A 72089-nucleotide genomic window follows, 5' to 3' on the forward strand; every position below is an offset into this window, starting at 1 on the left:
GACCCCGCGGAGGGGAAGTGCGAGCATTGAACATCGGGGACGAAAAATATCCGCCCCCCGCCGCCCATCCCATCCTCCCCCTCCGGACAGGTCCTGCTTTCACAGGCATTTGGTCTCTTCAGCGGGCTGAAAAAGTTTCTCAGCGTTTAGACTTTCCGGGGGACACCTACGCCTAAGATTTTGTTGCATTGTTAACTCCCCAGCTCTCCCCCTCCACGACTGCCTGCATCCCCTGCATCCCTCGCATCCCACCCCAGCCTCCTAACTACCCGGGAGCCGTGGCATACAAGCACCCTGCGAGTCTGAGGTGCCCGCGCTCCGTCTGAGCTCCCTAAACGCAGGGTTCAGCCACGTCGAATTCCACCAAGCTGCGGGGATGTGCCGGGGGACCAGCTGGTGGTCTGCCGGGGCCCAGCGGGCAACCTGTCCCGCACGCCCTTCTGTGCTTTCTCGGGATGGTGGGACACGGGAGAAAGGGGGGTCTCCAGGCGCGGGGTAGAACAGCGGCTCCGACAGATGGAGGGGCCCTGGCCCTGAAAATAACACGGGTGTTTCAACAGCCGGCCGGAGCTGCGCGGACATCTCAGTGAATAAACCTGCACAGAGACACGCTCCTCGTGTAGTAAGTAACAGCTCAGGTTTTGTGTCAGCCCCGGACTACTTCCAACGGAGTGTTTTTGTGTGTGTAGACTTTGAGTTTCCTATACCAGATGACAATGTTAAAGATTTTATCCCCTCCCATCTCTGCACAGCTCCAACTGAACTTCCCGGAGCATCAAAATAAACCCCCTACAGCGGTCAGGATATAGGTCACCTCTCTAAAAGGAAACACAACCCTTCCAAAAATATAAAACATCTTTGACGTAGAAAAAAAAATACTCTTTTGTCTCCGAGCATCCTCTGTCGGTGTAAATAAAACGTGACAGGCGCAGGGTAAAATAAGAAGCGGGATGTTTCGAGATCACAGGAGAGGCGAGGTCCCGGCGCAGTGCGGGCAGCCGGGCGGCGGCAGCAGAGCAGGCGGCTCCGGGCAGGTGGAGGCTCTACCGCGCTCCCGGGAAGGAGTCAGGCTGAAGGCTCGCCAGACCTCCGAGGGAAGGCTGCAAAAGACACGGGTGTAGGATCTGATGCCCTCCACCCGTTCACATCCTGATGGGTTCTCAGTGCTAAAGGTCGCGCAAGTGCCATCAGCGCCAGTGCAAAAATCTTTAGCGGCAGCCCTTGTAGAGCTTCATCATGTCTCTGCAAGGCTGTAGGAAAAGCCTTCTCGTCTCCCGATCCTACTCTGCATACCCCGTTGACAGCCCTGAATAAGGGCAACAGGCTTTGGCCCGAGATCTGAACACACGGCACCTTTTTGACTGGCTTCTCCCGCGCCCAAGTTTACATTCCGATCAAATGAGATTTCTAACTTTACACATTGTCAATAATTTTCATACGTGCGCCGACCTTAATTACTTTCCATACCATTTGCAGCAGACAAATAGTTTCAGTGGGGCGAGGGAGCCAGCGGTGCCCCCGGCCCTGGCGGAGGGCTGCGATTTTCTCCCTGTTCCCCGCCTCCCCCCCAGGAGCTCCCCCCTCACCCCGAGCCCTCCGGCCGCCGCCGCCCCGGGCGGGACGGCATCCTCTTCCCGCAGAAACCCGCGTGAAAAGCTCCGCGGGACGCCCCCGGCGCCAGGCAGCGGGGCTCGTCGGGTGGGCAGCGAGGGGGGAGCCCTCGGGGGCCGGCTGGGCCGGCTGGCGTATCGGTAGCATCGCAGGGTGTGTGAAGATGTTTTAATTTCGGAGGAAGAAGGGCTCGGAGCGATGCGCGCAGCCGCCAGCGCGGCCCCTGCGGGCGATCCTGCGCGCCCCTCGCCCGCACCGCGGCGGTGCCCGCAGCCCCGGCCCCGCTGCTGGGGAAGGCACTAATCAGGAGCAGCTTTCCCCGCTCTCTCCTTTCCTCCTCGCCGCCTCCCCCTCCGTACCCCCCTCTCCTTTCGTGAGAGGTTTGCATTAATTTTTAAGTAAAGCCCATAAAACATAACGACCCACTCAAAGGTAGGGCAGAGTTACTGAGTGCCGGATTATTACATGATTTACGAACATAGTTTGGAAAAAAGTAATAATCCAAGATCGCACCTCAGGAGCGAGCCTGCCGGGGCCGGGCACGGCTGCTGCGGCCGCGGTCCCGCTACCTCCGCCCTCGGCGACCCTCAGTAGAGCCGGCTCAAGGTGCTGGAGCAGGAAACCGTAAAACCAATTTTAAATTTAAATTTGTTTGTTTGTTTGTTTTGGTTTTTTGTTTTGTTTTTTTTTTTTGGGGGGGGGTGTGGGTTTACAGGCATCTCCCCGCCTCTCCCCCCCAATACACACCTTTTTACGCTGATACTTCCAAAGCCCTGTGTCTGCTAGGATCCCTCACCAGATCAAAGGGAAAGGGGGAGCATTTGTGCCTCTGGGGTCCGTGTCCCCTCCACTCCCATCACCCTTTCTCGCTTTCCCTCCTCCATCCGGGAGGCTTTTATTGATGAGCTGCCTTCGAGCCCCTGCACGAAATGTCCCTGAAGGGTTTGGACAATTCATCAGCCATCACTTTCGGTATCTGCTTCCTCCCTTTCAAATACCATCCTCGCACACCACTCTGGGAGGGGAGGGGAGCCGACTTGAGACCAGAACAGCTACATAATCAACGTCAAAATGATACCACTGACCTTTCGGAATAATGAAGTCCCGGCCAAAAACCCCTCCTCATGATTTATTTTTCTTTTTTTTTTTTTTCTTTTTTTTTTCTTTTTTTTTTTTTAACTTTCACTGCCACACCGTTTACACCATTATTAGCTTGCTTTCCCAAATTCATTAAGGCTTTGCAACTTGGCAGATCCAGCTCCTCCACCGCAGTAGGGGAGTAAAAAAACCCACGAAAAAACAACGTGAAGTTTTAAAACCATGTCCTTGCAAGCTGTCCCCCTCCTCCTCGCAGTGTGTCCGGGCGAGGAGGGAGGGAGCGGGGGACCACCGGGATCTGCCCCGGGAGGCGGCGCGGGCTCTCCGCTGGGTGGCGCTGGGATCCTGGGAATGGGGGCTCGGGCGTCCCTCACCTGCCGGGACAGGAGCCGGGACCCCCGCCAGCCCCAGCGCAAGGCTCCCAGCCTCGCCCCCGAGCGCCTTCCCACGACAGCTCCTCAGCCGCCCACTTTTAAAGGTACGTCTCTATCGATATTTTTCGCCCCCTGTTCAGATGAATTATGCCCCTGCGTGGAGAGGAAGAGGGGGGATCCCTCCGATTTCAAAGGCCTCCTTGTTTGGCTCTCATGTCATCTCTAGTGATAACGCCAGCCATGCCTGCTTCTTGCCACGAAAATAAATTCCCAAGCTGACAGGCGAAGAGGGGCGGCCCCCACCTGCGTCCCGCTCCTCCTCGCCGCCAGGCTGGGTTGAAATATCCCACATCACTCCAAAAGCGAAAACTCTCGCCTCGGATTTGTCCCAGGGCAGAGCAATATCCTCTGCTTATAAAGACCTGCTATGCCTTTTAAACACGAGGCTGACATCACACATACATTATACATTCGTCTTTATTAAAACTTCAAGAGAAGTTTTTACTGTTTGGACCGAAGGGAAAGGAAGGGTGAGTGAGATTTGTTGGGAGGGATGGTGCTGGTTATGTGGGCCTAAATAAACCTCTTGGTCTGGGTCTGGGCGGTGAGCAGGGAGCCCGGGGCTCCCTCTGCCATCGCCAGAGGGGGAACCTGGATGCCAGACACCCCGGGCAGCTCATGGGTGCTTCTTCCCCAAAGTCTCTCAAGGGCAGCTTGGCACCAACTCTAGCTGGAAGGAAGGAACACTTGTGGCTGCTTGTGTACGAAAAGCCATTTGAATGGCACCAGAGAAGAGGTAGAAAAATGTCCAAGTCTATGCAGTCATGAAGGCATTTTACTCTTCCTCTTCTGCAAATCCAGACAGCTTTTAAAGCTGCACGTTACATGCAAAGCAATGGATCTCTTCCAGCACTAGATACAGTTAAACTCCCTTCTCTTCCTTGTCTTCAGTCTTCATAAAAACAAAAAGGCAAATAAAAATAGGATAAAATGGATTTGAGGGACAATTTTTCTTTAGCCTTTCTTTATTTCCTTTCCCTTCTCCTCATTCTTCTTCATGAAAAGAAAAGAAAATATTTTCATCTTCCCACCCTGGTTGAGGGCTGCTGATGAGGGAGCCTGCAGATGAGGAAGACAGACCTCCCCAGAAGCAAAGCAGGGTCTGCATCAGAAGGAAGCTGCTGTGGAGTCAGACAAAGGTAGCAGGGTGGGCACCCATAAGCATGTTGACTGAGGGAATATGTCAGACTGAGTGATGCAGGGAGGTGGCCAGAGGTGTTGGAAGGAGGTCTGGCCAGCAGACCTCAGGATGGAGGGACAGCTCCTGTGGTTAGAATCTGGCTCCATCTCCAGCTTTCACCCCAGAAATACAGCATCATGCACAATAGATGTGAGGAGAGCAAATCAATGCCCTGGGAGTTTACAGCTTTCTGGATCTCATCACAGCACTTCCCAAGCCATGTTCTAGGAAATATGTTCTATTCCTACTGTGTTCAGAAGTCCTCTCCTCGCTGTATGTCCAGCCCCAGGCCAATGCAACTGCGGTGTGCAGTGGGAAGTGACAGATGCTCTTGTAGCACAGCAAACACACAGTGAGGGAAATTGTGAGGAGTGCCTGATTCAGGCTGCACATGAAAACAGAAATATGTCCTGTCCCCATCTTTTTCAGAAGCTCTGCACTGGAACAAGTGATCGTCTTCATGGGATAGAGGCTTAATTTCCTGCATTCGGAGAAGACATCAGCTGAAGCGTCTTATGGCTAACCATGCCTCTGATTATTTGAACAGATCAGACATACTGGCTTGGAGGCTCTGAAGACATCGAAGAGAGAGCCAAGAAATAAATGAAACAACAGCCATGAAGACGATAAGAGGTAGAAGTTTCCCCCAGGGAAGGCAGCTCTGCTGCTTCTCATGGCACTGAGGATAGAAAGTCCTGTATCTATTCAAATTCAGCTATTCAAATCCTGCTTAATTTCAATTAGGCTTTCCCCCCCTCTTCTACTACTAACCCTTCTACTCTTTTTGTTCTCATGAAGGAGACAGAAAGAAGAGGAAAAAAAATCCCATGGGCCTTAATAGAGCAGGACCATATCTGTTTAACAGAAAACATCACATCTTTCACTCTCCAAATTGAATCTTATTACCAACTCACTCCAAGAAACACCAGACCCAAGGGGAAGAGGACATGGCCTTTTCTCCCAGCTAGAAGAATGCTAGTGAAGCAACTGATTGGGAGATGGATCTGTTGCCAAAGTTGTCCTGCCAGTAACTAATTTATTCTCCAAAGTATAACTTATTCCAGCTCTTGAAATCTGCAGTGTGGATCCAAGGGGAAATTGGCTCATAGGAGCTAGCAGGTTCAAGTCTCTGAGCTTCACATATAAATGTGAACCTGGTGCTGAGGATGAAGATACGTAATTTTCTTTAAAATTTCAGCACTCGTACCACTTTGGCACATTTATCTCACCAGGATATCTGGATGTAGAAATAACTAGAAGTGATATTTGTGCACATCCAGATTACATCTCAATGGCTGTCTGTCTTTTCAAATCTCTGAATAATAATAAAATAATTTTATTTTAAAGTTATTTCTTCCCAAAAACTGGACCTAGCCGTGCAAAGTGGCACATTCCCAGCTGAAAGTTAGGAGCAACAGGATTGTCATCAATTACTTAGCTCCAAAATGGAAAACCATAAAAGGTTTTTTATATATTGGTATAAACACAGATTTGCACACACACACAAAACTTTTGCTTTTGTATCTTTATATAGGCATACATATAGCATGTACCTAAAGCATCTGCATGAACTCACCAGCAAGTGCAGTCCAGACAGGCTGTGTGTTAAAGGAACAATTATCCATGTACAATTCATGTATCCATGTATCCATGTATCCATGTATCCTTTCTTTCCATTATGTTTCTCTCACTGTGGCTCACTCCAATTCCAACAGAACTACTGAGTAATGTTAGGGCGACCAACACAGGGTAAAATCTTAGCCATCCCATTTTGCAAATGGTATTTATGCATGAGGTAGATCTGATATCACTGTGTTTGTCTGGATGTATTGGTGATCTCTGATATAGGTGAATAAGATGTAGCAACATAAGTATTTTCCATGTAAGTGACTGGGTGATACCTTTGGTTTACAGGGTTGGAGGGATGTGATAGAAATTTGCCTGGTTTGTGCCTTGATCACCTTCGCTGTGGAACTTGCATGTTTTGCTGGCACAGAGAAATTCTCAGATCTGGAGGACTATTGTTAACTAGAAAATAATTTTCTGTTGCCATCTGAGTGGATCAATAAGTACCTTGAATTGCTGATAAATTGTCTGCTGCTCCTGGGTAGATCTGGCAAAGAAGGAAGCCCAGCAGCAGAAGGAGGGAGGAGAGTTGAAAGACTGAGACAAGAGTGAACTTACCAAAATGGCTGTAGAACGCAAGGAAAGGAGTAAAAGCTTATGTGACCAAAAAAGCCAGTGATAAAACTAAACCTCACTTCTAAAACCAGAGCAGTCTTGATGGACAGTATAATAGGATTGTTTCTTATCCCATTGACCTTGATTTTCCGCTCACTTCCACTGCAATAAACAAGGAGTAATTTAGATAAGTTAATGAGACTGTGTTAGTGCTAGTCTGTATACAGAGCTAAATGAAGCCAATGGAAATTTTACTGCGAACATAAGTAAAAGCAGGGAAAAAAAAAAAAAAAAGCAAGCTTACAGCTTTCCTCCATTTTGCATATTTTTATACAGCAGAATTAATCAGTACTAATATCTCAGTGCGATTGGAACAATGCAGGCACATTGAAAAAAAGTGGAAGTGGTGGGGTTATTTTTGGGTTCCTGCCATTGGGTGCAGTCCATTTCTGAGGCTGTGAGCTGGTTCCCCATGAAACCACCATGAGAGGGTGTTCAATTGGCCTTGCTGTCAGGAGTTGGGGTGGAGTTTGAAGTAGCTGACAAGTGCATTAGAAAAAATAAATATAACTCGAATGCTTGGGAAGTTACCTCATCCAGAACTAGAAAATAATTTGGACTGCTGCGAGAAGGAATATTTGAAAAAAGATTATGCAGTAGGAAAATGCTTGCATTGGCTATTAATCCCCAGTGCTAAGCATAGTTTTCTATATTTCTGTAATTACATTATTGCCAGCTACTGTGGGACAATTGACAAATAACATCTGGTCACAAAGCCTGTTCAGGGTGATGGAAAAATCACTATAGCAGCAATTAAAATGTTTAGAGCCAAAGAATAAAACAGCATGCAGCAATCAAAAGAAACAGAGCATACTCTACAGTTAACAGTTTTTCTCCCTCAGTTTTAAACACAGCAGTGCCAGTCCTGGTTGTAACAGACAGACTCTCTGCTTTCTCAAGTGGTTTCTGCAGACTCTCCTGACACATTAAACTAACCAGTACTTTTGCATCAAATTATGCTTGATCCTAGATGGGACTTCATGCATCCACAGTTGTTCTGTTAAGAAATACATATTTCAATTAATGCTTCAGTCTCTCTAAAATACCTCTAGATTTAGAAGGTGAAAATGCTTTTGTTCCTTTCTGGGTTTAATTCTTTGCTGTGCTTCTTTTCTTGATTTTCTTCCTATTTTTTTTTTCTTTTTTTTTTTTTTTAAGAGTCTGAACAGGGAGTGAAAAGAGGGCAATGAAAATTGCTTTCAGTTTGTATTATTTCTGAACACCTTATGCAGATGCTTAATTTATAATTTAGCAGATAACTTTTGCATAAAAATAAATATCTCACAGTTACCCCTGTACATATATATAATTCTATATGTAGCACATATGAAGAAAAATGAGTGGATGTTTACAACTCAAGCCATATGATTTTTTCAGTTTACAGGAACTGTTTAAAAGATCTGTTCAATAGCTGAGGTGTATACATCAGTAGAATGATTACCTTTAAACTTTGGAAACAATATTTCAGCAACAATTTCCTTGTCTACAACTTTACAAGGCTGTAAATAGCCCCTGTGTGCATAATGAATTCTGACATCATAGGCCAGGGTTCTTATACACAGCAGGTTTTCCAGAACTTTTATGAGCAAGTTACACCTTGAGGCAAAACTAAACCCCCCAACTTCTATTATAAATGTTACAATAAAACGTTCCTTTGAGTTTTCCTAGAGCTCAATGTTCCGTCTTTCTTCCCGTTCCAAGTCATTCTTTCTGTGCCGTGCACGGATTCGATACATGAAAAATGTGTTTTGCTGCAGACATATTGGATATTAGGTATGGTTACAAGGTGTTTTTTATGGCTAGGCTTGCAGGACCAATGTAACAAGGTGATAAAGAACAAAATCTCTTACTCTTACAATACTGTACTCAAGGCTGTTGCTATTCCTACATGAACCATGTGCGGTGATTGTATTTATCCAAGTGCTGGGTGTAACAAAGCTCCAGCATGTCACAAGCAAGGACTGGGAGGAGAAAGAGTAAAATGATTTTTTCAAAAGACTGAATAGAGACAGGCTTGCAATGAAACTATTCCGTGTAGCCTGACTGTGTTTCTCTTCACCCAGTGCTGGGCAAGCCCACCTAACAGTGCTGTTCTAGGTTCCTTCACATTCCACCACAAAGCTGATGCAGCTGTAAAGGTCTTTCTCCTCAGTTTTCCCACAATAAGTCCAGGCTTTAAAAACACAAAAAATGAAACTACATATATAAACTAGATATTAAACTGATACATGCACTCTCCTTTTAATCACAAGAGCTATTCCCAGCAGCTAAAAGTGACCATGGTTAGAGAAAATAAAGAAACATCCCTTCTGTTCTCTGCATTGCCACTGGGCAAGCCACCCCAAGGTAGATTTCTGAGCAGTAGACTATAGCTAAAGGGTGGGGACAGCTGAATTAGCCAAAAGATGTAAGCAGACATTATTCCTAGGTGAGAAATGCAAATGGTAGTGCATCTTCACTGTGTAACATCCCTTCCCAGCCCTTCCTGTACAGAAAGGACTTTGTGACAGTGGGACCAACACCTGACTGTGCACAGGAAAAAGAAATCTGGGCAAGGTGAACTGAAGGTATTTATACAATCAGCTGCTTACTGAATATGTGCTGCTGTCAAATGGCCATGCAAACAATCCCCATTCCTGCTTTTGACCCTAGTTTCCCTTTCACTTTCAATTTATGTTCCTGGTATGAATTACCAAAATCCATACTGAGATTATATATGTAGGACAGAAGAGCTTGATTTGCGCACTCCCTCTGTGCCTTCAGGTTGAAAACCTGTGGACAATGTGGAATTACTTTTTATTTGGATTCCATTTCATCTTGGTCTGTGGAAAACCAGAGTTCTCAGGTAAGAGGATCAAGGCAAGTGGAGGCAGCACCACTCAGCTAGTGCTGCTAGGGCAGAAAACTTCACTGCAAATATCTGTCAGGAAGCAGTTTTTTTTAGCAAGCTGATACTCTTCTCCTTTTACAGACTCATCAGGCGAACATCAAAATGATGACAGAGTTTTCCTTGGCTCATTTCCTATGGCAGCAACGCATCTTCCCAGCATTGCCCCTCCGCCTCCCCAGCACACTGTAAGTTTCATTGTTGCTGAAGTAGGTTATCTAAAGGTCAGTAGGCTAACAGGGTGTTTGGATTTCCTAAAATTGTGCCTGTCCTTAAACGTGGCAAATGGGATTGTTTACACACCACTCGTTGAGCCTGGACCGCACACTAAAAGCCTCATACAATGCTGCAATTTCTGCTTCCCTGCTCCCTACCCCCTCCCTGTAGGGAATTCGCCTTTCTGTGGGGGGGCTCATTAAGGTTCATAAAACGCAGTAAAGGACCTGGTTGGAGACACTTGTAATTCTACAGGTCCACCATGTGGGATATGCAATAAAAAAAATTGCATAGCTGGAAAGAGATGTCCTCAATAAAAGGCTTAATTGAAAGCAGCCTTGATGGTCAAAGTGGTATCAAGAGGAAGGAACTACCATGACACTAAGGTTTGAATTTGTTTCCTCTGACACTGATTTCCTGTATGGCTTTGAGCAGCAAGGCACTTAATTTCTGGAGCTCTGTTTCCTACCCATAAAACAGGGATAAGAAGATTGCTTTTATTTTATTGCATTTTATCTTACCCGTTTGGACTGTGAGTCCTTCAGCACAGAACCTATCTCTAGCTAGCCAACAGTATCCATGTGGCTGTTTAAGGTGCCAGCATTCCCTGTCAAAAGACAGACAATATCCCTGTTCTCTTCTGCTGTTTTGGGGTTCAAGAGGGTTTTATTATGAAGTGCAGGAGTGAGTGTTACATTCTGCTCTTTCTAGATCAGTAAAAATGCCCCTTTGCAAGAACTCACTTGAATTATTGAGGGCCCTTTTGGGGCTTCATTAAGAACTACATTATTTCTATCTACCCCAATGTACTTCCACTGAGATAATTTCACAGTCTTCACAGGTATTTTACCTTCTGTTTTTTCTCAATAAAAATATACCTGCAAAAGAGAGACCCAATTCACATTCAAAACTGGAAACTTTCCAGTAATGTCAATAGCTTTGGGCAGAGTATGAGAAACAAGGAAGAATCTCCAACAATAATTTTTTGACTTCTTAAGTAGTAATAATCATTAAAAAGTCCAGGTTCTGACTGAAGTGAATGACATTTCTATGGCTTTTTGCTCTTCTTAAACACAATATTTAAACTCAATCTTAACTTTGGCTGCTGTTCACTGAACATACAGCATAGCATGAACACTTAGTACTCCTACTATTTTTCTTGCCCATTTGTGTCATGTGGATAATGTTAGAAATCACACATTACTTTGCTTACAGATTGACACTCAAACATCATAAATTAGAAAGGCCTTAGGTGCATAGTGAAATTTCGGGCTAGAAGAGGACAATTTTGGAGAGGTGGAAAAATCACAAAGATTTTGAAAACATCTATGTTTACATTAAGGGTGGAGAAAGTTTAGGAACTCTTACTGGAATATTAAAACATATATAATAAACTGAACTTATGTGGTTCACATAATTGACTTTTTGTTATGGTTTCATATTGTCTTCCTCCTTTTGTGCATGCCTGGCACCCATCCTGGAAATCACACTGGGGTGAGCAGCAAGTAGTGTGAGGGATCCATCTACATGTAGAAAAAGTAGACAAAATGACAAATTAGGAGCCATTCCAATGGTTAATGCCCATCACATCACTTTCAATTGTGGCTATGTCAGACAGCTGCAGGAGCTGCATGGCACTAGGAACTACATTGGGGACAAGGGACCAAACTTATCCATCCCAAACCCATGTTTGTATAAGCATGAGAGACCACTTGAAGGATGATGACTATCACCTGCCTGCTGTTCTGAGGGAATGTAAGGCCAGGCTGACTGCATGCAAATGCTCGGAGCCTGAGCAGCACAGTTCTTTTCAATATACTGCTGATTAAGGCAACTATAAAAACAAGGGAGGCTCATAGGCTGGGCTAGTGGTCATAATTGGGTATTCTCTGTGGTTTACAAACAGTGAAGTTGATGTAGTACTTGCTATGTGTTTTTTAGAACAGCTAAATATTTGATGAATTGTTGCAGGGTGAGTTGTTCCAATCCCCTTTGGGTAACCTGGGAGAGACAGAAGTAAAGGAGTTGTCATCTGTAGCAGAAAGTGATCCCATGTATGCTTGAACCTTTTTGTTATTTGGCTTTAGTAACACATGGGTTACTTTTGGTGCCTTTGTAGTTCAAGTTGTCTGACTCTTTACTGATATGCTGTTAATTAAAAGTAATTGAGGCAGAGGGTGTGTGGAATGTTGTATGTGAGCCTGTGATAGACTCTTTCTAGAAGGAAAGGCAGAAGGTGCCATGAGTGCAATGTCTAAAACATTAAGAGATGAGAGATCATTGGTGGTCAGAGGTTGTTGACGATCAGTAGCAGACTTCAGAAGGGCACAGACATGGTCATCAGACTGCTTCCACTGTTGTTCTGTGCAGTAGGAAGTACTTAAGTTGGAGACATAATGAGAAGATGAATTGTAATAGTGTTTCTCTGCTTTTTCTTATGTTAGTGCAGAGGAGCCACAGCCAGGTGTGGCCCTAGCCAAAAGGGGAATCAGTTTGGGGCTTAAGAGAGTCACAGCTCTCTTAAGTAGAGTCAGGCAAGAACAGGTAAGTGCCAGAGGGGAGTGTGTGGATGAGCAAAGGGACAAGATAGAATGTCTGTGTCTGCTGGTCATGAACTTTGTGTACTCTGAGAAAGAAGAGATAAAAGATGATGTCCAGTTAGTTAAGCAGGGAGAAAGCATTTTTTGACAGGAGACAGAACTAGGCTTGAAAATACTTTTGGTAGGAGTCCATAGCTAAATGAGTATCCTGACACCTGTTGGGGGTAGAATGGGGAGCCTTATAAAAGCAATCACAGAAAGAGAACTGAGAATAATAGGGCAGTGAACTGAGCACTTGGAATCTCTCTACACTAATGCCAAGGGTATGCCAATTAAAAAAAATATATCCAAAACATTAGGTCACAGCCGAAGATAAGTTACAACAGGTATTGTAGAAACTTGGGAGATGGACTCTATGAGTACTATATCAGAATTAATTGCCACGGTAGGGAGACAGGGAAACAAAGGAGAGAAATTGCAATACATGCCAAGAATTTTAGACTTTCTCCAGAGAAGAAGAGATGAGTTTATTGGATGCTTCTGGGAAATAGAAGTAAAGATGCATAAGCCTCCTGAGGTCACAAGGCTGAATAGAGGAGTTAGAGCACAATCTGGTTGTAAGTAACTATTAGGCAGATTTAAAAGGCAGGTCATAGAGGAGTTTTAATAAAAAGTATAACAGGACAAAACTAATCAAAATTTTGGAGTGTACTGAGAACTTTTAACTGTAGGAATGTGGAGAAAGCAGTAAAAGATGTTATTTTTGGATCTTATTTGAAGAAGCTGACAAAGGATCTTAAGTTCTGAGGTAATTTAAGTGCAGAAGATGATCTGAAATGGCTTGAAAATTGTGGTGGTAAAGAACCTGAGCTCCAAGGAGAGGAATATGTTAAAGCAATGGAGGGGGACAAATAGACTTGAAAAAGGCTGCCCTCACCAGACTGCTTATTGATACCTTAACAAGGTATCTGGCTGCTAAATCAAAGAAGAGAATGGGTGTTATCTGATCTGGTCCCCACTTGTGTCTTCCTTTTCAGTCCCAAGTCTCTCTTTCTCTCTTGTATTCCCAGTTCTGTGTAAAATTACATTTATTGTTCATCATCTTGAGGCTTTTAGAGTTTCCCATGCACATAAATATCCATGGATAAGTAAAGAATTCTACTAACCTTTACCAAGTCCTTCAATTATTGAGAAGGGCAGGGGTTGGGGGTGGAGAGGGAAGGAAAGGTAAATCATTATTTCCTTATAGGTATGGATGCAGCCTGAATAATTTGTTTTGGTCTACTTAATACATAGCTCATTGAAGTGACTTCAGAACATCCTCTAGTCTGTCACTGCCAGTGTGCTATCCTCTGGGAGTGGAGAGCAGAGGAGTATCCAGGTGTGTCCTGGTGTTATCTTAAAACACACCTGCAGGCTGCAGTGTTGCCTTGATTATCTGCACACCTCCACAGAGGCTCTGCTTTTTTTTTTTTTTTGCTATTAATGGTATGCCAATCACCAGTTGTAGGACCTGGAGTCGAGAGAAAGCCAGCAAACTGGATCCAAACAAAGACAGTACTAGTTAGATGTTTTGATTGGTGCCACTCAGGCTAATGGGGGAGAAAGAATAATGTGGGTGTTTTGTCAGTTCTAATAGTAATGTGTCTGTTCCTACCAAGCAAATCTAAAAGACACAAGGTTTGTACGGGCTGTTGATGTTCCTGCTGGAAGCTAAACCCATCTTGGCTTAGAAAATGCATTTTCCTACAAGTACCTGCAAATTCCTTCATATTAAAAGATGCTTAGCTTTGTGTTCAAGAAGTAATATCTAATTCTGTCTTATTTGAAAGCATGTGTCTCAAGAATAGAATGAGGGCCAAATATGTTCCTTAGGAATAGTTCTTCCTTTTGTAAGAGTGGATGATAGAAAAGGAAAAGTTTTGAATCTGAGATTTTTCATTCTGTGTAGAAAAAGGTTAGTGTGTCCAGGGGCTGTTTCTGAAGAACATGGAAGACTGAATATCTCGGGAAAGGCAAATTGACACAATTATAATTTGGGTAGCATGAAGAGAAGAATCTCCTCTGCACTGAGGGTTGTGTGGGTGTGAAGTTCTTTGTTCTGGTCCTTGATTCCAAAGTGACTGCCTAGTGCATGGCACAGGTGTCACACTTGCTGGATCAGATTTAGACACCACAGAAACAGAAGATGGGGTATCTCCAGTGCTTCTATGGAGTTGAGCTCATGGGCAAGTCCTTGGTAGACTGAGTTCCCAGACCTATTGCAGACATAAGTCATGACATGCAGACCAGCACCTCCTTGTGCTACAGGTCTCTGCTCTGCTGAGTGAGACTCGAAAGGATTTAGAAATGGAGTTTGGATGCTTTGGTGGGACCCTTGGCTGTTCAGCACCATGAATCCTTCCATCTAGGAAGCAGTTAACAACAAGAAATTGTGCCCTTGTGGGAGGTACTCACTGTTGGCTTGATTAAATTACCAGACAGTGTGTCTGTGGCAAGGCAAAATGTATGTTGGAGCACTGTGCAGCTCTTGGTAGATGCCAGGCTTAGGCCTTGCAAACTACACTAAGAGAGCTGTGAGTTAAAGGAGAAGTTATGAATCTGGAGAGACCAGGGGTCCTCTGTTGGTCCTGAGTGGTGTGACTGTCAGACAGGGATCTGGAGATGTGGATGCCGCAAATAAGTTAGAGGCACAGAAACCATTGTGCCTCTGGTTTCTGTGACAGATTAGTCTGCCCATGTGGGCTGGCCTGCTCAGTTGCAAGAAAACTTCTCTGGGAGCTATTAAAATTTTTCTTTTTTTCTGTAACAAAAAAAGCATCTAGATCCTGCAAGTCTTATTTAATGGTAGTTAAGGGTTTTAGGAAAATTTAGCAATTAACAAAACTGGGCATTATCTACATTTACCCCAGTATTCAAGACAGTAGATTTCTGTTGTATTCTGAGGTGATTTTTCTCTCCCCCCATCCCCTCCGCCCCCCCCCCCCCCCCCAATTTGTTGACTCTGGGTTAATTATATTTAACTGCTGCAGAGCAGCACTTCCACAACAAGATATTTTCAAACCTGATCCTGCAGCTTGTTACCCATCAAGTCAATTCAAAGTCTTTGTTTTGCTTCTTATGCAGGAGTCTTACGTTTTCTAAGTCAGCATATATGACTGTATGTGTGAGAATTTTTTTCTCCTAGTATTTCTCCACTGAGTTGTGTACTCTCCAGAGTCCTTAATGTGTCTGGAGGAAGAGAACAAGTAGAGTCCTCACCTGCAGCTTTGCAGATAAACTGTCTCACTAGAGTATCTGTTCTTATCCGAAAGGACTTCCTGATGGATAGAGCTAGACTTACAGCTGAGGACTCCATTTCCATGCTGCAGATGTAATTTTCCTGTTTAACAGTACAGCTGGTCATGTGTTTTGCATTTTTCTTGTCATAAAAGTGCCTAGGAATAGATATATCCACTTGTATCTCAACAGCTTCAGATGCTTCCTGCAACACTTGCTAGGGCTGACTGCATAGGTCAACATTTCTGGAAGTGAAATACCTAGAAAGCATTCAAACCTATATTTGGGAATCTGAATTGGTGGCCAGCTTCCTTTTTTTTTTTCTCTTTTCCCCCTCTGGAAGGATGTCAAACAGATGCTACTACCACCAAAATCAGTGCCAGCTCTGATTTCTCAGCTCTGACAGGAACATATGTCCACTTTAATTTCCTCTACAGTTCTAATCTTTTAGTTCTACAGAAGCAAAATAGGGAACATCATGGAAAACACTCAATGTCTGATCCAAAGCATGTTGAAATATATGCGAATCACTGTCATAGGCTTTGGATCAGGTGCTAAGTAAACCAATTCTTGCATTGTCACCTCTGGTCATAATGACCCTTTGTTTTGCCTTTTTAATGATAAATGATTATGTTATAAAAACCCTTATGTAATTTCTGGCATGGTTAGGCATCATAAGCAAGGTGTGTAATCTTAGAAATGCTCTAGCTAGCTTCTTGGGTTGTGTAACAAATAATTATGGAATCTCACTGAGTCTTGCTTTATTATTATGCAGCTTCAGGGTCTTACCCCCAGTGGCTTTACATGCTTGTTAATATTTAAGCTATCTTGTAGCTTGGGTAATTTGTAATGATTTTTTTTGTTGTTGTTACTGAAGCTAGTATTAAATAAAAGTAGTTGTTGGAGGAAAGGGTGAAAGGTATGATGGATGATTTGTTCTTCTGAAAATCCTTTTCCTTGTTTTAATACCTTTTGGATTCATTCACATACAAATATGAAATAGAAAGCTCTTCCAAAACCTCCTTTGTGTGCTTCTGTAGCTAATCAGGAACACACAGCACTGCTGCTTCTTAGCAGATTGGGTAGTGGTGGGCACAAAGGTTTGACATAAAGAATACTTTTGTGTAAAATATAGATCACTCTTAAAGATGGTGGTTTTGCCTACGAAGACTAAAGATCTAGACAATGACTATTAGAACAGAGGCGGTCTTCTGGCTACAGAAAGTATCCAGGCTCATAGAAAGGACACAGAGAATTTGGTCAAGCTTTGCTGTGAAAAAGGTGGACAAGATAGCTCTTGTTCCTGCTGATTTTGCCCCATCCTGCTTAACCATGAGATCTTTCTTTGACGGCTCTAGTCAAAACCCAAGAACTTTCTAGTTACTTATTCAAGGCACTTGTGGTCCATCTTCAGAACAGATCAAAAACAGAAAACTTTTGTGGAGAATTGGGGTTGGTCTTTGGCAGGCCAGAACTTATGCTTATATATATGGTAGACAAGGCTTCAATAATGGAATATGCAACTATGAAAGATCCTGGTATGGATGGAATGGTGGGGGTTGCCTGGAGGGATTTCAAGTATGCTTTATTGTTAATCTCATCCTCCCCCACCAGCTTTTGTGGTCTTCACAGGGACCTGAGGACAGCACAGGCTGCATGGTCTACATGCTGCTTGCTCAAAGATCAAGGGACAGAGCTGGACAGCCCAATACTGATGACGTAGGTAGGTCCAGTCCTCCCTACCAAAGCTGAAGTGTGTCTGACTCTTTCAAAGAGAGCAATTTTAGTGGTGAAAAAAAAAGAGCTTCAGGTAGGCTCTGAAACAACACCACACAGGAGGGCTGCTTTGGTTTTCCTAATGTAAAGTGAAAGTCCAGCTTGAGCTGCAATTGAAGAAAACAGTAGCAACCAGTAAAGGTATTTTGTTCATGACTACCAGTTCACTTGTGCTGGCATAATATGGGTCCTTGGTATACTCGGCTCTCAAATCCTGTCTGTGGTTGGAGGCCTCCTAGCCCTGAGCCTTTGCCAACCACCTCTACTTCTCAAAGCAAGGTACAGTAAAGGTAGAATAAGGCTCACATGTATGATCAGGATGAGGGATGAATTTATCAAAACTCTTCAAGAGATTTCTCGTAAGGGGATTTAATGGGAGTCTGAAGTTGTGAGTGAAGAGCTTCGGGCAATGGTTGCAAATTTCTCCCAGATGGCAGCCACAGTTTACCCTGTGGCCTGTTATCAGGAGGCAATTTCGTAACAAAATAACAAGAGGTGCTTTTTCACATGACGCAAATCTGACCGTGAAATTGAGCTGAAAAAATTGGAATGGGCTCAGAAAGTGACAGGACACTAGTGACAGGATTTGCTAAAGAAACGTTTTTCAGATCTATTAAGCACAAAAAATCCTGTTTTGATTTAGGGATATCCTAATTTTCATGTAAAATTAGGTAATACATGGGATTAAGTTTACCTGCTGTTGACCATTCCCTAAGATATAGGGAATAGGTGTTCTGGAGATAGGACCTTGGGCTAACCAAAGTTTCTCTTTGATGTAGGACAGGCAGATTTTTGGACATATCTGAAGGGATTTTGGAATTACATGCCTTCCTAAGAAAAGATGCATAACAATTCTCACAATCTAGCTTGGTGTTCCTTATGACATTTTCCCACAAACTACAGGTCGATTGGAAAGCTCTGTACAGTTTGGTAGTAAATTTGAACTTCTAGTAAGATCTATTTCAGCTGCATGGAATGTGCTGGAGTTCTCCTGGACAGAGCAGCCAGGGAAAAGGTAATTCACCTGGCAGGCCATGCTGGTGGTAGTCCAGCAAGCCTGTCTACCCTGCTTGGGTCTATCAGCATCCCATCCAGGAATGGGCTGGGAGATGTTGCCAGAACTCAGAGATTCAAGTGAAGCATGTGGGCCCCTGCGGGGATGAACAGCACAGTCACCTGTGCCACTTGTGGTACAGGTGCATGCTGCTGTCTAGAAGGAGACATTCCTTTGCTTGCCCACATCAAAAGGATGGATCTCTTCTTCTCTGTAGCATGTGGGACTTGCTCTGATTGCAGAAGACTGGCTCTGCAAGTCTTTTTTCATACAAAACCTTCATTTTTTCATGCTCCCATTTACATCAGTGAAACTTGGAGTTTTAAGATCTGGGTTTCTTTCCTAGCTTTGAGCTCTGTGTTCATAGTGCAAGTATAGCCACATTTAACACATATTTCTGCTCTGTCATATTATACAACTTTTCACCAAGACAAATTTGTTATTTCAGTGAATGCCAATATATATTTATCTCTGCAGCCATAAAAATGTTATGCTTTCTTTTTTTATATAACTGTAAATGGTGATTTGCCAAATAATTGAGGGTTTTATTTGTAGATAATATTTTGATGTATTATTCAGACTGTGTATTGATGGGCCCTTTGTTATTACTTCTATTGGAAGATATTTAAAAAATATATATTAGTTTTTTTTCTTATTTTGTATGGAGTTACTAAGTAAATCAAGTACTGGAGTAAATCAAGCAACTGAAAAGTAGTACTATGTTTGACAGTGTTGTTCAGATCTCTGAAAAAGAAACCCAGTTTGAACTGTGAATAATTTCAAATTGGATGTTTTTTTCCCCTTCCTGACTGAAAATCAGATTCTGGTTTTGTTCTCACTATAACTTTATTTTAATAAAAAAAAAAAAGAATTCTACTTAAATATTTAGTTTTTCCTGTATGTTCAGTTTGTAGACCTAATAGAGCAAGGAGAGAGCCTTGTGCAAGCAGGGCCACCAGTCAAGTTTCTCCACCAGTCTGTACATATAAACACCTCAGGGTTCAGGTATGCTTTCAGCCTGATATGGCTGATCAACAGTGTACGGTTATCACGCATCAGTGCAACTGGAACAGTAGTTGAGTTTACATGATAGACAATGATGATAACAAATCTATGTATTGATAGGCAGAAGGGAACCCCCGGGCTCAGAGCTATACATGGTGATAAGAGTGTTTAGGTTGGAATCTTATAAACCTGTAGACTTGTGACTGATATGGTGTCAGGCAGAGCTGCAGCAAGGCCTTCAGGAGACTGAGCTGTTTCCTCCTCCGTTCCCAGGCTCCTTCCAGTTGCTGCTGTGTTTGGCAGCTGATTGTCCTGAGAGGTAGCAGGGTCTGGCAGGGCTTGGACAAAGCTTCCATCTCTGCAGACATCCTGTGGAGTAGTTTTAGTTGGAACATGAATGCATGACCCTCTGGACTTCATGATTGTCTCCAAGATCCTAGTTCTTGTAGATGTGGCAGCAACTTTCCCGTACTTTGTTAAAAAATGATGTGTCCTTGGCCATGAGTAACGAACTCCTGCCTATCATGACCCTCCCTGAAGAATTAGTGTGTATTTTGAAGGCTTAAGTGGTTTTGTTCTGCCCATTAAGGGGATGTGCCCTTGCAAGACCTGGTCTGTCAGACATTCCAGGTATTGCTCATTGATTTCACCTCCCACTGGAGTAAAAATTCTTCTTCTATCTATGGTAAGGATGGCACTGCATGTACTTCTGGGTGGCATTCTGAGGTGGAATTCTCTCTTCTATGCTGAGAATCTCAAAAGAACTGGATGTAGCCTGGCCTATGGTAAGCTCAGCACCCTGAAATCCCTCTGGTTCCTCCCAACTTACTGCCATAAGGTTGTGGCCATAAAGCTCTTTGAAATAAGTTGAAAATCCAGGAAAACAGTTACTGTGCAAGTAATCATTCTGTTCAGCATCTTAAGATCTCAAATTCAGCTGTTATAAGGCAAGTTTAAAGAAACACAACAGAGAAATATGAAAATATATAACAAACTATCAGGTGAAATCTAGTTTTAGGATTTTTTGGTTTTATGCCAAAATAAGCCTCTTACTTAAAACAAAGTTTGATGTCAGTGTTTGAGCCTTCTAATTTGAACACCTATTTGGCCTTTTAATAATGCAGGGGACAAAAAAATACTCCTTCATGCCTCTGGTTGCTCAATTTGGCTGGGGTTTCCCATTACCTTCTTTCCCAGACTATTTATAGAATAGCAATTAAGATTAATGTATAGCTGTTCACATTTAGTTCCTGGCTCAGCTGGGTTTTGAGCCACTCCCAACAAGAGCTGAGTGACTGGGATATTTAATGTCCATGAGAACTCCTGTGAAATCAGCTGCAGCCATCTGTCATATAGGTAGATATGTGCACATCTTGAAAACCAGTGGACTTTTTTTACTTTTTTCAACATTGTGAAATGAAATTTTGAGGCTGAAGTCAAATAGAACATACTTCTCATCCAATCTATGGAAATATGTTTTCAATTTTTCTCAGTTTATTCTTGTCATTGAATGGAAAATTTATCAAATAAATTGAAGTGAGCTCATTATGTGCATCCAATCCTAACCCAGCCCTTTTGAGAGGAAACATCCATACAATTCAAGCATTTAAAGTTGTTATGAAGTGATGAAATGCAGTGATTGGTGAGGTTTTCTTTACTGCCTGCAAGCTTTTGTGGCTCGGATGTGACTGTATCAGTAGAAATTGTGTAGGTATGGTCTGAGGGCTGCATGTGCCACTTAGAGGAACATACTCCAGTAATAAGTGTACGCCACCAAAGTTCTTTCTGTGATGGAGATCCCTGTGATAGTCTTGTGCTGCACTTTGTGTAGTGATGGCTGACAGATCCAGACTATTGGCACAATCCCTGATCATAGGATGTTACTTGCTGCCTCATGTCAGGGGATGTGGATGGATCATGCTTACAAAAGCAGCCAACCAAAATAAATTGAACTCGAGCAGTGTTCAATCCTGTTTTGCAAGCAATTAAATAAGAATGAATATGATGATACGGTTTTGTCAGCCCTCATCAAATCTAGGAGACCTGTAGGCACCAGCCTGTTAAGTCAGACTTCTTGTTCTGGTAGGGAAGAGAACCGTGCCAAAGGGAAGGGTCCCACGGCTTAGATTATTATCTGAGTTAGATTTAAGTCTGGGTGCATGTGACTCCTCAGAAATTGCAAAACCTCATTTCTTAAAGGATACTATGACACAGTGTACAAGTCCACAAGGAGCCCTGCTTTTCCATTGCAGTGCCCCCTGTATTAGAATGGATTCTGGTAAAGTAATGCAGCTGTCTGTGTTCATGATAAAGCTAACTGAAAAAACATTCTTCATTTACAACAAGTTTCTATATATTCTGACAGCAAGCTGTCTGAAAAGAAATTAAAGACTTCACTTCTCCCATGTGCATGCACATCTATAATACTATGACTTAAATATTTAAAATATTCATTCTTTTCCAGAGGTTTTTATTCTGACTTGGAATAAACCTCCTGACTTCCACTGAGTCAGGACCCTGAAAATAATTTTCCTTTTAGTTCCACCAGACAGTTTCCTTTCCACAACCACTAATTATATTGGATGGTGCAGCAATCCTATAGGAAGAGAAGGAGTGTTCTTTAAATAGTTCACATGATATGTGCACTGAATTAAAAGGTGCTAAAATATTGTACATTGGTCACATTCTTAAATTTACTTGCTTTAAGATGTTTTATTGTAGGGGTTTTTTTGAAATGTAATACATATAAATGTGAAAATAATTACTAATTGCTGATACCACACTGTGACCTGAACAGAAAGGCTTTTATGGCATCTTAGAGTAAGACAGTAAACTACAGATTTGGCTAATTAGCAAAGTACTAGCCCTAGAACTATATCCCATGCTCTTCTCTGTTATACAGATTTACTCCTCCAGCTAGCAGGCCTTTGGTAGCACTGTAGTGTTCACAAACCTGTGGGTGACCTGACTGACCTCTAGCTGCTTCAGCGTTTCCTAGTTTGAGTAATCTCCACCCTGTAGGAAACTCCAGCATAATTCCCCAACATTTAAATCAAGTTATGAAAATTTATAACTTTCACTTCTTTTCATACAGAGGATCTATTGGTCTTGAGATTTTAGTTGGGCAAGGAAAAAAAAAGGTGTCTAACATAAATTTTCCTGGTGCAAATATTAATTAAAGTTTGGGTAATCTTATAGTCCTTGCTCTGGTTGTTTGTAGTGGAGAGGAAGATATTATAACTACAAGATGATAGTATATGTTGATTGTGTCAAGTCACCTGCTCAGATTTGAACCTCTCACCAGTGGTGCTAGAAATAATAATGCGAAAAGGATATTGTCCCTTGCACGCACTGATAACAGCATGGGATGGGGGAAACTTATTCCCAGCAAAGAATAAAACCAATCTTGTTTTTATGGAATAAAGAAATGGGGGAGAAGTACTTAGCTCCTGTGGAACAGAAAAATTCTAACCTGAATTCTTCTTGTGAGCTCTGACAAGTATTTTATCCTGTTAGCTGTGGAAGACCCAAGAATTTCCCAATTTCCTTGGGAAATGGCATGGACAGTGCTATACTGTAATTTTCCTTTGGCCAAGGGCTCAGCAGTGACTTTGCTACAGGATGAGTGGGCTTTGATTTAGGTGCTCTGACCAGACAAAATACAGTTTATATGCTTTATCTTCCCAATTTAGGATTTGGAAGGAGAGATGCTGTCTGTAAGAGACTTGGGGTAAAATCCTCTTAGCAGAGGATGCTAAGGTATCAGAAAAGTTTATGGCAAATTCTGTCATTTTGTGCTCAGTGATTTATAGACTAGATTTGAGGGCAAAATTTTCTCTGTTTCCTTAAGGACAGCTTTGCATAAGGGCAAGATAAGGGAGCAGAGGGAAGTGAAAGGGGAAGGCTGTTGCTCTGACTGAACAGGTTGCTGAAATGTTACAGTGAATTGGTTTTTTTTTGATGATTATTGCTGAGAAGGTTGAGTAACTGCAGTCTGTACTCTGTTGTCATGTGTGAGCCTGGCTGCTTTGAATATAATTTATAACTTCTTTGTCCTTTTTTAACCTACTTCTTCTGGAGCTGGGGGGCATGGGAAGAGCCTGATATGACTCCAGGTATTGTGACATAGAAAGCTATGCCTTCACCATGTTCTTAGAATTAGTCAGAAAGAGATGATCCAGAGAAGTTCAGAGAAACACAGAAATGACTTGGGGGCTTCCTGGACTGACTTACGAGGAAAGAATTGGGAAAGTTGCTGCTGTGCATCTCTGCAGTTCTGCTAAGTGACTAATGGGGAATGTGATGATAACATACAACTAATTGAGGCTTGTGTATGCCAAAGTGAGGGGAATTACTCTGGTATTGTACGAGAATGAATACTGAGCACTTACCACTGTACTAAAGATGGCTCTGTGAAGTATCCAGAGCAACAGTAGTTGCTCGCTGGTGAAAGAGAGCTACATTATACTCTTGTTTTAGGAATAATACTAAAAAAATCTGCTGTCACCTGGTTATGCAACTTAACTTGTCTCACAAAGAAAACCATATCTTTGTAGGGTTTCTTCTTCCTTGCTTAGGATGCTTTAAACACAGCTACTAAGTAATGCTTTCCTTCATAAGTTATTAAAAATATACTGAAAGAAACTGCACAAGAGGGAAAGTAAGTAGGCGATTACAGAAGATTTTATGTCTACATTTTTATACTTTTTTATTGGAAATCTAGTGAAGCTATTTCTGTAGTAAGATCCTGTGATTTTAAACAGTAGATGTTGTGGAAAAACTGAAATGGGCATTTTGGTGCCATATGTCTGGTTTGAAAGACCATAGGTAATCTCTGAGGTTTTACAGAAAACTGTCTTTTCAAAAATTCAAGTAAGATTGACAACTTTTGCTTGGAATATTGAAGTACATCTGCCTGTTTGTAACAGCTGCTGAATAAAGTAATAGGCCAAGAAAATTGAGTCCCAGGTTTCTGCTGAAACACTTTAAGACAGGTAACTTAAAGATCTACCAAATAAAAAATGAATTTCACAGAAGCAGTCTTGTTGAAGAGTCCTCCTAGTAAAGTATCCTGGGATACCTCAGAACTACAGAGTGCCTGTAGTTAAGCCCAATTTGGCTCAGGTGTGTTATTCATTAACATGATTTCTCTACAGTGGACTAAAAATACATTAGCAATATTAAGGATAAACAAGAAGTGTACTATTTCTGAGGGGTTACTAGACTGTCAGATGTTATTGGAATTATACTCCAGTACCAAATTATGACTTAAAACAACAACAGCAATTCAAACACAGCTAAAATAAACCCATTGGACCCTAAACCAGATAAATTATACTTATTAAAACATTTATGAACACATACTGCATATAAACATGTGTTCTATTAATAGCTATAATCAGGAAGCAACTACAGCGGAATTTGGGGAACTGGATGTTAGCCTATTTTTCCTGTTTTTTCCCTCTTACATGTTTTTTCTACCTTGTGGTCCTGGATCCCACATTCTCTGCTCAAGACTTTGTACTGAGGACTAGAGTTGTATTGCTCCATATTGAATATTCTCTGCTATTAAGAAGGGGAAAGAACCCACAAAAGCATTGCTTTTCCCCATAGAAGAGGAGGCTATTAGTGTGCCACGCTGCTTGAAAGAGCTCTGACATTTTGAAACAGGTCATAACAAAGAAAACAATAGCATGGTGCAAGAGCACAAATGTGTAATGACTATGTTCTCTCAATCCTTCCTCATACTCTCCCCTCTGGCCCTGGAATAGAGGGCAAAGGCCTAGAGCATCCAGATGTATGGAGGAATAACTTCCTGAAGGCAACAGCAATGTTTACCTCCTGTGCAAGGCTGGAGAATATGTGAATTAGTAACTTTCTGAAGCTGTCAATAGATAACCTGAAAAATGATCATTTTTCAACATATTTAATATGTTTGGATATTTAGAAGGGACCATATATGAGAGGGTATTTGCACTCTGTAGAAGTCTTCTCTGAAGGTGGTTTTGAGAGTCAATGAAGACAGAAGAATTTAGTCAAGAAAAAATGTTTCCTCTTCAGGATGTAAATGAAAGATGGAACCATAATTCACCCCATCATTAAAGAGCTACTGCAGTGCAAAGTTGCAACAAGCACTCTTGCCAAAATCACAACTTAGTGCCTCAAATTTGGCTGGAGGTGGATTTCAACTTTGTTTTTGTCTACTTCAGACTTAAATGGCAAAAAGCCTGGCTCGACAAAAGGACTGACTCTGGCCTGTTATTAAAAGAAACACCTCCCCCAGCCCAGGGAAGTGTTGTGCAAAATGAGGAGTTTGGTTAGAAGCACTAGCCTTCTATGTAAGGCTGTGGTCGTTCTCCTTGCTGTTGTGTAGGAAACTTCACCTTGGGCACTTCTTAAGGCATGGTGTGAAAAATGAAGGCCCTATGAATCTGAGTCCTTTGTATGTTCCTTTTCTGGAGTGGAATTTCTTTTTCTGAGGGTCTTCTGGTCCTGAAACATCCAGCCCTTAAGAATTACCCATTTGAAAAACAGATTGGGGTAGAAAAACCTGCAAATTCTCAAGACAAAATTCCATCCAACTTTTTTTGGTCTTCTCAGCATCTAGTATGATACAAAGGGCTGCACTGCTTTGCTTAGTAGCTTTCACTAAAGATTTGTGTTGAACTGGGTTTTGTAGCTAGCATTGCTGTGCTGAGCTGGCTGTTGAATAAAATTATTGATTTCAGGGGATTCCTTCCTGAGTAGCATTATAGATGCTGATGGGATACTTATGCTGTCTTATGGGTGATTTGGAAGGTAAGCTGAAAGCAAATTTCAGGCTTCATCTGATCTGCTTGGTGAAAATTTGGGTTAATTAATCTGATGCTAAAATAACAATCAAAAGGCTGTCCTGCTAGCATGCTTCTACTGAGATACAAGAGTTAAACACTTTGCCTCTGCTATAGAGGAGAATAAGCACAGTATTATTGTATTATCCTGCTGCATGGGCTCTATGTAATAAATGCAAGCGGTTATCTACAGATCACTTTTGCAAGCTTATTTCTTCTGTGAGTTCATGTTTGGCAGCCATTAATTCCTCAAGTGCACAAAATTCTGCTTAAACCTCTCCTTTGCATTCATTTGGTCTTATTCCACTCAAGAGAAATTTATGCAGCTCTGCTGCTCACCAGGTTAAAATTTGAAGAGATTTAGGAAAGTGGCTAGGACTAACATTATTCAGGTAACCATTTTAATTACTATCTACCATAGCTGGGGTGGGATACAGAGAAGATGCCCAAAATATTTGATGAAAATATTTTGATTGTCAGGTATGATTTTTTTCTGCTTTAAAGCAAGTTTAAACATTCAAAGCCTGAAAGAGATGAATCAGTTATAGTGGGGGGAGGGAAGTCTCAGGAACAAAATATATTCATTTGGAAAGCTAAATCTCTCCTCAAAAAAATGCTTAAAACCAGAGCCCAGTTTGAATCTGATTTCACATGCAATTCTGCTCAGGCTGGTGTTTCCACCAGGCATGTGAAGAAACTGCAGCGGGGTTGGAGCAGTCAGTATGGGATGTTTTCAGGTCCTCTCACATGCTGATAGAGACTTGTTTTGCTCCTTGGTCCTGTCAAGCTTTCTTTGCCTAATTTTTGCCTGTGCAGTGTAAAAACCCCGCAGGTGTCATCACAAATGGCACCCATCCAACAAACATGCTGTGGATGATGCAGACACTGGTAGGGCTAAAAGGCCATGGCGCCAAAGTGTTGGCTCGCTGCTGATGTGTCAAATATCACAAGGCAAAAGGCTTTGTCTCTCTTCTGTCATCCTGATTTATTAGATGTTAAGAAAGACAAAGTACCCAGACATACAAACATCGCTGTTTTGGGAAGGTCTGTGAAATAGTTAATGCGCTTGTTCCACACAAAAATGTAAAGTGTCGGTTCTCTGATTACCTGCTGCTGGAAAGTGTTTGGACAGGTGCTGTGTTTCACCAGCCGTCTGTCACCGCTGACAGCTCGGATTTATGGCTGTGCACCGGGGCCGGCCGTCCCCCTTGGCCGAGTCCGCCCGAGTCCCGGGCGGGGGCGGCGGGCCGGTGCCTCTGCCCGCCCGGCGGGGCTGCTGCGGTGCCTCTGCCGTGTGCGCGGGGCGACCGGACAGCACCGGCACAGCGGCTTTTTCCTCGGAAGCAAATCAGCCGGCGTGCTCTGAGAAGTAGCGCCAATGGGACAATTTCCACCCAAATGTCGACAGGGCGAAATTCGTCTCTTGCTTCCTCTTAGGAGGATGATGCTCAAGCAGGAGCGGGGAGAGGAGAGCCTCCCTACCCTTCAGCAAGCGAAAGCCGCACAGCCCCGCCGCCGAGCGGGCTCCGGACAGCAGGCGATACCCGCCCCCTGCTCCCATCGCCCCGCACCGGGGACCACTTTAAACCCTTATCGCGACCCTCTGAGGAAATCCAAACAGGGGCTAAGAAAGGACCGCGAGGACACGGATATCCCTGCTATGTACTGTCTGACATATGTTTCTCGACATATCAAAAAATGGAGTTTCATATAAGATAAATACAGAATAGAATACTTATTAACAAGGGCTATATAGAACTCTGCGGGCTTCCTTTTTTTTTTTTTTCTTTCTTTTGTTGTTATTTTTTCGTAAGTAAAAAACTCATGTCATCCTGTTAAGTACACCTTTACACACAATTCATCCCTATTCACGCTTAAATACATCAGATTAAAATACATGCTTGTGGCTATAACAACAATTTCCCTTTTCCATCAAGATACCATGAACTATGACCTTTACAGATGGACAAAAGCAAAAGATCCTAGGAGTTGCGTGCTAACAGGTCATATGGACTCCTATAAAAAAAAAGATGGTAAAATACAAGCCAGAGGAAAGAGCAGATTATGGAAGGGTAGATTAATATTTGCACAGAGCCTTGAAGGCAGAATGATAGTGAAGTAGTGTGTGTGTATGTGTGCGTGCGTGCGCGTGTGTACATAAAAACCAATTCCTTCAAGGGTTGGATTACTTCATACATTAGTCACTAATCTCTCGCAATGTTCTGATGGATGTTATGGTCTGAGCTTAACACACCGTGAAATCTGTTTGAGCTGTATTAAAACGAGTCGGTGTTTTCGGCCGCAGATTGTTCTGTTTGAAGCTTTCCTTTCACAACACACCCCTGCTATTCGGAATAATTTCTGCGAGTAGGGTAGAAGCTAGTCAGCCACTGAATCTCGGCGCTGAGGGAAATAGAGGTGGGAGAGAAACTCCAAGGTCCGAAATAGGTGTAATTAAAAATTCTCTTTGACATCGTTTTTTTAGTGCATACAGAGGACTTGGAGGGGAAAAAAACCCGCCGTTTTTCATACTTTTAAAAGTATTAATTAAAACAAACAACCGAACAAACGAACCTCGAATGATCATTTCAGCATTTCTATAAACCCTTCGAGTTCGGGGACGACAATGATTTGTAATTCAGCAGCACAAGCAGTTAGCCCTCCCAACCTTTCCTTTTTCCGACTTAGCCTTTCTGAGGCTTTGCTGGTCACTTCTGACAATACAAATCATCCTTAACATAACGCCCGTCGGGAGAAGGCAACGCGTGCGAACTTTTTATTACCAGCAGATACTCCCCAGCTTTCATCCGCTGCGGATTCGCCCGCTCTAAGTGCCACCGGGCATGTCTCTACCAGAAGCAGCCAGAGCCCGGTAGTGCCAAAGACCTTCCTGAAGTGAATTTTCCTTGGACCGAGAGATGACAACAGGATTACATTTCGCCTGCTTTCCTTCGTGGGAAAAACAATAACAGCAGCAACAACAACAATAAAAACGCAAAAACCACCAGAAAACCAACCAATCAACCAAAACACACACACACACAAAAAAACCAACCAAACAAAAAAACACCAAAAAACCCAAAAAGGTGGGGTAGGAAAAATAAAAAAAAGGCAGGCAGATGTCCAGGATTTTCACAGGCTTCCCCTACGTCAGGGGGTTTGCCTTCAAATCTCTCCGCCTGCAAATCGACAGCATTTCTGCAGGTATGAGTCCCGGAGAAAAATTCTGATTTGACTCGAGGAATTGCAGAGGACTTTCATACCTGGCGGCAGCCCAAGAGCAGAACCTCTCATCTCCCGTGACTAAAATAAGGCGGGTCCATAGGTAACACCTCTACCCGCCGGCAGGGATGGGGTTGAAAGGGCGGGCAGCCCTGCTGCCCCCCGCGGCCCTAGCCAAGATTCTCGGTCAAGGTTGTCCCACGGCAAGCTTCCCTCCCTCACGCCAGTACAGACATCACGCTCTTCTCCTTATTACCGCCTTTATTTAAGGGGCAGCTTTTATTCGGGGGAAAGGAGAAAGGAAAAAAAAACCCGGAAAAACATGGTGGCCGAGCGTCAATAAAATGCACACTCACATATATTACATACAAACACAAAAATAGAATGCGGAAAAAATGTCTCTTTTCTTTCCAGTAGCAATGGTCTTGGCCATAAATTTAGAACGCCAGCCAGTACAGGAGACAACGCCTGACATTTCCTTGAGCCCTTTCCCCTCTCCCGCCCCCTCCAATAATTAATTTTAAAAAGCTGCACTCTCTTCGTGTTATAAATAATTTAATATCCTCCCTTCCCAGGAAAAGCTAGTTGCCGGACAGGAGAAAAGGTTTCTTTTGGCACAGTGATGCATTGCTTTGCAGTACAGACCTACGGCTCCACAGCAGACCCCTGCCCCTTCCCCTCCTCTCTCCCTGCTCTTCCCGGCCCCCTCCCTCCTCCCCGCCCTCCCAAGCGCACAGCGCATCCCCCAGCGGCCGCCACCGCGCCCCTCCGCGGGGCACCCCCGCTCTGCTGCCCCAGGCTTCGGTAGCAGGAGATGTGGGGACAAGAGAGGGGCATACAAAGAGATGGCGAGGGACTAGCTTAAGTCAAGTAGTCTCAATGAACAGTAAGAAGCACTTGAGGCTCATGGCTATGTCCAAACCGACAGTTGTTTGATTTTTTTTTTTTTCTTTTTTTCTTTTTTTTTTTTTTTTGGCTTAAGTTAAATCCACTGTCATTTCACTAAGGCACAGTCACCGAGGCTTTTGCTTGGAGGCTGTGGTCGCCTCTGGAGTTAAAGTGCGGGATCCAGAGCCTCCTCCTTTCCCCCTCCACGCCTCCCCGGGCAGGTCCCTCGCAGGGGAGGAGGGGGGCTCCATTAAGCCAGCGGGGTCTCCACGGCGTACGGCTGGAACGAGGCCGAGCCCCCCGCCGCCGGCGGCAGCGGCCCGGTGAGCCGGAGGGGCCCGTAGAGGGGGGAGCCGGGCGGCGGCCCCCGCCCGCCCTTGGGGAGGCCGGCGTGGAACAGCGGCGCCCGCGGCCGCTCCGCCAGCGGCGGCGCCTCCCCCGGGGCCAGCGCGGGCCGCCCGCCCCCCAGCAGCAGCGGCGGCGGCGACGGCTCCCCCAGCCCGTAGGCGCAGAGCTGCAGGAGGCCCCCGCCGTAGAGCGCGGCGGCGGGCGGGGGCTGCGCGGCAGGTGCGTATGGCAGCAGCGGGTAGGGGCCGGGCAGCAGGTGCGGGGGCGCGGGCGGCGCCGGCCACAGCAGGCGGGCGTGCGGCGTCGGCGGCGGGGCGGCGCGGGGTCCTGCCGGCCGCTGCAGGAGGCTCTCGATGGCGAAGGAGCTGGAGAACTTGGCAGCGCCGCCGCCCGCCGGCCGCGCCCCGCCGCCCCCCGCCGCTGCCTCCTTGGCGCCCGGCGCGCAGTGACAGGGCGAGGAGGCGCAGCAGCACCGCGGCGAAGCGCCGGGGGACGCGGCGCCCGCTCCGGCCGCCTCCTGCGGCACTTGCGGCGGGACGCCGGCGGCGGGGCGGGCGGGCTGCGGCGGCGGGGCGGCGCGGCTGAGGCGCTTGCGGCGGCGGCGGAAGACGCCGTCGGCGAAGGTGTACTCGCTGCTGGGGTTCAGCATCCAGTAGTTGTCCTTGCCCCAGGGCCGCGCCGGGTCGCGCAGCACCTTGACGAAGCAGTCGTTGAGGGAGAGGTTGTGGCGCACCGAGTTGCGCCAGCCGGTGTAGGCGCCGCGGAAGAAGGGGAAGCGGCTCATCAGGTAGTCATTGATCTCGGCCAGGGTCAGGCGGCCGCCGGCCGAGTCGCGGATGGCCATGGCGATCAGCGCGATGTAGGAGTAGGGCGGTTTCGGCCGCCGCGTGTAGGGTTTCCCCTTGGCGCTCTCGGCAGGCGGCGGCGGAGGGGGCTGCGGCGTGGGGGGCGGCGGCGGGGGATGCCCCGGCCGCCCGGCCCCGCCGCCCGGGCTGTTGGCCGCGCAGTCACCGTCCGAGCCCAGCTCGCTCTCCGCCGGAGCCGGGGAGAGCGAGCCGCTGCCTTCCTGGTCGCTGCCGGTGCTCAGCTTGTCCTCGTAGTGCTGCGAGAACACCTCCAGCTTCATGGCGGCGGCGCCGCCTGCCCCCCCGCACCCCGCTGCTCCGCTGGGCGGGCGCGACCCCCGCCCCTCGGCACGGCCTCAAGGGAGGCGGAAGGCAGCGAGGCGACCCAGGGGCTTTCTGTCCCCTCGCCGGCTTGGACAGCTCCGCGGCGGCAGGCGAGACCGTCAGCGCACGGCAGCGGGCTCGGCGCCCGCCTCAGCCCGCCGGCCCGGGGTCGCTAGCACCACCCTTCGCGGCCGGTGGGCGCCGAGGACGGGCTGCGGTGCCCTGCCGCCCTCGGCACTGGGCGATTCCTCCGGGCTTCTACCTCCTTCTTCCCCCACTGGGGCGCTCGCTCTCCTTTCGCCCCCCTTTTTGTCCTTCTCGCTCTTTACTCTCGCTGCTCCATAGGGCCGAAGGAGAGGGGCGAGGCGGTCCCCGTGGAGCCGGTGAGAGTAGAGGGAGAACGGGCGGGCGGCTGCCGGAGCCGGTACTTCTCCGTGTCCGGCCGGGTTCGGTCCTCCTCGGGGGCGCTGCCGCTGGTACCGTTCGGCGCTCCCCGGGCGCGGGGAGAAGCTCTCGAGGGCCGTCGGGGTTACTCCGCTCTCTCCGGCTTCGACCCCTTGTCAGTGCCGGGACGCCGGGCTGGCTCCTCGCTGCGAGGCGGGCAGCAGACGGGTTATTAGAGTTATTAGTGTTATTGTCATTATCTCTCCCTTCCCCTGTGGTTGTGTGTCTCTCCACCACTTTCAGACCAGCCCATTATAACGCCGGCGAGAGGCGGAGCCAGGACAAAGATCTGAAAGGATGGTGGGTGGAGAAGCAAGGTAGCAAAGGTGGGTATGCCCTAATAAGCCGTATCAGAGCCGTAATTAGCCAAGATGACAGCAAGGTCTTGTTGGAAAGTTATTTTACGAAACTTGTTTGTATTTTCTCCTGCCAGGTCCCTCCCCTTCCCGGGTATTTCGAACGAAGCCGCAGTTCGGCGCGACTAAGCAGAGCCGGCCCGCCTCCCAGGTGTAAAATGCAGAATGACTTATAGGTGGCAGAGCTGAACCTGTTACGTGCAGTGATTTATTTTAATAGCGCTGTATAAAGCAACAAGTTGTAATATGACAGCTCAACAACCTGTTGGAAAATAATACATGGCTTTGCAGTTGTGAATTCCTAATGATTTATGTAGCCTGACAAAACAGTTTTAATCCTGGTCTTCTCTTTCCTTCTGTCATAAGCACACCTGGTGCAGAGGTAGAATGGGAAGGTAGGCAATGCTTTGGAGTTTTGCTGTGAGAAAGTTAGTCAAAGCCTTAACCTCAGTTTTACATGTGCTACTGTTTCTGTAGTAGCATTGCTTAAGCTCTTCTGGTTGATGTAACCTCTCTCTTACAACTGCCACTCTCTAGTAAAACCTTTTATTGTATAGGTTTTGGATTTGGTTGGGTGTTTTTTTGTTTGGTTGGTTGGATTTTTTTTGGTTTTGTTTTGTTTTTTCTTCCCATAAAACTTGGAACAATGTGTTCTGCAATTTTACCTAGACACTCTTCTTTCTAAAAAAAATTAGTTATCCTTTTTTGGTTTTTAGGCTTAAGTTGTCAGGGTCTTGCCTTCCTTCAGAGTTTTTTTTTTTCTCCTTCAACATTATGCTGGATAGAACAACTCAATGAAGAAAGCTAGCTGGTATTAGCTTCTCTGAAAACGCCCTGTTCTGCTCACTGTTCAGAGTCCATTGCAAAATGCCATTTCACTTCATGTGGCAGTAGCGCTGGCGTCTGCAAAACAATAACAGAAGCATCAGCAGAAATCCTGTGTGGTGCTTATGTTTTATTTCTCATATGTATGCTTCAAATTTTGTGTCCTGGAGTAAGAGCTGGATTGCTCCATATTTTCCAAAAGCAGTCTTTTAAAGTCGGACCTTATTTTAGAATAAATACATAATGCAGAGCCACTCTGGTTAGAACTGTTCCACTGTGGTCTGGCTCTCAAGGAGTATTGGAGACAAAGATGAAAAAAGACAGGTTTAAAAGACTGAGAGGAGAAACAAACAGCTCTACTTTCTATCTTGATCTCTCTTGAATAGAATTTATGTTCCCCCACACACACCTGCATTTTGTTTCAAAGCTTTTCCATTTCTTCAGTCTGCATGGGTTTACATGGTAAATACTGAAGATTAGAGAGGTTCTTCTGTCCCTCTCTTTGCGTTCTTGACAACTTTAATAGAAATAATAGTACGCTGGATGTCTTACTCTTCTCACAAAAGCTGCACCAGTTAGGAAAAGCAGGCAATTCAGAAAGACAAAAATAAGAGGAGGGAGACCTCTCTTGGTTCACTGTTGTTGTTGTCTCCATAAAATGTAAACTGAAATCCTTCAGTTTAAGTGTTGTGTTAGCTGTAGGTGCCAATGTTTGTGTTTAAGGGTATGGGAAAAAGGTATCGTTCCTTCCAAAACTCATATTTTCTACGATGATGCCAATGGCAAGGGTAGGTTTGTTCCTCTTCCTGCTTTTGTTGTAAATAGCAGTGAAGTAGCGATGATTTGCTAGCTTGCCTTTGATGTTTATTTTATTACCGTTCCACTATTTGTGTGGAAAATGTACACATTGTCTCTTATCTTTAGTCAGAGAACTTAAAAAGTCATTCAAATGCTGTAGGTAAACACATCAGACATAACAGAAGCTTTTTCACAGCCATACTTCAAGACTAGGAGTGGATGGCAAAGCTGGTTTTGCAAGATTCAAGAGGGGACAGAAGCTTGTACTCAAAATAATACAAAGATAGCTATTAATGGGTGGGAGCAGGGAACCTTTCTAAGATCAGCACTGATTCTTGTGGTGGCTCAAGGCCCCTTTGCTATCGCTGAGCTAGTGCCTGTTGTAAACTGTCCTTTGAATTCTCTGGTGGCTCTGACCTGAGAAAATATATGAAAGGTACTTATGAAAGGTCTGTGCAGGGTTTAAATAGAGCTTTCCTGGCCTGAGTGAGAGCAATATCAAGCCCATTGCTAACACTGCCCATGAAACACAAGCAAAGTTGTAAGAAGTGGTGAAATAATCCAACTACTCCCATCTCTCACCACTGAGAGTATATGTAACCTCAAGTCTTTTCCTGCCATAGTTTTTAAAAAGGCACAGTATCGCCTTCGGTTTATAAAGATTAACACAATCATCGGAAAAACTGATTTTGTTAAGTAAACTTCACATCAAAAGCACTTTGATGTGCTGTATTATAGCAAAGCCAAACACCCCACCCCCATCACCCCAAGAAAAACCTCCAAAAACCTCTAGTGAAGCAAGGTAAAAAAAAATCTAATTCTTTGTTCTAAAATGAAATGTCTCTTCCTCTTTAGATCAGCAGAGCAGGACTTTTTTTGGTGTACAATTCCCTCTTTTCCTACCCAAAACAGTATTCAGTCAAAGACAAATGGAGAAATATGAATGATAGCTTGAAAATCACGTGATCAGCTTTGCTTCCCATTTTCTGTAGTATTTCACTCACTCAATTCAGAAATAGTCTGCCAATGGGTATTTGGAAATAAGGTTGTATAGTCCTTTGCAGTTTGCTCAAACTACCAATTACAAAAATATTCCTTACTAAATGTAGGAAAATGCTACACTGTCTGGTGGTTGTGAGTGTATTTTTAGTTGATCCAGTTATGTTGTCTCCATGGCATTTTAAACCATAGAGACATATGTTTTTTAGTTCAGCAAACATAATTCAAAGGTGTGTCTTGATATGTTTTTGGTTCAAATTTAAAAAAAATATTCCTTCTAGTTTTTTTTTTTCCACCCAATTCTTTCTTTCTTCTCTTTTCTGCCTTTTGTCTCTCCAGACCACTAACTGTTGTTTAGAGAGGGTTTCCAGATAAGGTCATAGAAGAACAACTGTTCAAAAAATGTCTCTGTGGTGTCTGAGAAAGTCCTATAGCTAGTGGTAGGCAAGGTTTTTTGTGCACCTGAGATGTCCAGCACACCAGCTGGACAAAGTGCTCCATCATCTCTTCTCCTCCTGTGGCAAGCTGCAGGACTGCACTGCCTTGCCAGGGGCGATCAGACTGGACAATGCAATGCACTGCGTGAGAAACAATGGAGAAGTTCAAAGAGTTTGCTCTGGATGGGCTGCTCACAGCAGGAGATGTGCCTAGCATGCATAAATGAACTACAGTCTGTGAAGGCTGGCTAATTGCACTATGTATATTTTTGTAGTTGAAGGAAATCCAGCTAGAGGCTGAGGTGTAAGAAAGGAGGTTAGTGGAAATTCCTTTAGACCTTGAGAGGAAGAGTTTGATCACTGAAGCAGAATGCATGTCTGCGTGAATTCCCTCATTGGGAAAGCTTGGCACTTTTTCAGAAGGACATCCATTCCCTGTGGGTAGAGATTTTCTGGTGTTTTTGGCAAGTACTAAGAGCTGAATTTACAATGGGGAGTTCCATTTCAACTTTGTTTCATGCATTCTTTATTTTCTTGGGAGACATTACTCAGAATGAAATTTTCCCATGCTGAGAGCTTAGTATCACTTCCTCCCTGTGCCCACTTCATGTTCCATAAAAAATGTCTGCATCTAAGCAATTTTTTTTTTTTTTCTCCAGAGCCCTGGATTGTGACAGAATGGGCAGGCACAGATTTTCTCCTGTGAAGGAAGTGACATTATTGTTCTGGTTATTAATGCTTAGTACTGGAGAAAAAATTCCAGATTCTTACACCATCCTTTTCACCGACAAATCTCAGAGCTCTTCCATTTTACAGGCGACAAGGAGTGAAGGTGAGTCCTGCTGAAAATGATTTGGTAAGTCAGTTGCAATGCTGCCTGTAGAACTGAGCTCTCTGGAGCCCTTGTCCTGTGTCCACTGAGGTATCCACCACAAGGCCTCACTGGAAAGTGCTCTACTGTTTAGCAAGGACCTGTCAAAATGGAGATTACTCTGTCTTGAGACTCAGATAATTTATAGCTAATTCTCTATTTTTACTAGTGCTGTGTTAAGCCTCCAGGGCTTGAATGATGTTCCATACTGGCATAAGGTGAACTAACCTCTCTGGAGTATATTACAGTTTTGCAGTCTGAGAAATATGTGACATAAAAGAGTGCAGGGTGAGGTTAAATCAACACAGTATTTACAACATATTTTGTGATGACTTAATTTGGTAACTGTCCCCATAGGCTTTTCTCTGGCTGATTACCTGGTTTCATGTAACTGCACCACAAGAGACAAAATCCAAATGGTGATGGACGTAGGGGCTTGTGGATCTCTTCAAGGAAATTTTTCTTACAGTAATTTTTCTTAAAGTGTTAAGCAGCACATGTATTGATAACCTTGGATATAATTGTCAGGAGAGAATTGCTTGCTAAGGGGCAGGCTCCACCGCAATTAGAAGTTACGCTGTGTTGTGCTTGTTATGAAGTTATGATGCAGAAGCCATTTGGTGAAATTCTATGGCTCTCTGCCAAGCATAGTGAATGGTTTTTGCTACTGGTGCCAAACAAACTTAAAAAGAAACCATCATAGCTTGTTTTTGCTGGTGCCGGCCCAAATATCTGTTGGCATCAAACTTGGTATTGATGCCAGAGGCTTGCTGTCACTGGCCCGTGATATGAGGAAACACCAGCTGAGCTATTACAATTCAAGTCCATGCATCGATGGAGGAAAGTGAACAACCTTGTAAGAGAATTACAGCAAAATTAACCGAGGGATGAAGGACTTTGAATATGTGATGGAGACTCACTGAACTTTGCTAGCCCTTGCTGGAGTACACCTAAGCCAACTCGAACCCACACATATTTTACATGGGTAAACAGTGACTAGAGATATGAAGGATATGTTTCAATTCAACTAAGTTTAAGTACTATTTATAGCACTGTGGATCAACAAATTAATCACCTTGCCAATAATATTCCAGTTGAACAGCAATAAGTATTTAACATTCTTACTTCTGGGTTGGATTTTTGTTGTTGTTTCTTTGTTTTCAGAAAGCTATTTCTGGGTGGAATCCCATGATTTATATAAGCATTAGCCAAATATATAAATAAAAAATGGTGGAAAAACCTTTTTGATTCTTATTTTTTCCAAGACCAAGTGAAATGCATTATAATGGAGCGATTTGGGAGCAGGCTGCTGACAGTCAGACTTTGCTGTGGTAGGCAGGATTTGGCAGTACTACCCCTATATTGTACCTCTCTGGTGCATTTTCTGTCCTCCATTTGCTGTGTTCTGTTTTCCTTCTCTGCAACCTCCCTGGACAGCTCCAGAACCATTGATATCTTTGAAAATCTGGTCCGTGCTGCTGCTGGCTTACTCCTGGAACAGAGACCAGAGTTATACTGAGGCTACAGCCACTGCAGCACCTCAGGTGGTGGGAGATGGGGTTTTATGTCCTGCAAACTGGTTCTAGAAACAGGGCATGTTTTCACCACCTTTCAGATGGCAGAGAAATGTAACAAAAGTTTGGGGACCTGGTCCTTCTGTTGCTGCAGATGTAATAAAGTCATTACTTTGTTGAGTTGCATGCACCGTATATTTGATTTCCAGTTCCTAGGTGAGTTCTTAAGGGATTAGCTGAGTTTCAGTCTCTTCAGGTGTGCATAAACATCCTGCTGCCTCACACCCATGAAATTTGTTCCCTACAGATGTCAAAGTGCTTTGTGCAAAGTGTTGCTATTTTGGTTCATGGGTTTTCGATGTCTTGGTCAAACTTATATGATCTAAGATGAGAATAGGACATGGGCTTCCTAATTCCTCCACTACTGCTCTACCTACTAACCCTGTTGTTTCCCTGAACCTTTACGTATACTTTAGTAGATTAATAATTAACCTCCAAGTGGGGCACTTTCAAGCAAATGTAAAATGAAACCAAACACTTGTCATGGTTTTTAGTCATACCAGATTTGCAAGTAGGGTGTGTTTAAATGATGCAGGTAGATAAAGTCTTGTTAATTTAGATTAGAGTAAAAGTCAGTGCCTTATCAAAGCAAGTGACTAATTAGGAAAACTATTACCTTTTGGAAAAGAAACAGTTGAACTATCACTCAAAATTATTTTAACTAATTGAACTGTGCAACTGCTCAGGCTCGTGCAACTGCTAGGAAAGGAGAAAGACAGAGAGCTTTTCCAAGGAATTGCCAGTGTTCTGGGTTTTTTTTGATAATTTTGCTTTTAGAAAGTTAACAGTACTTGTCATCACTGTGTAAACATGGGGAAGGGAGGAGAGTCCCGTGAGTCATCAAGGAGCCAAACATACAGAATTTAAGTGAAGAACTGGAGTATTTTTATTAAATACACTGCCTTCATTCTCTTCACCTTACCAAGCCAACAGGACAGCAAAGTGCTCATGAATGGTTCAAAATGATGAAGGGAATTTCAGGTCTGTAATAACAGACATTGGGCATTTGGGAACCTGCAAGGGTGGAAACACTAGGGCAAATTCATGGTGTGAAAAGAAAGATTACGATCAGACAGTATTTATGTTCAGACAGATACATGCAATTGTGAAGAATCATTAAATAACTGTTAACCACACCTGCACAGAGCCTCTGGCAATGCTGGCTTACACAGAATCTCAAGAACTGCCATGTGCCTGACGTCATACCTTTGCAAGGAGAGAAAAGTCTTGGGTGTTAGCCCAAGACAGGTAAGTAAAACATAGTCCAGAGACTTGTGCCAGTTTAATGTCTACAAGTGACTTTCTGGTGTGTCACACCCAGTATCTTCTGCCCTGTAAACCTGTCAGTACTCCTGATTTCTTTGCTTATGACCAAGTCTTACTAAACATCTCCAAATTTGCTTGAATGCAATGGCTCCTTCCCTCTAAGTCAGTCAGGACTGTGAGGAGGAAGTATGTGTGCACAGAGGAGCCTAGCAGAAACAGGATCCTAACTTCTCCAGGATTGTAATTGCTACTGTGGCTTCTTTGGGTTTCTTTTTACATTGATCATTTTCCCTTTTAAAAATATTGGGAGGTTTTGACATTTTTTCATGATGGAAATGGCATTTTAGACCTTTTTATTTTTACTGTAAAAAATCATTTAATGGAAATGGAAAGGGGGGAGGGAATCAGGCAGGTTAAAGGTAGCCGAAGGAAAAGGAAAGGGAGTAAAGCTGAGATGAAGAGGTGAAAATGAGGAGAAAGTTGGAGTAGACAACTCCAACTGAGAACACATTGCAGAGCAGTTCCACCTAGACTGCAGAAAATTTTCAGGATGCCCAATAATCTCCAATTTGACTACTTCTGCTAGTGTAATTTTTTGGACTGCTCACCTCTACAGCTTTCCTCAGGCTAGGGAGTTCTCTGGCTTTTTGTTTCCCATGGTGCTTTTGGAAGTGATTGTCTTTCATCTACATTTTCTCTCTTGGAGTATATTTTTCCAGTCTTTCATGGCTAGGGGTGGTTGAGGAGTGAAGGGTTTTTTTTTTTGTGGTTGATTTTGGTTTTGTTTTGTTTTACACTGAATAAAAATAAATTAAAAAAAAAAAACAAAAGTGAAGGTTGAACATCAGTATGTAATTCCTAAAGGGGCTGGGGTGCATCAGTTTGAAAGCTCTTTCTGCTTGCAATTTCTGTACAAAATATTTCCTGTTTTTATTTTTTTTCCTAGTGAAAATCTCTAGCTACTGTTAAGAATAGGAGGTTATGAATGAGAAACAGAGCATGACTGATACACAAAGGGATTCAAAGATTTGCAGACTTCAGTATTCATATATGACAAGAGTAAGCTCTGGCACCTGACATTGATGGATCAGGCAATGGAGATATTTACTCATCACTTACGAGAGTTCTTATTCATGGTTTGATTTATTTATGCCGTAAGGGTTTGGAAGGCAGTCCGTTTTTACCTTTTCCATTGGACACGCGGTCAGTGCCAAGAAACTCAACAAGGCCCTACACAGACTAAAGATTATTTTTAAGAGTTGCCTAAGTGTTGTGGGAAAATGGCCTCCTCCAGTGATACTTTAAAAACAGGTATCTCAGTAAGTAAATCCTGGTGACTTGGATAGAGTTTATTTTGAAGGCAGGATGTAACACCCAGTACCCTCTTACCCCTACTCTGGCCTGGTACTATCATTAAAGTTTGGCCCCATGAGGACGATAGGTGTAGTCAGATGCAAAGGCAAACTGAATAGGTGGGGCGCTCACTCCAGTGGGCCAGCATTCAAACCTTCAAAACTTTGTCAAGACTCATGACTATTCCCAGTTGAGACTTTAATTAAATGGTGCTGGATATGAGAGTATTCTATTATACTGGCTTGTGCTGCTGAAAGAAATAGTGCTATGCTTCTTGATTGAAGAGAGAGAGTCAAGTGAATAATTCGCAACAAATAATTAGTCTAAATGTTCCTAAGTGATTCTTACAGAATCTGAGTCTGGTTGAGAAAGATCCTTATTTATTAATGCCATAGGACTCCCTTTCACAAGGGGAAAGTTTATTTATATAAGATGAATAAGTTAAAGTATGGACTTGCAAGTTCTTCTTGAGTCATCAGACCCAGAAAACATGTATTTTATATTAAGGTTAGTACAATCTTTCAAACAAAAACATTTATGAGTGTGCTTTAACTGATGGGTATATGATGACTGACATTCCAGAGCCTCTTCTGTGCACACCTACGCTGGCATACTTTTATACATGGGAGTAATCCTAATTAATTTGGGAAAATTACTCTTGTGCATGAATGCACTCATTAGTATTTGAAACACCATGGTATAGTGAGTCTTCTAGATACAATCTTGATCTTACACTTAAAGGTGCCCACAATGTCCCGTCCGGTCTTTAGGGCTACCTTAGCTCTAATGAAAACTGGCCATCACCCAGTCCTTCCCCTGAGGGCTTTAGCATGGCTAAATTATCTTCCTTACAAAGAAGTGTCCTCATCTGTGCTGTCGAGAGGGAACTGGCCTTTGTCTGTGTTATCTTCTGACCAGAGGCCTCTGTGTGGCATGAGAAAGTATGGGGTTAGAGGGACAGCCCTTGTCAGGAAGCTTGCTGCTAGTTAAATAGTGTGGACAAGCACATGCCAGCTTCTTGAGGGTATGTCCTGGCTCTTTTTAATTTGCAAGTGCAACATGTAACTTAAATTAATATTTGTGTTCATTTTATACCTTGAAGCTTTGATAAGGTATTATTGCTCCCATCTGCTCTTGACAGGAAAGAGAAGCACTGTTGTTCCCTTCAACAGTGTATTTTTGGGGGTGTATTGGCTGGCTTTCTGTCCCAGTGATGCTGAAGAATTTTGCTCAAGAACATTGCAGGGAAACAGTCTTTTTCTGCATGTTGTGAGTCTTCCTTTCCAGAGGTGAGATTTGATGCAGCCTAATTTTTTTTTTTTTTTATAAACACAATTTCAATTTGTTACAAGGAAACTATTGGCTAAGTTATTAAAGTGTTCAAATGTTATAGCACTAGGAAGAGTGGTTTTATTTTAAACAGTGGAGAACACTGATAATTTCAAAGGCAATAAGAAAATAAAGCCAAAGAACCAAATATATAATAGTCAGTTTGAACTGAAAATTTATACCTTTAACATTTTCTAAGTACGTAGGTTCGGTTTTGCAGATAGTAGGTTCTTAGTGCTGCTGCCTGAAATTTTAAATGCCTGCACATTTTGTCACACTAGGGAATTGTTATAATCTCATCCCAAAACAGGTGAGGTGACTGTAGTATATGAAGTGATTTTCACCCTGTAGTACCTATTTCTGTTAGCTGAAAGGAAGCCTAAGACTTCCTAGGTTACCATCTGGGATGCATTACAGAGCTCTGAAAAGCATTTAAGATCGATTCCAGTTGGTCTACCTTCTCTTAGGAAGCATGTAAAATGGTGGTTCTTCAGTTTTTAATGCTTGAGATACTCTGCTCATTTATTAAGATTATTTATGAAGAGATTATTTATGTAAGGTAATTGATTTTGAAAAGAAAAGCTGCTTTCATCACTAAATCAAACTTCACCCTGACGTTAAGATAGGATTTAACATACTGAGCTAGACAAAAACATTGTGTAAGGTGAGAGGGATTGCCCCTCAAAATTTATTTGCTGCTTAAAAGCTGCACACCGTGTTCCACCTCAAGCATTGCAGATATTTTCTTCCTTTACCTGACTGCCACTCACTTATAATCCTTTCTAATATGACTTGTGCAGAAGAATGTTTCCCATCAGGCTATTTTGTAACATCTTTCTAAGAAGTGCTTGAACATTAATGCTTGCTCCAGGAAAAGGTGAGTTAAGATGTGCTTCTATCTGTCCTGATAGCTGCCTTGCTTCATCAATACTAAAAAGGATGTCTTTATCGAAACTGAGTACTTTCCAAAAGTGCTCTTTCCACCATTACTGATGTGTTGCTTAACAGAGCCAGCTTAAGCTTGCCGCGCTGAGTTTTGTGTTGTTTGTGTTGCATTGGTTGGTTACCTCCTTCTGTTAACTTTCCATGCACAATTTAATTAAGCTGTGAATAATGGGATGTGTTATCAGATGGTACAGCATTATTAACTTCAGTGAAGTGTTGTGTGATGAACCAGCTAGAGATCTGGACAATAATTTATACATTCTTCACATTTAACTGTCAGTGCATTTTGGATGAAGATAGCTACGAGCATGTATGATTGCAACCCTGCTGCTGAAAGAGGTGTGTCTGTTTATGCCAGCAAAGTGCTTGACTGTTGGTATAAATATAATGGCATGGTAATTACTGGTTATAGATAAAATGATGATCAAACTTATTTTTCCCCATTCAGAGTGCTTTTATTCTCCTAGAAGCATTCTTCCTGTCTTCTTTTCATATAAATAACCAAAGTACAATGTTTCAGAGTTAGAAAACTGAGTGAAATAAGACAATAATAATGATTAATTTCTGCATATATTTTTATATGTATTAATTGCCCATGTGCTGTAAACAGTATTCTCAGGTGCCCTTCTATACAAATTATTCGTGACTTATTTTAGCTAAAAATCAACAACAACCAAAGAACCCCTTTATAATGTCTGTAATATGCATATTTGCTATTTGTATAAGCAAAATGGTGTGGTTTCTTTCCTCTTATTAGATAACTTGTGGACCAAATTATATCAATGCATATGTGAATAATAGGGAAAATTAGAAAATAAACTATTGCAAACAATATCTAGTTTTAAAGTTGTTTTTCTTAAGTGTCTGGAAATTTAAATAAGCTTAGTCTGATTTCTTAGTAAAGCAAATAAAATGTACATTTCAGTAGAAATGAAACTGCTCACAAATGTTTTCAGATAGAGTTTGGCTTTCAACAGAAAATGGCAATGCAAAGTTTTCCTGCTCTTTTCAGTTCCTACTTCTGGCTGAAAGGTGTATGCAGTGTGACACAACATGTTGTGACTCCTCAGCAAAATGTTGCAATTCATATTGGTCAAAGTATGCAGTGTTTCAGAGCAGTGCATAATTTGTGATTGCAACAATCTCAAATAGAGTATAAGCAATGGGAGCACATAAAATGTGTTTAGTGTTTCCATCTCATTCATAATTTTGACTCAGCAGTTCCAGCTGATTATTAGTAGTTTCTCCAACCAGCCTGGGTTGGCTAAGGGAATTCACTTTAACATACTGAAGAGTATTTTCATTAAACTTGGCCTATGTGAAAGTGGCTTTCTAAATTGAATTCACTGAACTAATCTTGGTGCCTTTGCTAATGTGTATTGCATCAAGCAACAAAATAAGCAAGAAACAGAGTGGTAAAAAATATTATTTAAACTGGAATTGAGGCAGAATTCATTAGAAGGAGAATATGGACCATGCTTATTATAGGATTTGCTAATGCTCATAAGTTCTTCTAACTAAATTTAATGTATGCAAATCATTATTTATGAGCAGTTATTATCAACAATACTAATAACTTATATAGTACTAATAATAGCTATCTGGGCTAATTAACTGTTTTAAATTGAATTTTGTAATATTTGCAATTTTTCTCACTTTTATGGGAACTAAATAAAATCACCCCCATTGCTTAACACAACTCCATTTCATACAGGACAATTCTGGTTTTGGAGACATGATTTGAAGCAGAATTAAGTGGTGCTTAAGAAAGTTCCTCCTTGTGGCAACAAAATAGATAGAGGAATAAATTCAACACAAATTCATCGAGCATGTTTTCTCTATTAGTATGAAATCAGTTCATTCTGGTGAAGTGCACTTAAAAGTTTTGTACTGTAAACACTGTGTTTAGATGGTTCCAAATTGTGTGGGGGAATGCCCTTCTTGTGTTGGTTCTTTTCTGTTTTTCTGGTTAGAAAAAAAAGATTTTATGATCTCTAGGCAGTTGTTTGTCTGGGTTTTTTATATTATTCTTTCTGTTAAAAAAAAAAAAAAAAGAGAAGAAAAATCTTGACCTAGCTATAAACAGAAAGTAGAAGGCAAATTGACGGGAGCACAGAAAAGGGGATCTCCTAGCTTTTACAATGACCTCTTCAAAATGGTTTAAGGGTGGCAATAGTGTGCATTAGTCTGCAGATTCCATGGGACCTCGTTCTATTTGAGCAGTGAGGTGCCATGTATCTATACCCTACGTAAGGCATAAAAATAAGTGTGAATGATAGCAGTGCAGATAATACTGCTTCTTATAAATAATAATTAATGCTAATTAATGTTGACTCTATATATTGTGGCTTGGATGAAACTCTGGCAGGAACTGGCAGACATGCTGATATGAAATCTCCACCCACAAAGATCTGCTGAAAGAGCAGTATCTGGTGTAAGGGGACCTGCCCTTTAAAGTACAAAGGATACAAAGGTTTTCTAATTGTTTTTCCCTTTTGCAGGGAAAACAAGCTTGTAGCTTTAAACTCGGTCTGCATACAAGTCTCCAGGAGCTAGATGTGGAACAAATGCAGGATTAGATCATGTTCCTTATGTAAGCTTATAAGCAGTGTTGCATGTTCACTGGAAATAGCACATGCAGTACAATGTTCTCCAAGAGTGCTGGCCCATTCCCATGGGAAGATGTAGATGCCGATGCATTTGTTGAGGACAGGCGATGCCCTTTCCCAGATTGGGTGGGAGGCTGCTGAGCCATGCTGCTGTGTGGCTGTTCCACAAGATGCAGGAAGGCAGGCTACACAAACTGGTGCCAACAGGGAGGCTGACGCCTCCTCACTAGGCTTTGGTAAATCAGTATCTGCAAGTGTGTCCGCACATATGCATACTATTTTCCCTCTGCCACTTCCCTCCCACTCTGAGCTGCTTTCCTCCCCACACTGCCCTTGAGTCAAGAGGTCAGTGCTACCACTTCTTTTTTCACCAGTCATGTTTTACCTCCTGTATTTTATTCTCTGGGTGCTACTTTCCTTCCTTCCAGTGGAGGGTCAGCAAGAGCCATTTGGCTGATTTAATGTTTTTCTGGGAAGGAAAGGATAAGACTTTAAAAAAACAGGATGCCTTCAGGCAAAATGTGATTTTCAATCAACATTCTTTGTCTTAAGGAAGGGGATTTTTCTTACAAGGGAGAGAATTTGTCCTTACAGAGCAGTTTTACCCACATTCCTCTGAAACATAGGAGTCCCTATGCTGTCCATGTCAGGGAGGATCAGGGACAAAATGACCATTGCCATCATAAAATAATCCATCTTCCTAGAGGGAGAGGAAGAGAAATGGGTTGTGTGTGGCCTTGAAAATAAGAAGGAAAAGGAGAGGAGGAAGTGCCTAGCTGTTCCTGTCTTGGTGGGGGGCGTTGTGGGGTCCCTGGTGACTGTGTGAGTAGCACCCTTGCAGCACCCTAAACACCCTTGCTTAGAGCTGTAGACCAGGCCATTTGCAAGAGCATCTCTGTGCCTGCAGCAGCTGCCTCTCAGGCAGGTGGTAAATGCTAGAGAAGAACTGGGCCTGTGGAGCTGCGTTAACTGGCATTTCAAAGGTGAGATATTCTGTTTTCTTGTTTGTTTATTTGCTTCCCACTGGGGGATCAGTTATATGTTGAGATGGCTTGACTGGATACACACCTCCTTAGCAAATATGTTGATTCAACATTTAGAGGATCATGTTTCTTTGTGGTTCAGAGTTATTTAATACAATATTTGTGGTAGGCTGATGACACTTGTGATGATCAAAAAGAATAAGTTGTGTTTAAGAATGTGTTAAACCAGTTCTGTCAAAATAGAGACAATAAATACCAGTAATTGTTTATTCAGTTGAAAAGAAATAATTCCAACATTTTTTGAAACACAGTAGGTAATGTTTTGGTTTAATTTTTATGCAGAACCTATACTTAACGCCTACATTTCTGAAGCTGGGCATAGAGTACTCTACTTGTTTTGTATGATTCTGGAATTGGAAAAACTGGACTATATCCCTGATCTTGACAAGGAATGTCTGCATAAAGTGTTATAACTTTATATGTTCAGATTTCATCTACTAAACTGTTCTGGCAGGAGTGAAATTCTAGGATAGCAAAGGTAGACTACACCTTTCTTCTTAAGCTGAGAAAGCGGGTAGGAAGATGGGCAGGGACCAGGGAGATGGCACAGGTTCTGCCAGTTTGGTGGAAATCCTAACAGACCAGCTTGGGACTGATCTTTCTTAACATTTTCCTTAATGCTTTCTGTGTAGAAGGTTGGACCTGACTTATGAAATTCTCTGCTGACATAAGACAAGGAGGCATTCTCAAGGTAGAGATAATGTCCAATTCTTCCTATACAGGAAGTGTGAGGGCAGGAACAATAAAAACAGACAAAAAGTTTAATAGCTGAAGGTTTCTGTCTTTAGTGGACATGGTTATTCCCTAGGAAAAAATGCAGCACAAGATGGGAAAGAAAGTGGCAGAGAAAGATTTGCATAATGCTAATTGACTACAGAATAACTGTGAGCTTCTGGTGCAATCCGGGAAGAGCCAAATGGAAACAGAGTGGTCATTAATGGATTAGGCTTGCAATTAGGAAGTGACTAAAAATGAGATTCTGTTATAATCTTGCAGCTGGAGTAGGAAGAGAGCAAACCTAACTGGGCCTTCATGAACTGATGAACAGGGCTCTTGATTCAGAAGTTAACAGTATCAATGTTAGTATGATGGCACAAGGCTAACGCAGGCCTTGTTTTCAATCAAAAAGGCATGTGTGCTTTATTTACTGTATAGCCCCTACAGAATGGGAAATTACTGTAGACATTGCTGATTAAAAGTCTGAAATCCAATAAACTTCATTATTGAATGATGATAATGTACCATTTGAGTAATCTTAATTTTCATTAATTTCTCCATGTATGACATATTTTAGACATTATGGTACTCGTTATTTATAATTGGTCTTGTGTCAACAAGCAGCGAAGATCAGGCTGTCTGCCTTTACTGAGAGTTGGCTTAATTTAGTAGTAGTACTTAGCAGTTATGTAGTGCTTTAAAATTTCAAATATTAGCTAATTCGTCATCAGACCAATTGCTTTAAATACTATCAGCCTTCTATAACGATGAGTAAATAGGTGTTGTTATCCATATTTCTGATATGAGGAAATTCAGACACAGATGGCTGTTTTATATATAAATACACACAGGGACCTGTGTGTATTTATATATAGGTATTTCAAAAGCACATATCATTTCAAGGCTATCTACTTGTTAGACCTGATTTGGTGTCCAATGGAGCCAATGGAAATTGTTCCATCAGCTTCAAAGAGTTCCCTTGCTGCCTAATTGATTTACCCTGCAGAAGCCAGCTTCCAAAGATTACCCAGTTTGTATGGTGTACTTTGAGGTGGGTTGTGATGAAAAGCACATCTGCTCTGGCTGTCAGAATCCTTACTTTGGTTGTAGGGGACAAACAAGCACCAAAAGTGATGAGGTTTGCTCAGCACCCAGTGAGCGAGTCCCAGAAGTGAGACTCTGTGAGGGCTCTGTTTTCTAGGAAAATAATTTAAGAGCTTGAAAATATTGGTTATTAAATAATGAGATTTTTCATGTGTTCCTAAGCAAGCATCACCTGCTGATTTTAGGAAGAAGTAGCCACGAATTTTGACAATCCCAACATGTATTTCTCAGTCTATTCAGACATCTAGATGACTTTAAAAATCTATCCCTACACTTCAGTGCTATGTGGGAGTTAAAACTTAGATTGATATGTCCGTTGACCTTTTCCTGAAAACTCTAAAACTCATCAATGTTTTTTTTTTATATTGCTCTTCAAAACCTGAAGTTCTGTGATGAAGTAAAAAGGAAAAGGAAGCGGAAAAAAAAAATCTTAACCTCAAAAGTAAAGCTGAAAGATCATAGAAATCCTTAATGATGTGGCCAGCAGCTCTGTAATGTCACCTGAATGTGACATACCTAGTCCAAGTTTGACCATCTTATGGTTCAGTTGTGTTCCTTGAAAGATGGAAATAACCCTTCACAAATTCAGGATCATATTGTCACATGTATTAATTCAGAGTTCTCATTCTTTGAGCATTTATGATGCTTTACATAAGAATTATTAGTTTCTGCAAATGTTTCTGCCCTTAAACTTATTAGGATTTGTGACAGATAGCATAAAATTAGTAAAACCATATAGAAAATGTGCATTTACAAAGTATATTATTGAATTCCTTTTGATATTAACATTTACTTGACCCTAGTAGTTAATGGTATAGTATAGCCCAAGCTTTGAAGGATGAGCTTAGACTGGGAAAGCAGCACAGACAGCATTTTCTTCACTGTCCTGCCACATGGTGCTAAGTATGTGCTTCTTTTGCCTGCCTTCCCAGCCAGGAACTTCGCAGTATATGGGAGATATCACAGTAACAAGAACATACAGAACAATCCTCTCTCCTATGCTGTGCTCCCAAACAAAGCTTTTTATGTTTGTTAACATGCTACTCAGCAGCAAGTGGGAAATGACAGATGCTGTATAGGGAGACCCCCTCCTTGGGCTTATTTCTGTAAAGAAAAAATGATGAGAAAGAGAGTCATGTTCCTCCACGTGCCTCAAGGTGTCAGATATTATTGGGGCACTGCAGTCAAACCTATGTGTTTACAGCAGATCAAAGGGGTGAAATGAGCCAGAGATGAAGGCTGCTGAACCAAATCCCCACCTGCTGCTGGCACGTTGGCTGTGCGTGTTGTCAGGCTTTACACTCAGCAGTTTGGGATCAATACTAATGCAGCAACATGGTGGCTGTTGTGCTCTGTTTCTGCTTTCAGAAAACAGAAAGCTTCTGTTTTCAGGTAACCTTCAGCATGAGGGGTTGTTTCTTTCTGTGCTTGTGAATCTTAGAATAGAATATAATAGAATCATAGAGTGGCTTCTGTTGGAAGGGACCTTCAAGATCATCTAGTTTCAACCCCACTACCATAGGCAGGCACACTTTCCACTAAACTAGGTAGCTCAAAATTCCATCCAACCTGACCTCGAACACTTCCAGGGGTGGGTCATCCATAACTTGTCTGGACAATCTGTTGCAATGCTTGTCACCCTCTCAGTAAAGAGTTTTCCCCTAGTATCTAGGCTTTAAACCTGCCCTCTTTCAGTTTGAAGCCATTCCCCCTTGTCCAATCCCTACATGCTCTTGTGAAAAGTCCCTCTCCATCTGTCTTGTAGCTCCCTTCAGGTACCAGAGGCTGCAATTAGGTCACCCTAAGTCCAGCCTGAATAAACATGGTTCTCTTAGGCTTTACTCATAGCAGAGTTGCTCCATCCCTGTGGTCATCTTCATGGCTCTCCTTTGGACTTGCTCCAACAGTTCCACATCCTTTCTGTGTTGGGACCTCAGAGCTGGAAGCAGTGTTCCAGGTGAGGTCTCCCCAGAGCAGAGGGGCAGAATCAGAATCCCCTCCCTGGCCCTGCTGCCCATGCTGTTTTGGATGCAGCCCAGGACATGTTTGGCTTTCTGGGCTGTGAGTGCCCATGGCTGGGTCATGTCCAGCCCCTCATCCACCAGCACCCCAAGTCCTTCTAGGCAAGGCTGCTCTCAATCTGTTCCTCTCCCAGCCTTTGTCACTACTAGGGTTGCCCTGACCCAGGTGCAGCACATTGCACCTGGTCTTGTTAAACCACAAGGTTCCCATGGGCTCTCTTCTTCAGCTTGTCCAAATCCCTCTGGGTTGGCATGCCATCCTTCAGGTGTGTCAGTTCCACCACCAAGCTTGGTGTCATCTGCAAATTTGCTGAGAGAACACTTGATCCTACTGACGATGTCATCAGTAAATATATTAAATAGTAGTGGCCCCAGTATGGATCCCTAAGGCACACCACTTGTCACAGATGTCCTTTGGGACCCTGGGCCATTTACCACAACCCTCTGGATGCAACTGGACAACCAATTCCTTATCCACCTAACAGTCCACCTGTTGAATCCATCTCTCTCCAATTTACAGATGAATTCTGGTTAGCTACATCTACCAAAAAATAAATATGAATTGGACCCAGGATTTGTATGGCCACTGGCACCAGCCTCCAGCATGGGAGCAGAGGAGGGCCCGGATGTCCTCACCAGGATGGCTGCTTGCTCTCCAGAGCAGCTGCTTTCCCTGTTTCCTTTTACTTCTGGTTATGATGTTCCTCTTTTTTGGTTGGTGCTCCAGAGGAGACTATGCAGTGGAAATTCAAGATGGAAGATGTTTTACTTTGTGTCTGACAGCTATGGTCTTTGTGTCTGGCAGCTATGGTCTGCCACCATTTTGGCAGTTTTATTGGTTATATTGGCACATCTATCCCTGTTCTACTTGTTCTCAACCCTGGAGATGAGATACCCCTTAATCCTTCGGGTCCACTTGATTCCCAAATTTCTCCAGGTACCTTTATATTCTTTCCTTGTAGCTTTTATCTGTTTAACCATTTTTGTCTAATTGGCTTGGTAATAAATTAAATCAAGGTTTCATTTCCTCAGTCCTCGATTCTGCCTTTTTTTCAGCTGTGTGGGATATGTTCCTTTTCCTTATGTGTTTTCTCCATCAGCATGTTGTTGCTTTTTGCTTAAAGGATATTTAAGAGGACAATCCCACTCCTGTCACCCAGATATAATGTGTGTTTCAGACACCAGAACCTTTTCCCACAGTTCTCCTCTCCCCTTGTGTTCCTTCCTGCCCCTGTGATAAAAGGTTTGTTTAGACAGAGCACCAGAATTGTAGTGGTGAAACAATTTTTAGTTTGGCAGTGTGATGGTGTACAGATGACCTAAGGTAAAAGCATCACATTGGAACATGGTTAAGGCACAAGAATCTGTTTCTTAAACTTGACTTCTTGTTTCTCCCACTCTGTGAGCTGAGCATATAGCTTGACTTTGTGTCCCACTTTTCCAACATGCAACGTGAGCATAATGGTAAGGATTCACATGTTTCACAAGGCTTAGAATGAAAGTGCAATATAAATGGCTCCCTTTCCAAATGAGAAGGAGGTCCTAATCATCTGAGCCTTTTATGGCAAATTTTAGATCTTACTGTGGCCAATTTTGTGACATTAAAATCCATTGAAATTAGTTTTATTTTTACTGTGAGATCAAAGTCACATCATGAATTCTAGGGAGATGCATGAAAAGTCAGTTGCAGTTCTTGTCCTGGAATACTGTGAAATTAACAACATTGGTTTTTGAAAAAAAAATGGCTATTATTCCAAATTGTGGAAAAACTGTTAATGGATTGTTTCTAGAGTTCTTTGGAATGAAGCTTGCTAAGGGCAGTCTCAGGCCGTCTTCTGTAGTTAAGCAAATTTCTTATTAAGAAAATGAATAGGAGTTTATTGAAATTATTAGATTGGAGTCATCAGGTCTTTTCTGGTAGTCCTTCAATTCCTCTCCCCACAGTGCCTGAAGCCATAGTTAAGTGTCATGAATCTACATATGCAGAGAGAGAAATGAGATTATTGTGCTAAAGATCACTGTCTCTGTAGAACACAAAGATAACTTACACACATACACATACTCTGAGATGAATATGAATAAAGAAAGAAGAGATGATGGCTTTCTGTAAATTAGCGTAGCTTAATTGAAGTCATTCAAACTGCTAATTTGATTTAGTCAAACAGTACTAATTTATACCAGCAGCTGAGATTTTGGACCTTACTGGTTTAATTTCATACTAATCTGTTTATAGTTTTCAAATATATGGAGCCAGTTGATTGCTAAACTGTTTATTGGGTGTGGTTCCAGGATTACAACAGTAATTATTTTACTGAAACCCTTTATTTTCAAAAATGCATGCTTCAGATTTACATAATAGGACTAGACAATGACTAAGGGGCAAATTATACAAAGATTATTGCATGCACTTACGCATGTGTTATGTTTTTATGACTCAGAATGGAGCTTGTTTGTGTTCCACCTTTGGACAGAGGTCTCTTTGTGGCAGGGGGGAACAACATTGTAGAGTACAGAATTACAAAAGAGTCTCAGCCTGTAGAATTCTGTGCCAAGACACGATGCTAGACGATAAAATATTACTTAAGTGTGAAGGTGGGGGACTTGATTATGAAACGCCAAACGGTTTTCCACGGCTGTGCTCCCTCCATGTGGTGTTTATTGCATCCTTAGAGCTGAGGCCTTCAGTGCTAATCCTCACTGCAAAACACTTCTCTTTGCTGCCTGGTATCAAGTGCTGGCACAGGGGCATTCAGAGTGGTATTTTGGGTGACTTTTGCCTGGAATTACCCACTCCCAATGCCTCTCCCCATGCCAGAGGATGGTGTTGATAAAGACAGTGGCATGGTGCTTTGAAATGTGGTTCTTCCTCATCTTCCTTTGGTGTGCTCCAGAGAATAGTTTGCATCCATTTGATCCTCAGGAAAGCTGCCAGCAATCTTGTCTGAAAAACCATCACAGCAAGGAGAGTTTCAGCCCAGCACAGTTCCCAGCACCCGCGTTGCGCTCGTTGGATTCCGGCGCTCCGCCCTATGTGATCCTCCCCTTTCCCATGGAGCCCTGTCAGCCAGTGAGTAGCTACTGTGTCTGATGGGCGCTGAGGGTGGGAGGACACTTCAGTGTAGGTTTGATACTTGAATGAACCTGTTCAGCCCAGTTGTTGGTGCAGTCTGAAGGTGGAAGGCTTTAGACTCTCATCTTTTGAGCTGTGCAGCTTCTCTCCTGGCTTCTTGGTGTTTACAATAATTACCTTAATGACACAGACCATCATCTCTGTGCTGTTATCGAGCACACAAAATGTTTGTTGGAGAGCTCAGGACTGCAAGATCTGCTTTCTTGCAGCCAGAAAAAAATTAATGAAAACATCGCTCTAATAATCCCCCATCCCTGACCTCTTTAATGCATCCTCAAAACTAAATGCATATAAATAATCACCTGGGTTTTGTAAACAGAGCTAAGTAGAAAGATACAACCCACTTTGGGTTCACCAACTCTGACAGCACTCCTTAAAAAAAGAACTGTCTGTGAAACAACTTACTGTAACTCTTACAAGTTTGCAAAATGACCTCAATCTTCACAAATGCTTGTTAAAGGATTTTCTAAAAAGAGCAGCAACACCTGGAGACTCATTTATCACTGTCTCTGCCTACTGGCAATCCCACCTACACACTGAAGAATGACTGCTAACATAATATTTATGCAATAAACCAGCTGAAATGTGTAAAAAGAAAAGTCTTCTGTAGGGATGGTAAAGATTAAAGAAGTATTTGAAGTAATTGGTTACTTTTTGCTGCTTGATAAACAGGGAAGATTCTTTTGGTTTCATGGCACAGTTCTCTTAAAAAGAGAAAACTTCTTGGTATTCATTCTGACACAGGAAGGCCGCCTAAGACTGAGAAGATTTTCCTGTTATGAAAAAGGTTCTTTTTTCTCCTCATCTTCATGGTTATAAATCATGGTTTCATCTTCTGTAACTCTACTATGGAGCAGGGCTACTGAAAATTTCTTGAAGCCATTTGTTGTCTCTCAGGCCTCTTCAATAATATCCGAAGGTATCCACCATACATGTACCAACCTCATAAATCCTGAAGACCTTAAACTTCTCTAACTGAAAAATGGTGTGAAGACTTGAATTAAGACCCAGGTGTTTAAAGTGTCCAGTAACAGAGGCACAAGGCTTATAGAGGAATCAAAGCCACAGGAAGAACTGAAGCCCTGGAGATGCACTTAGTAAGCAGGTTCAGCCTGAAACCTACAGAACTGAGTGAAATGATCTTGTGTTAACTTCAGTCAGTCCAGTAGCTTTGATTAAGAGTGGCAACTGGTTTTGTAGAATACTTTCTGCTTGCAAGCATAAGGCATCTCTCCCTAGGCTTCTGTCTCTCCCGTTCAGTGGCCCTGTGCATTGAAATTCAGGAATGTTCATGGAACCCAAATTTTATCTTAAATCTCTGGGTCATCAACCCATGGAATTCTTAAACAATGAGCCTGTTAGTACACATATGCTGTAGCTATGTTGGTCAGTTGGTATAAATGAAGAGGACTATCACCTAAGAGGATGTTGGTCAGTCTAGGAAAAAAAGCCACTTTCTCTTAGATCTAGGAAGCTGGTCACCACAGGACTATCACTATAAATCATTTGTGATGATTCTGTTGGGTCATACATTCATGCCCAGTGCAGGTACACAGACTGTACAAAGTAGGAGCAATTTGTATGTGAATGGTCAGCAAAAAGTAACTCTGTCATGGCAGAGGGAACAGCTGCCAAAGATGAGCTCAGGGACAAAGTCCTCATCAGAATTGGTGACAGAACCCATAGCAGATATGCAAGTATGTTGTAGTCAGCAAGAACACTTACTGATGGCATGATCCTTCTTCTGTATGTATCTTCTCCCTGCCCAACAGCTTTGTTCAAAATGAACAATAAGACCCCGATAAAACTAAAAGCACAATAACAAATGCAAACAAAGAAACCTCCCAGGACACACAGAGGTAACATGTTAGATCTATGCATCAAGGTTTTGACCAGGGGTAGTTTGCCATTCAGCTGTGTTACTCTAGCACTGTTTGTTAGTGAAGAACACCACCAAGTCATAGCTGATGTAAGTAAGTGTCTGGGAAATACTTCTCCAGAATAAAACCTTGCAGCTTGTAGTGGATCACATGTGTGAACATGAGCTGGGAATGCTGTTTAAAAAGGAAAAATAAAAATAACTGCCAACTTAGGACATACAAACAGGAATACAGCTGACAAGGCACGTGAAGTAATCCTGCTTCACTCAATGCTGATAAGGCATCAGCTGGAGCACTGGAACTGACTTTGGGCTGTGCCTTCCTAATAGGATGTGAGCTAATTGGAGAGAATCCAAAGTGAACAAGGGGATTATCAAAAATCTGCAAAACCCAATGGTAAGAAGAGATTGAATGAATTGGGGTTTCTGCCCAAAGAATGGAGGATCTCAAAGGGACAGAGAGTTTAATAACAGTTCTCAAACATATGAAAAGTTCTAGAAAATTTGGGACTAATTGGAATATAATTTTATCTAGCATAATCCTATGCTGTTATTGTTCATATCAGGCTCTATCTAATTGCATTTATTAAATGGTAGAGTAGATATTTAGAAATTCTTTGTAGCAATAAGGATAGTGATTGCCTGGAATAGTAGCAGAGTTTCTGTAAGTGGAAAGAAATAGTTCAGAGAAGGTAGGTAAATATCTTTGAAGAAGGATGTAAGAGCAGACGCTTTTGTCTAGGAGCACCAAAATGAAGAAAATTGTTAGGTTGGTTTTAGTGCTGTTTTTGCTATTATTTTATGGGAAAGCGAAACAACAGTGACGATAACAAGATTGCTAAAGGCTTATGATGATTTGTACAAATTTTAAGATGCATTTCTAACACAGTGCCATGTTTACAGACAGCTTCATCATCATATTACAGGATGGCAATCCACACAGACCTCTCTGATACACCCAGCAGTCTGTAGGGGCCAGTGAAGGAGGAGTATCACAGGGTGGTGCCTGGCACAGCACAAAATATGTGGTTTGGGTTAGTCTCAGTATGTTGTAGCTCAGCCAGTTTTGTCTAGATCATCTCCATGTGGTGTAATTTAAGGGATTTTCTTTTTCCTTGTAAGAAAATAGATAAGGATTTGATTGAAACTGGTGGAGAAGAGATTGACTTGATACTGGCCATATGTTGCACATAAAATGCTACTTGCAAGTGCTACTAGGAACTTGTGTGAAATGCATAGAACCATCAAACCAATGCTTAGTGTCAGCAAATAAAGGAAACACAGAACCTGAAACTAAACAGCCTTAGAAACTTACCTTCACTTCTTTTTTACTGCAATATTAGGGCTAAGGAGAGGAAGAAAAATGCCATAAGAGTCAGGTTTTAAAACAGGAAGAATTGCAAATTTACTGTAAAAAAGATTCCATAGCAATCTATTAGAGTTTTCATTTTCAGATAACAGCAGCAAATCACCTGAACATGGAAAATGTTATGCCATAGTCTTCAGGAACTGCAGGGGCAGGTACTCCAGTGTACTCTATCATACACTGGAGTTCAAGTTTTTGGACAAATATTTCTGCCCTATGATGACTACTGTGTGCCAACAGAAAGTGAGATCACCAGGTGTTACCAGAGAGGGAGCCTGGCCAGACAGTCCCATTGATAAAGGAGAATGCTTACATGTACCAGGAAGTATAACCATTAAGCTCTACATCAAGAAGTCAAAATCTTTAGTGTTCAGATTTAAATTGGGAGTTTTTTGAAAGATATTATTTCCTGTAAGGAAAACAATACTCTGGTCAGCTCTAATGGATAAGAAAAAAATGAAGATAATATGTCTGGTTTGGAGGGCAAAAGGCTTCTCCTGCGTGTCTGGCCAATTGTTTTTCTTTGGGAGACAGTAAAATGGGCACAGTGCTGCACAGCAGTTGTCAACTGCTCTGTTTATCTTGAAAAATATACAAGGGTGAGAGTGAGCTGTTAATTTTCTCGAATTTCTAAATCATCCTGTATCATATAGTACTGAAAGTGGAAATAACTATGTATCACCTGTAGGCCTCTGCTTTGCTGTGCACTTGCCTGGCCTATCAGAAAATGCCAGATGGGTCACAGCCATCACACGGGAACCCTGGCCAGCAACCCAACACTCACCCTGCCTCTTGCTCGTTCCTCTCTTATGCATGATAGGAAGAAAAAAGAAAGAAGGTGAAGAGATTTGTAGATCGAGATAATGGTAGATTAATACAGAAGGAAAAAGCTGAGTGTGCAATCAAAGGAGAGAGAGGAATTAATTCATTACTTCCCATCCTGTTTCTTCCAGGGAAGCAGTGTCTCAGCACAAGTAACAGTTGCTTGAGAAGATGAATGCTGTGATAGCCAAAGACCCCCTTCCTCCTCCTTTTCCATGAACTTTTACATGCTGACCACAGCGTTAGATGTAGGGAATATCCCTTTGTTCATTTGGTGTCCTGTCTACATTCCCTCCCAACCTTCTGCCCCCTCACAGCCCACTTGCTTTGTGGGGAAGAGAGAAAGCTTTGATGCTTTGATGCTGTAAGCACAGCCGACACAGTGGTGAAGGTTCCAGAGCATGGCACCACAGGAGTAGCTGTGAAGGAAGTTAACTCCATCCTAGCCAGAACCAGAATAGATACAAAGAAGAATACTGGTCCTTGCAGTGTTTGCCTTAATGTTTCATTTCATTGTTTGATATTATACTTACACCTTTTCATTTTTTTCTTTTCTTTCTTTTTTTTTTTGGATGAAGTGTGGGTGGAGAGGCCTTGAATGTGCACTAAAGGTCTATTCACTAAGAGTTGTGTATATGAAGTGCATTTTCAGGAAGCTCCAGATATGATGAAATTACAGAGACAAAAGAAAACTTACTGCAGAACTTGTCCATTAAATAAACAGTTGGGAAATGCCAGATATTGAAACACTCTTAGTTTTTTCAAAGATTAGAATACCTTTTTAAAATTAAGATTTTTTGTTTGTTTTTTTATTAATTAAACAGTATGTCTTGCAATTCTCTGCATGCAAAAGTAGAAGGGAGCTTAGTTTTAACCTGTAGCAACAGTGCTAGCTTTTCAAATTAATTGAGCTCTGAACATGATGAAATAAAATTATTCAAAGGGAAGCAAAAGCATTCCAGGAAAAGTGATGTGTGTATGCTTCCACTCCTATAGCAGAATAGAGTTGAACTAAGCATTAAACACCAGAAATGTCATAATGTTATCCTCTATAATTAAGTGGTTATGATGCTAAATACAAAGATTTACTGCTTTGTTACTATTTTAACTTCTCTAAAACTATTTCACTATGGGGCTGAGATGAACCAATTTATCATATTTTTCCAAAAATCATCAGAAACAGCCGTATTTTCCCCAAAAGACAGGTTTTGGCAAAACATAAGAGCATTTCAAATGTGTTTTTCTCTCATTTTCCCCCTAAACTTTTGTGAAGGTAAAGCATATATATTTTAGCTTTTGTCTAGACTTTTTGAAAACCAATTATAATAATTTTTAAAATAAAATCTGAGACTTACACATAGAGAGTGGGGGGAAAAAAGGCTGGTGTATACTTATGGAGCTAATGCAGGACTTGAGAGTCTCTGCTCTGCCACAGGCTTCCCATGTGAGCTTTGTCAGGAGCTCAATTTTTCAGTGCCTCCTGCTCAATCTGTAGATGGGATAAGAGCTTTGTTTCCTCACAATCATCATTACCTGAGTGTTTCATGGGGTGATGACTAGCAGACTTCACTTGTCCCCCTGAAACTGCTACATTGCACATAGATACGTAAACAGTGGAAATATTTGAGGACTGTACTCACCTGTGTGACAAAATGGGATCCTTCTTTTAGAGCAACTTCAGGTTGATAATTGGTCTTTTTTTTTTTTCTTTGCGTGATTTACAATTTGCAGCAACAACAGTGGGTATTCTCAGGCCATTATTTCTGAATAAGGATATAATTTTAATCTCATAATGAAATGATGACAGATAGACATAAACATATAGTAACACATTAAAAATTCCCACAGAATTGTAAGTCAAGTGTCATCTAGAAGAGGCCAGGAGGCTGAGCTACCATGTTATTACAGGCAGACCTGGTAATGACACAGATAATTAAGACTGACTAACTTTATTCATTATATGATTTTTGCTGCAATTGCTGATAAGATTGCCCAAAGTTTAAACCACTGGGAGTCAAATTTTCTGTGCCAGCTCTTTGCCTAAGATAGAATTTTGTTATAAATTTTGTAACATTTAGTTAAAAAATGATTCAGCCATTTCTGAGAATTAAGTAAGGAGGAAAATTCACTGCTTTTAAGCAAAGACTTGAAAATTAACTTGGAAAGCTGTCTGAGACGTATGCATATAATTGACCTTGTAAGAGGACCACCTGCAGTTGGACATGAAGCTTAGAGAGTCTGAAGACAAAAAAATGGAAAGAAAAGTTTTTAAAAATTTGAGAGAGTCAAACTTGTCATTGTGCTCTGTTATCCTTCAGTAGCTGTATAATGTGCCTGCAGAGAGATGCCTTGATCAGCTCATACCAAAGACAGCAACCAGCTACCACTTTTCCATAACTCCCTGCTAAAACTTTAAAGGTTGAAGCTGCAGGCTGTAGAAACAGAACAGATCTGTGGGGTAAAAGTGTTGAAGTTCATATTATGTCTCCAGAAGCACAGCCTGTACAAAGAGAGGAATGTATCAAAAAAATAAAAGTTGCATTGAAAGGATGAAGGGTTGCAAAGCTAAAAGTTGAGGTGTTAGGGCATGTTTGGGAAAGAGTTATCAGTGTAGTGCTACAGCACTACTGTGACATAGGTGTGTTTTGAAGTAATTTCTAATTACATGACCACATGCTGTTCTCTCCTAGTGAGTGTCCATCACATGAGACAAGACGTGTAGAAGGTCCATGGAACTGAATGCTGCCCTGGAGTAGTGCATAAGTCAGTGGCAGTTAAGCTTTAAACATAGGAAACCTTGCAAAAACATGGGGAAAAAAGTGTTTATGAGCAGGGAATGCAACATTAGGGGGCAATTTTCAGATGCACCAGTACTTCAGCTCTGTTCTGTATGACGGATATAGGACAACTCTTCCTTTCTCAAAGGAAAGGTGCTTTGTGATTATAAATCCATCAACATTTGGTTACTGCTTTTTTTCTTTTCTCCTCTTAGCTGGTCTAATGACAAATATGATAAAGAAGCCTGTGAATCCATTAATGAATGCTGGTTTAGTGTTGTTCTAAGAGGTTGTGCTGGCAATTCTGGGTGAGGCAGAGGTCCTTGGGAAAATCAGCTACCATGTCACTGCAGAATGCAGACATGCAAGGAAGACTGACATGAATTTGCACAAGGAACCATTAAGATGTTCTCAATCCTAACCTTCATTTTTTCTTTAATGCATTTTATTGTTCATGGTAGGGAGGTTATGAGAAGTTTTCAACATGGTGGTGTACAATTTAATAAAACTCCAGAAGTTCTCTCCATGGTTAGGATTAATAGAATAATATTGATATAGCCTCGGGTGTGGCTTTTCAGCCTGTAAGGGATCCAGTTTTGGCTAAACTCCAGTTTCAATTGCATGTGATGGAGAGGTAGGGAGTGGACTTTTGGGACTTTTGGAGTGCCTCTGTTGATCCCACCTGTTTCACTCAGTGGTTTTGTGCCATGTATCAGATGCTTATTTTGTTGTAATGCACCCACAGGTGGATTCCCAATTCCCATCCATGTACATGAGATCTGCAAAAAGCCTCACAGGAAGTTTGGGAAAGCCACCCAAAGGGTTCTCTTTACTCCTTGCCTTTATTACTGCAGCTTGCTCCAATGGCTTGCGCTGTGCGCAGTAGAAAAACAGTGCAAGTCAGTCCTTCTCTCAAAGATATTACAATAGAAACAAAATACAAACGACAACAGGTGGGCACAGATGAGCAATGAAGAGCAGAGGACAGCTGTGGAGAAGGACAATGAGGTAGCCATTACAAACGTAAGGGATCCTCTAGAAAATGCAACAGAGTGAGAAAGCCCTAAATTGCTGGTTTGAAAACTAACCGAGTACAATGATGGAGTCTGGCCTCCTGGGTTAATGGCAGGCAGAGTCTTTCTGCATGAGAGTGATGAGAAATCTCTGGTGGAGATTTCACACCTGAGGTCTCTGAGAGAAATAACTTCCATTTCATTTTGGAATTATTTGATCTTGCTGCAGCAAGCTAAATCCTTCTGCTGCTATAAAACATCTAGTAGTGATAGTCTTTTTCAGGAGCAGTGATATGACAGACATTGAACATTATTGGTTTTTAGGCAGTGCACTACTGATTTGTGTTCCAAGAGGAATGAAGAAGTGTTTGCAAAGAGGTGGCAAGCAGGAAAAAAAACAAAAAGAAAATATGTGAAAAAGGAACAAAGATAGATAATGGGGAAGGTGCTATGAGAAAAAGGAGTGTGTCAGATCTTCAAAGAGTATCATGTTTTGTGGAAGATTAGCTTCTGGAGGTAACAGAGGTAGAACATTTCATTCTATTTACTTTGATGTCTTTCAATCATGTAGAAAAGTCTTGATTATTCCCCTTTTAATTGAACCACCTTTGCAAAAAAATACAGGATTAAGTTAGAAAAATAAGGTCTATTGTAGTCAAGCAAGTTTTGCAGACACAGACATTACTCAGAAACTTGCAAAACCTGGAACTGCGAACAATTCATATGTTCTAAGTGAATACCTTTGCAGGTATTCACTGTGAATATTTTTTGCCTTCGGAGTACAGTTTCAATTCCTCTGCATGGTTTTAATGTGATTATCCTTCAGACAGAAAAGCCCCTTTGGTCATTGTTTCAAGTAATGATTAATTTATTTTTTTGACTAATCACCTGCTTCATCTCCTCTGAAATAGTTGTAAGTATTCTAAATAATTTTAATAAGCATTAGCTTCATCAGATGTTCTGTTCTGCAGAAATCAGTGGCCAGTCTCATGACTTCCACACACTCAGGTGCTCCTATGGAAAAGTTTGTGTTTTATTTACTTCTGTGTTCCATACATACATGCTTTTCTTGAGCAAAGAAAACATTAGAGCTGCTGAAAGTGGCTTGTACCACCCATCTGCCTGTGGAGTTATCAGAACGACCAGAGTGACAAAAGTCATCACTCTCAATCCAATGTGTGTGGATTTGCGGGCTCAAAGAGTGAAACTGAGCACATGGATTAATTGTTCCATAAGCAGTCTCAAAAGTTTTATGTAGAATATGGCCAGACTTCCCTTCCTCTGTGCTCTCTATCACTGGGTTCTGTTGTACAAGCATTAATTTGTTCCTTTAGCACGTTCTTTCATCAACTTGATGTACACCCTAACTTCTGGAGCACTGCAGAAATTACCTTTTAAAGTGGCTGTAGGAGGAAAGCTGAAGAAAATAGGTTTGTGCTCCTGTTTGAGGCTGAAACAGAAAAGGGTAAAGGAGGGAAGGACATTTAATCAAAATTAGGCCTGATTTTTACACATTTTTAAAATGTAATTTAATTAATTGTTATGTGAGAGAATGGGAAGTGAGAAAGTATAATTATTTTGTTGAACTTCTTGTTCTTTTAATTCTATATATATTCACTGGTACATTGAATTCTATATTCTATATGTAGAATTTTTAGTATAAAATTTTTTAAAAAAATCAAATTGGATAAATTTGTCACATTTCCATGATAGGTATAACCAGGATATTATTTTGCATTAGAATCAACTGGAGTAGTCACAGTTGAGCAGAAAGTTCAAGAGGTGGGAACAGAGCTAAATAGAAGGATGGAAGGAAGCACTTCATATGAAGATGCAAGAGAGAAGAGGCAGGGGGATTATTAATTTGTCCATCCACAGCATGATCTCCTGCTTTCCCTAATAATACATGTAATGTGTCTTTGTTTTTCCCTTCAAATACATCATTGCTAACAATAAGATGAATGTGGTATCAGTCAGCAGGGTTGGAAGGGTTTTTTTACTCACCATGCTTTCCACCAACGCATCTTTGCATATGGCTTATTTTGTTGGAACATGGGGAATGAAACATTCTGGATCCGATTCACCCCAACTATAAATCTGGTTGACATTAAGTGATTTGCATCATGGGTGTTCTTAATTCAGTATAGCTACTGGAAGGAAATTATTTGTTTATTTTAGACTTATTTTTCTAAAAAATGCAGCGACCTGATCCTGACAGGGGGAGGGAAAGCACGATTCTCTACCCACATAAGTCAAATGCCTGGTTTGGTCTTAGTGGGTACTAACTTGGATTTAATTTCTTAGAGGAAGAAATTCCTTGGTAACCTAGGTTTGTTCATTGGTTTGCTCAGAGGAAAGTTTTTTTCAAAAAGAAGTGCTGTCTGCTTTCCTTCTCTAATATGCTCTGCTACATCTCTAAGCAGCTCTTTAATTTCAACCATCTGTTCTTCTGCCACTACATCAACAGACAAGGGGAGGAAATGACTTCAGATTTTCAGCTATATGTATTTTTTGATTAGTATGTCTGTGTAAGCAGCTATTAAAAGCAGGAAGGAACATAGAAATATAGCAAGATATTAATACAATTTAACTAGGTCATCAAAAGAGATGAGTTTTGCCTTAGCCCCAAACCTATAAGTCCTATTTCATTTTAGAAAGAAAGAAAAGAAGTGCAACTTGTTTCATGAGATATTAATAGCCCATATATGAAGAATGGGTCTAAAGACATTTATTTATACCTAGTAAGGTGGTAGGTACAACACAAACTTGAACTGATGTTAGAACATTTCATACATGCTTCTTAGCTTCGGAGAGATTATTTGATTAATATTAATTATTTCCATGTACAAGTAAAATACTTGTGTGGGATCCCATGCTGCCCAGAAGGGGAAAATAAGTGGAATCAAATGGGTGTGAGCTCTATGAACTGTTGGGATGTGCAGTGGTGCCTGTTGCTTCCTTGGGCAGTCAGCTCTGCTAGCACTTGCTCAGTGCATAGGTAAATTAACCAAGACTTTTGTCTCATCCCTTGAGTCTCTTCTGAAGGCACTAGCTTATAATTTGTACCTACATTTTGAAAATTTGTTAATTCACCTAGTTAGCTCACAAGAGTAATGCATTCAGTGACTATTCTCCTTTATGTACAGCAGGGATGAATGTTTGCAAAATCAGTGCTAGGCAGGCTAAGACCTCTTTATCTCAGCCAGATTTCTACCTGGAAATGCAGCAGCCTTTCCTGCTGCTGCACACTCGCTCTCCATATTGACTCTAAAGGGGGTTACAGGTAGCTAGTCTGGAGGAACTGTCCTAGACTAGCTAAATTTAGGGATTTAAATTAGTTTATAAAAACTAAATTTTATTTGGTTTTACTTAAGAAGGTCAAGAGGTTTTTCTATCTGGCCCATAGACCAGTTTACTGTTTGTCATCTATTTCCCTTGAGGAAAATGCAAGTTGAACAACTTCAGCAGTGATTATTGTTAGTGCTCCCTGTTAGTCTTGTGAATTCACTGGTTTTGCTCGTAGATCTGTGGGACCTACAAGAAACAAGAAGGCAGAAGACTGTACTATTTTCCAGTACCTTACAAAAATCTTTGCAGTGGACTGTGCAGAATTACCTCACTAAGTCTTTGGAGGTGAAGTAAGGTGAACCTCACAGACCAATGACTTGCATACACAATTAAGGTAAAGTGTTTGCAGCCAAAAATAAAGGGTGTCATCTGTGGTGACTAGCACAATATACCAATATACATGCAGAGTCAGTTTTGGAGGTGAGCAACCAGAACAGTTGCTGAAGGCCCTGAAACCTGAGGACACCCCTTCAGGTTGAGTTAAGAAATTATAAGTCATCTAATGTGGGAATGAAAAGAAGGGTAGCCTAGCCTCTGCCTAGAGCCCCAACAGGTAAATGTCTCTGCATAAATGTCTGGATCAATTAAATTGCTTAACAATAACTATTGTGGCATTGCTGCTTTTGTTAGGCTAGAGTCAGTTGTTACAGTAATGAGCATCACACACAGTTTTAAATCCTGACATTATAAATTACCTCTGGTAGCAGCCTCAGGCTCGATCCAAAGTGGGACTTTGATGCTGCAACACTGAGTGTTATATTGCCGAGCTTTTATGTGGCTGGCCCAAGGTAAGCAGACACCTCTCTTAAGTGCCCTGGCCCCATACAGGTATGTGGGAAGAGCGAGATGCATCAGGATACAAGTGCTCAGCTTTCTATTAGGAAATGCTGAGGATACTGTGGGATCTTCACCAGCACGTAGCTACCTGTTACACCCATTATTCCAAAAAAGAGCTTGTCTCTCTCTTCTTCTAAAACATGGCAGAACAGTAGGTGGGGGTGGCCTTTTGAACAGGAGCCTAGTGATTAAAGCACTCCCCCAGGTTGTGGGAAATCTCTCTCAGTTATTGCTTTCGCCTGAGGGAACTCAAACTCACCTCCCAGAGAGTTTCCTAAATAGTGTGTCTATCTGCTCTCTGCAGTGCAGATACTGACCCTGCTGTGGGATGAAAGAGAACTGAAAGTGAACTAGGCTAGAAACCAAAAATAAGACGGTGCTTCCAAGGAGCATAGTGACTTCTCTCTCCAAGGGCCATTTAAATCAAAATGCCTTTGCTGTGCATAAAGTAGGAAGTCGAGTACAAAATTTTCTTTCACTGTTAAGTGAAAAGAAAGTACTTTCCCTTCCAAGTGGAACAACTCCAGTGAGAAATAAAGGAGAGTAGCATATACTTCAAAGGCTGAGGGGCTTTCAATGTGCATTTGAGCTCTCTAGGTCATGGTGGTGGCAGGCAAGTTTCTTGCATGCTAACAGGGTGATCTGACAATTGAACTAAGAATTATATGGTGGCTGCATCTACAAAGAAAACAGTAACTTCTACTGTGTGTTATGTGGTGCCTGGTGTGTAGGGATGCCTTGCAGACTCTTGATAAATCAAAGCAGTAAGGAAAGAGGAACAGAAGAATGATCAGTTTTTGGATTTTGCTCGAGTAGATGGGAGATACTCAGTGCTGTTGAGGCTACAGTGCTTTGTGGCACGTGGAAAAGCAGACCTACAGGTAACAGCTGAACTGGGGGTTATGGGTCCACTTGACTGTAAGTGGAACTTAGGCATTTTTGTCCTTTTTGCATCTGTCTTGTCCTGCATCTGGCAATTTTAGTTACCTTTACTACTGTGTAAACAAACCCATTATGTCATGAGTGAATTTGTACCATAATATTTGGGGCATGTAAAGCAGTGTAAGCTAACATTTGCTCATGATGCATTTCTACACACACTCAGAGCAGCCAGTGTTGACAGTGGTAAATGTGAACACAACAAGTGTTACTAGATGGACATGTCTTTGGGCAGTCTTAGCAGGATGATTATGTTTGTAATTCAGTCGGTTCAGAAACTTTCAGCTCAAAGTCCACTGTACCAAGCTGATGCTATGAATTTAGCATTCTATCCCTCACCACCTGGCTATGTTAGATCATTTGTCACTTCTTTCAATCCAGTATTTGAATGCAACCTGAGTGAAGGCAATGACATCTCCGAAGAGAATGGGCCGGGCACTCTATTTAATATTGAATAGTGTTATATATAGAACCAAATAGCTAAATCCACACCTTTGGCCCTGTTTGTCATTTTGTGCTAACCTGTTATCAGGCATTTCACTTCCTAGTGCAGTGGGATTTTGGGAAGTGGAGAAATTTAGATGATGTTCCAAATATCAGTGCTACCTGGAAGAAATGTTTTTTCATTTGCAGAAATTTGTACTGATTTGATAAGATGAAGCTTTTAAACAGCCTTTAAATCATAGCTGATGAACAATCCTTTACAAGTAGGGCTAAGCAAAAATAAGAATGGTTTCTCCTTGTGAAAATTTACCCTTAGTCAGAGCTGGGGCAAAAAAAAGTATTCAGTTCTCAAGGAACAGAAAGATCCAGAAAATGACAGTTCAAAATGTTATGTTGCTGGTAAAGAAATTACAATTTCTCAGGACCTGAAATGATACAAGGAAGTTGTAGCACATTAATTTGTGTGGAATTCAACTGACTAAATTTCTGGTCTTCTGACATAGACAACCTCACCTATGTGTTCTGGTTCTGGCCAGGACAGGGTTAATTTTTGCAGTAGCCAGGAGGGGCATGGCTAGGACCCAGAGGTTGTCCTGTACCACCTCACATCATTTTCCAGGGACAGGGGAAGAATCCCTTTCCGAGTTGGCATAGTGTGGCGGAGGGAGTGGTTGGGTTGAATTTTTGGGGAGTTTCTGTGTGAATTATTTATTTATTGTACCCTCTGTCATTGATATTGTTGCTGTTCATTTTCCTATGTCATTGCTGTCTCCAGTAAATTGTTCTTATCTTAACCATGATCCTTACCTTTTGTGCCTCAAGTTCTCCTCTCCATCCCACCCTAGCAGCTGGCAGAGGGGGAGGGGGAGCATGTGAATATGGAGAGTCTCAGTGGGAGCACTGAACTGGGGAGTATCATTCCTAAACCACAACAGTACGTAACTCCAGGATCCCTTTTGCTCACTGTACAGAAACACTCATTTCTACAATGACATACATTTCATGTTAAGCAAGATTTTAAATAGGTTAGACTCCAGAAGTGTAGCTGTCCAAAGTGGTCTGAAATGGATCCTACCCCATACATATTCACTGTTATCCCATAGCCAAGGAGAAGTACCTGTCCTGTGGTGTAGGTGCTGTTATGGCTCCAATAGCTCAGTCAGAGGGAGGGACTGTTTCCTAGCTGGAAGTGTTCACTGACCAAAATTACAGATAACTGCAATTACAGATGAGATTGTAACTACAAAGTAATCTTCTCTTGGCAAAACACTCCTAAAACCACCATGATCCTGCCCACCTCATCAATTTACCATACCAATTATCAGACTACAGGCCACTAATGAGGATTCTGTTCAAACTGTTGCTCTTTGCATTCCCTGCTGGGTCACACCACTTTCCCCCCACTTCTTTTTAAAGAATAACAGCAAATAGCAAATGACGCTGTTTTGATGGAAATTTTCTGAGAAATTGTCATTCATGCTAAAATTCATTAAACCTTTTAAAAAATACTTGGCAGTTATCCACATACTCTTAGGGAGAGAAGAAAAAAAGGGGTAATGTAATCTCACAAATCATTGTTCAGCTGAACCCAGCATTCTGGACTTGATTTGAAATTTTCTATTTCCCAGGAAAGTTATTAGACATACACTACCTTCCTTCCTCTTGTGGTAAAGACTCGAACTTGCCTTTCTAGTGATTCTTATAGTTCTGAGTTAGTGAACAGCTTTCAGGCACATGCTTGTGTTTGCATGAGTCTTTGATAACTATAGTTAACAAATATATTTGAAATATTGGATAATTTCATCAACAAATATCCTACTAGTTCTGTTATCTCCTTTCAACCCAAGAATTGCTTTCAATGGTTGGACCTTTGTTAATATAATTTTGTTTGTGAGCTTATAGGTAGTTAAGTGTGAATGCATGTTGGGCAGTAACAAGTTTATGATTATGCCTTACATCCTTGGAATGCTAGCTTTATGTTCACTTAAGACATTGGAATTATGATGATCTCCACACTGATAACATAGAGATAATGACAGTGATCCTTCTAGTCCAGACTACATAGTCAGGAATATTCAGGTACAAATTTAGCAGTGGAGAGCCTACCACCTGCTGACATCGTAAACAAAGAGGCAAAAACCATCCAAATTGAGTAGTTCAAGTTAGCCAGGGACATATGTAGACTACTCTCGATCAAGTATATCATTATTAAAAATAATAAAACACAAATGCATTTTTATAGGATTCTTGTGTGGGAAAGCCTTTGGGCATTTCACAAAATGCAACCCAAACCAAGAATTTTGTTTTCCATTAAAAACTGCAGAATACCATATTGAAACTGGAAACTGGCAAGAGAGCAAAAAATGCCTACTAAACATCTAGCAAAGCACGAAAGAGAGAGCAATCATGCACAATTCATTAGATTTCTCTGCATGCCAACCACTCCTGACATCAGAGTGAGATTTTTCACAACATTAGTGGGAGAAAGATCAAGCTCAAAATGAACTGCAGGAAAGGTCTCTGTGAGGGAATAAGGGCAGCAGTGCTCTCAGCTGTGCTTGCACAGATTGAGCTAAAAGATACCTTTCTCTGAGCCAACAGGAACTGCAATAATGATATTGCCATCTTTTAGAATTTAAACCTCCTTGCTGGAGAAGGATGACGAGATGGGAGCCCTCTGTGTTGATGTTTAGACCAAGGCTGAAGACTGAGATCTGTATTTGAAATATCTTGTGGTGTAAAAGAATTCTTTACCATTTCTTTATGGTTGTCTTTGATGTTCTCCTCCTTGTACATATTCTGGCAAACTCTTCTTATCTCAGCCAAAAGGTGATCAAAATAAGCTTTGATTTTTTAAAGGGAGTTCTTTTAAAATCTGCAGAGTTGATAAAAATGCCGGATTTTCAAAAGGGTTGGCACAGTGAAGATGTGCCAATCCACCTTTCGGGGTGGATTGAAAGGGAGCTAAACTGCTCAAAATATGTAGTGTTACTTTTAAAATGTCTGCAATTCTTCCTCAGGCTTGTAAATCCTCATTTATGTAAACCACAGTCTTTTGTGGTGAAACTGTTCTCTAACAGAGTTTTTCAGCTTTGTAATATGCTGTTTCTCTCTCAGTTGTTTTGGGTAAGGATATGGTCTGAATTACTATGTTATCAAAAACACCCCCACAAATAACTTTCACTTCCAGTAATCATAAACTGCATAGCTTTTCCTTTTTTGGCAGACAGTACCTTCACAACATTGAATACTAGATCAGATTAAAGCTAAAAAAGCCATTGATGCCATGAAATAAAAAAGAACAGATATCACAAAGCTTGTATTTGTTCAGTTCAGGAAGGGAGAATAAAGATTCCAAATGAATTGGAGAATAAAAGCACAATCATTAAGACGGGTGGCCTTTGGTGTGGTCACCTCTGTTAAGATTCAGTCTAAGAGAAGGTTGTTGTTGCCTCTACATGTTCTGTAATGGCTCCACCCTATTCATTTCTGCAGAAGAATGGATCAAAGTGTGCTTGAAGATAGACAAAGTTTATAAAAACAGAAAACTCATTTTCTCATACGTTCTTTGGTGCCTGAGGCAAAGGTATTGATTGTAAGGCAACCGAAACAAGCTAAGCTATTCTTGCCTCCTGTATGCCTGAATACTTGTAATTGTGCAATATGCAGTGAAACAACCCAGAATGACGCACAAAGTGCAGTACAAATGAGAGACAAAAGGAGATGAATTGTTTAAATAAGGCAAGGCAGTAAAACCAAGATTCAGATGGGATTTCATCTTGTAGATGCTTCACAGAAGGGATAAAAAAATCATTAACTTGCTCAGTGGTTTTGTCTTAACTGTCAGTTCATATGGCAACTCTATACTGTATAAATAGAAGTATGTTTGGTTTGGTTCTTTTTTTTAAGTCTGCGTGCTTTGCACAGGCACATTAACTTGTTTATTACAAAACTGGCTTGTGCTAGATCCAGGTGTAGAATGTTAAGGAGAAAATTAAAAGGATCTTTCGTAATGGACTATGACTCTTTTGCTCTGCTTAGGGCCAGTGGGAATCTCTTAGGCATTACTGACAGCTCAAAGAGGGACTTTTGTGATTTTGGGTACTCTAAATAAATAGGTTCTCTGTGTTGGGTAATGGTACTTCCCGTGAGGAGGTGCTGTTCAAGGTTGTTTGCAAATCACTTAAAATATGATCCATGATGTATGTATTGCCTAATCCCAATTGACTTTTGCAGTTTTGTCTCTGTTTGCCTGCACACCATCTTAACCATAGCAGCACGTGTCTCCTGCTCATCTTGTGTCCACAGGACTGGTTTGTGGACAGCCTGTCAGACACGTTTGTCGGTCCGCTAGCCTCCTCCATGTGTCCAGGCATGCTCAGGTCTGCATGTTTCAGCTGTGTCAGCATCTCTGGGTGCTGCTTTGCTGCTTGTATGGTCATGAAGTTGGTTTTGAAGAGGGCTTTGAGGTCACCCTCTGTGGCGTGGATTGTATACACATGGTGGACAGATCTGTCCAGAGATGAAAGTGCTTCTCCAGGGACATCTTATTCTGTTTGAGGGAGTGGAATTAAGTTCGACATGCGTGAGATGCCCTGATACTGGCATAGCTGTACCCTTGCTGGGATTGGTGTGCGTCTGTTGCTGGTTTTCTGGTACTGATGAACAGTAAAGAGACTTGCACTGCTATGGCAGCATAGAGGAACCACAGTGAGGGAATAAATGCTGTTTACACCCCACTGAAGCCTTCTCTTTAATCCTAACACAGCAGAGAGCAGTCAGAGCGGAAAGAAGAACAAGGCTCACAACTTGTGCAAAGAAGTGTTTGTTACCAAGCCTCTCCAACTCATTACCCAGTCTCTCCAGCCCCTCCCTTGGATTCACCTGGACATGTACTTCTTCAGTAAGATAAATTAGGTTAACTTTCCAATGTACTCACTTTGGGGTAAGGGGGGGAAAAAAGTCAAATCAGATACGTTCTTTTTTGTTTTAATTAAGTCATCTGTATTTGAAGGTGGTGACAACTCAGCTTCAGGCTCCTCTTGTTCATCCCGTACTCTGGGAA

General features: G+C 42.1%; 1 protein-coding gene across 1 annotated transcript; it reads right to left on the bottom strand.

Moving 5' to 3' along the window:
* Positions 1-29911: 29911 nt before the first annotated feature.
* FOXQ1 (forkhead box Q1) lies at positions 29912-39313 on the bottom strand. The gene has a single exon (XM_085571304.1). The coding sequence runs from the start codon at positions 31733-31735 to the stop codon at positions 30512-30514; it is 1224 nt and encodes a 407-aa protein (XP_085427430.1). The 5' UTR covers positions 31736-39313; the 3' UTR covers positions 29912-30511.
* Between the last annotated feature and the right edge of the window lie 32776 nt (positions 39314-72089).

Source organism: Lonchura striata, chromosome 2 (assembly GCF_050655825.1).
Source record: "Lonchura striata isolate lonStrDom1 chromosome 2, ASM5065582v1, whole genome shotgun sequence".
In the NCBI taxonomy this organism is placed as follows: Eukaryota; Metazoa; Chordata; class Aves; order Passeriformes; family Estrildidae; genus Lonchura; species Lonchura striata.

Coding starts and splice junctions, on each gene's coding strand:
- FOXQ1 (XM_085571304.1), bottom strand. CDS start 31,735: ATGAAGCTGGAGGTGTTCTCGCAGCACTACGAGGACAAGCTGAGCACC.